Genomic DNA, 72,089 nt, shown 5'->3' with positions numbered 1-72,089 from the left:
ATGAATTACAATGTCTAGTCAGTCCTTGGTCTTTAAAGGTGCTCTGCATTTATATTTTGCGATCTCAGAAAGGGCTAGCGAGATACCACCTTGTTATATCATATTATGATTGTTTTGAGAAAGTGTTGTCATCCGAGGTTTATTATTATTGCTCGTTAGTTGATTATGCTATTGATATGAGTAAACTTGAGACCTAAGCGTTATTTCGAGTGTGGTTAGTTATAATCTTTGCTGAAAACATGAATGCTGACTTTACATATTTACAACAACAAGAGCAAACAGAGTTTGTAAAAGTTTTTTCTTTATCACTTTCAGTTTATCAACTGAATTGCTTGAGGACAAGCAAATGTTTAAGCTTGGGGGAGTTGATACATCTCCGTCGTATCTACTTTTCCAAACACTTTTGCCCTTGTTTTGGACTCTAACTTGCATGATTTGAATGGAACTAACCCGGACTGACGTTGTTTTCAGCGGAATTACCATGGTGTTATTTATGTGCAGAAACAAACGTTCTCGGAATGACCTAAAACTTCACGAAGCAACTTTTTGGAAAATATAGAAAATACCTGCAAAAGATGAAGGCCAGGGGGCCCACCACCTGTCCACGAGGGTGGGGGGCGTGCCTACCCCCGTAGGGCGCGCCCCTACCTCGTGGGCCCCTGGTGCCTCTCCGACTCCAACTCCAACTCCATATATTGTGTTTCGGGGAGAAAAAAATCAGAGAGAAGAATTCATCACGTTTTATGATACGGAGCCGCCGCCAAGCCCTAAAACCTCTCGGGAGGGATGATCTGGAGTCCGTTCGGGGCTCCGGAGAGGGGAATCCGTCGCCATCGTCATCATCAACCATCCTCCATCACCAATTTCATGATGCTTACTGCCGTGCGTGAGTAATTCCATTGCAGGCTTGCTGGATGGTGATGGGTTGGATGAGATCTATCATGTAATCGAGTTAGTTTTGTTATGGTTTGATCCCTAGTATCCACTATGTTCTAAGATTGATGTTGCTATGACTTTGTTATGCTTAATGCTTGTCACTAGGGCCCGAGTGCCATGATTTTAGAGCTGAACCTATTATGTTTTCATCAATATATGAGAGTTCTTGATCCTATCTTGCAAGTCTATAGTCACCTATTATGTGTTATGATCCGTTAACCCCGAAGTGACAATAATTGGGATACTTACCGGTGATTACCGTAGTTTGAGGAGTTCATGTATTCACTATGTGTTAATGCTTTGTTCCGGTACTCTATTAAAAGGAGGCCTTAATATCCCTTAGTTTCCATAAGGACCCGCTGCCACAGGAGGTAGGACAAAAGATGCCATGCAAGTTCTTTTCCATAAGCACGTATGACTATGTTTGGAATACATGCCTACATTATATCAATGAACTGGAGCTAGTTCGGTGTCACCCTAGGTTATGACTGTTACATGATGAACCGCATCCGACATAATTCTCCATCACCGATCCATTGCCTACGAGCTTTCCATATATTGTTCTCCGCTTATTTACCTTTTCTTTGCTATTGCTATCATCACTACAAAATACCAAAAACATTACTTTTACTACTGTTACCTTTTGCTACCATTACCATTACTATCATATTACCTTGCTACTAAACACTTTGATGCAGATATTAAGTTTCCAAGTGTGGTTGAATTGACAACTCAGCTACTAATACTTGAGAATATTCTTTGGCTCCCCTTCTGTCGAATCAATAAATTTGGGTTGAATACTCTACCCTCGAAAACTGTTGCGATCCCCTATACTTGTGGGTTATCAATGTAGCGCCTGGCATCTTGCATACCAAAGTGCCCATAGGGTTGCGATTACCAAGATGAATTATTGTGGAGAAAGCATGTCCTGGACCCTAAATAACCACCGTTTTGCATCCAGTTTCGTTGTGGTGTTCAATGCCTCCACAAGATCCTAGTCGTGAAGTGCCCATACGCATCTGGCGACCGTGCAGTGAAGCAAAGAATGTTGAAAGAATCCTCGGCTCCACACAGGCCACAACATGTAGTAGTACACATGTTCTGATGATGCAGCACGTCCGCTGTTGGGATAGATTGCTGAGCCAATCTTCATAAAAAAAATTTCAACTTTGAGGGGACATTCACTTTCCACAGCATCTCCCAAGACTATTTTTGTCTGTCCATATTCGAAGTATCAGCTCTCCCTTCTAACCAAGCCTCTCTCCTCATCTTAGTTTCTACTAGCATGCGATAAGAAGATAGAACTGAGAAAACACCACGTCTTTCATGCACCCATGTCGGGACCCCGATTCCAAGTCGCATCGATCTAGCCGGTAACACCTCATATCACTTTGCGGCCTCATGCACGGTATTCCCACGGGTGTCGCCTTACCCTGGCCCGGGACCGTTTGCGCCTTTTGGCTCACGTATATGATTGTGTCGCTAGCATCCATATGACAGAGAACCCGGGCCGACATGGCTAGTCGTGAACCCAAAGCGGCACTAACCTATGGGGACAGGCATACATGATTCACATTGAGCATGTCGGTCAGCAGCGTGTGAATCCGGGCTGTAGCACTGGGCTAACAGGACTCCGGGGAACCCGGGCTGTAGCAGGCTAGGCAGGACTCCGGATGTCCCCGAAGGGACAAACACAGGAACAAAGTGAAACACATGCCGGCCAGTCAAGTTTCCTAAGCAGTAGTGCTGGGCTAGCAGGACTCCGGTGAACCGGGCTATAGCGGAGTACTATGGCTCAAGGAAGCACTAGACTACATTTCCCCATAAGAGAGGCTGCCAAGGATAAACAACTAGATTGTCGGATCCCACACATAGCAATACACGTCACACGTACGCATAACATGCAAGTATGTGCTGTACAACATGGCATCACAACATAACGCAACTCATATAGATAAAGGCCCAGAAGGGCCACATAGCATTAATACAAACAGGGGTCACATGACCCATCATTCAGAGCATACAAGCAACGGAAGCATTACATGTCCGAGTATAAACAACTACAAAAGAAAAAGGCCGAGAAGCCTGATTATCTACGAGTCCCTCCCAAGGGTACAAGATCGTAGCTGAGGTAACAAGCTACTTGTCGAAGTCCAAGTGGTACTATTAGTGAGACAGATGTCTCACCTGCAAAACATAAATAAAGCAAACGTGAGTACAAAGGTACTCAGCAAGACTTACATCAGATCCTATCATACATGCATTTGTATCAAGAAGGTAATGTGGGGTTTAGTTGCAGCAAGCCAGCTTTGACTCCGTGGCTATCCTATTCTACGACAACGAGAAACTTCTTTGAGATGAGGCAGCGCACACGACTCCACTAATCACCACATCAATACACTACTATGGATTCATCCCCGTCTCCTTACGAGAAGGCCATCCATAGCACTCACACTTGTCTTGAGCATTTTAGAGTATCCACTTTAAGTTGTCTATGTACCACGTAAGCATCCAAAAAGTCCATAACCGAGGACTCGCTCTCACCACTTATCACCATATACACGTCATGTATCTCGGCAACCTTCAAGCGGAAGCCTGGCGAGGGTGTCGGCCACGACCTGACTAACCACACAAGACTCTAGTCCAGGTTTATCGCCTATTCGGGTTCCATCCGCAAGGAGATCCGGCCGGGGTTTCGCTCACGGCCCCAAATGATGTGTACAGGGTTCCCGAGCCCACCATCCGGGTGCAACTCGGTACACCGGGCCACGTGTGCCTAGTCTGTCCCAAGTCCACCCTGCCGGGTGCCACTCGGTAGAAAAATAGCACTACCTATAAACACCAGAAACTATTTGCAACTCCTGGACAGAGATCAAGTTGGTTAATAAGTCGAGAGGGGCACTTAAGCATTCCAATGTGTGCTAGTAGCTAGTCATTGGACGACATACACGAAACTTAGTGCTTAAGGACGGTTCCAGTGAGACAACCCACCATGTACTCCTACATGACCTCTCACCGCTACCTTTACCAAATCGTGTTCACACACTTAACTCTCAGCATCAGAACATAGCATTGCACTCCAATTCATTCCCAATGAATGAGACCTGACATACTCTAAGCAATAGCAGGCAAAGCATGGTAGGAACACAACATGGCTCAATCAACTCCTACACATGCTAGTGGGTTTTAACTATTTTCTATGGCATTGAGAAGTCATGCAGAGGAATGGGTTCAACTACCGCAGCATGAAGTAGCAGTTGAATCATTGTTGTCCTAATGCAATAAATGAGAGCAGGAGCGAGAGGGTAGGATTGTATCGGAATGAACCAAGGGGGGTTGCTTGCCTGGTAGATCAACAGGGGGCACTGCTCCTAAGACAGGTACTCTGGATCGGTCTCCGGAGCAGGACCTATCGAGAAGGAACGGTGTCAAAAATCAATACACAATCATATGCAACAATATGATGCATGAACATGGCATGAAGATGTGATGCTGTTTGAGCTAATGCAACTAGCATTTATTTAGTTGAGGTCCATTTGAACCAAGGGTTCAAATACAACTCCAAATAAGCTCTTAAATATGACATAAGTGTGTTTTCATATATACAGCATGTATAGGTTGGTTTGTCATGCACGAAAATGGTACAGATGGATAGATTGAATTTTTCTGATAATTTTTCATATATAAATTATTTCAATCAGAGCTACGGTTGAATTTCTATGAATTTTTGAAGTTTATAACATTTTCTGGATTTTCCTGATTTATTTTAAATCGAGAAAATGATATATTCCGTCAGCACAGCGTCATGCTTACGTCAGTAGGTCAAAGGCGCTGACCAAGTCAAACCTGACGTGTGGGCTCCACAGGTCAGTGTCTGTGGCTAATCCTAAATTAAAAATTAGCAGGGCCGGGCCCCACATGTCAATGACCCATATGGGTTAAAACTAGTCAACTGGGGGGGTTAAACACGGTAAACCCGCTGGCATTTAGCCGCCGGCGAGGCAGGACGCGGCGGAGGCCTCGGATTTGGTCCTCCGGTGTCCATTTGGGCGGCGGAGGCCACGAGCGAGGAGCCAGAGCTCGTCCGCGTCTTCTGGGGCAAGTGGGAGAGGCAGGGACGGCCGGAGCTCGCCGGAATCGAGCTCGAGGCGGCGGCTGGAGCAAGGCTTCGAGTGGGAATGGCCTACGGGGCACGAGAGGGGCTCCAGAAGGCGTCTATGGCCTCCTGGCGTTGCGCTGAGCACGGCTATGTGCTCGGGTGCAGCTCTATGTGACGGTGGCCACGGCGGCGACATGGCTGTGCGGCGGCGAGCTTCGGTCACGGCGGCGCTAGCTCTAGAGGACGCGAGGGATGACGGGGCAAGGGGGAAACGGGTCAACGGCTCATCGGGGAGCTGCAGGGATGGTAAGCGGGCTCGGGGACGCACCGGAGTGGCCGGATCGATGGATAAGGGCGCCGGAGCCGAAGCTTGAAGACGATGATGATGGCGGCTGCTCGGGGCCTCTGTGCTTCCTTCCTTCGGTGCAGAGGTGAAGCGAGAGGTGGCGGAGGCTCTGGACAGCTCGGGGAGGCAAGGCGACGGCGGTGGGCGCAGCGGCTCACGGCGGCGTGCTCAGGCGCGTGAGGGGAGAGCGAGGGAGACAGACAGAGGAAAGGGGAGGGCACGGGGAGAGAGTGAGGGAGGTCGGGGTGGTGCGTGGCGGCTCTAGGAGCCTCTCCCGCATCGGCGGAAGCAGGAGGTGGCCACGGCGTGTGGCCGCAAGCGCCGGGCACACGCCCTCGTCCTCCTGGTAGAGGAGGAAGACGACAGGGGGAGGCTGCTGGGCTGGCCAGCCAGCTGGGCCGGCTTCTCTCCTGGGCCAGGTAAGCCAGGTGAGGTTTTTCCCTTTTGTTTCTTTTTTCTATTTTCTGTCATTTGTTCCTGATTTAGTAAAATACTAAATCAACTAATTTTCTTCTAAAATTTATTGTAGGAGCTAGTTGAAATATTCCAGAGCCCCTCACATAAAAATCAGAATTATGGGACATATATAAATAGAAATATCATATATATATCCAATGCAAATAATTATTGCATTAATTCCAAGTGGACAAATAAATATTTATGAGCTCATGAAAATATTGGTTTGATTTTTATCTCTGTCCAATATTTCCAGAGAGCAACATGAACATTTTCTTGGACCTTTTTGGAGCAATTTTTATCTGGGTCATTTCCAGAAATGATTTCTGGGGGTTTCACAAATCCCCATTTCAAATTTCAATGAAATTTAAACATGATGCAAACATGAAGGCTAGCCTAGGTCATACCAGAACTAGGGATGTGACAACCCATGACCAGAAATCCTCAATATTCCGTGTACACAAAGGAATAGAATATATCCCTGTAGCATCTGTTGGCAGGAATACCTCATCGGTCAATGTCTGATTCTATTCTGCACTAGGCAAAATTAGCTCGCTCACCATTTGAGGAGGGTTGGCCACTCTACTCACAATTTTCCTCATGTTCGAGGGCCTTGGCAGCCAGTTGTGTTTCCAGATGCTCATCGTTTGGCCATTACATATCCTCCGGATCAGCCCCTGCATGAGCACCTCGCAGCCATCAATGATGGCTTGCCATATTTGGGAGGGGGTTGAGCCTAGTTCGGTATGCAAAAACTCCCTCGTAGGGTAGTACTTGGCCTTTAATGTGCGTGCACTAAGTGACTCTGGGTCCATCAGGATTTGCCATGCCTGTCTTGCTAGGAGAGCAAGATTAAAGAGTTCAATATCTCAGAACCCCAAGCCTCCACAATATATTGGTTGAGTCATCGTGCTCCAAGAGACTCAACTAGGCTTCCATTTTCCCTCCTTGTTGTCCCACCAGAACTTTCTAATCAATGAGTTAATGTGTTCACAAAGACCGCAAGGCAATCTGAAACATGACATGGAGTAGAATGGAATTTCCCGTGCCACTGATTTTATGAGAACTTCCTTTTCTCCCGCTGACAAAAGCTTTTCCATCCAACCTTTGACCTTGTTCCATACACGGTCCTTTAGAAACTTGAAAGCACCATTCTTGCAATTTCCCACATCAGATAGCATTCCCAGATATCTATCAGAGAGGGACTCATTTCCAATATTCAAAGCATTCTTTACCTCAGTTTTTAAAGGGGATGGGTAACCCTTACTGAAGAAAACCGAGGATTTTGCAAGACTTATCCTTTGACCCGAAGCATTGCAACAGTTTTTCCATTAATGCAGACAACTCATTTGCTCCAACAGAACAGGCTTTCACAAACAACAGGCTATCATTAACAAATAACAAGTGGCTTACCGGCGGAGCCGTCGGTGCAACTCGAATTCCAGTGAGGTGTGATGGCAGACTAAGGCATAGCCTAGTGGTGGGAAGGGGCTGATGCCTTCCCACCCACCCAGGTTCAAGGCATGGTACTTGCAATTTGGGTTTGTTGCAGCAATTATACTATAGGGGGTTGCCTTACAGTCTTTCTGTCAAAAAAAAGTGAGGTGCGATGATTCATCTTGGCTTTTTAAGAGGCATGAAAGGCCCTCCACTGCAAGCAAAAATAGGTATGAAGAAATTGGATCTCCTTGATGGATTCCTCTTGTGGGTGAAAATTTCTCAAGCTTACCACCATTGAACATAACAGAAAACTTAGCCGATGTTACCATTCTCATAACCGAATCAACCCGGGATGGTGCAAAAACCCATCTTGGTCATAATGGCTTCCAAATAATTCCACTCAACACGATCATATGCCTTCATCATGTCAAGTTTAACAACACAAAATCTTTTCCTCTGAGCTTTGTTTCTCTTCATAAAATGCAGGCATTCATAAGCAGTAATGATGTTGTTAGTTATCAAGCGCCCAGGAACAAAGGCAGACTGCTCTTCAGAGATAATATCAGGAAGAATTTGTTTCAGCCTATTAGATAAAACCTTGGAAGCAATTTTGTAAAGTACATTGCACAAGCTAATAGGTCTGAATTGAGTGAGGTTAGTTGGGTCCTTCACCTTTGGAATTAGAACTAGGATAGTCTCGTTAATCATCTCATGATCTAGTTGCTTAAATTCATAATATCATTTCTAAGAGAGATGATCTTAGCGGGAGGAAAATACTTAGAGATATAAGCATCTTTGCACTTGTTCCAAGAATCAATACTATTTTTAGGCAAAGAAGAAATCCACGTTTTAGCACGATCTCTAAGTGAAAACGAGAATAGCTTCAATTTAACAATATCATTATCCACATCTTTCTTCTTTTGCATATCACACAAATCAACAAAGTTGTTTAGATGGGTAGCGGCATCTTCACTAGGAAGGCCAGAAGATGGATCTTTCATGACAAGATTTAGCAAAGCAGTATTAATCTCATAAGATTCAGCACCGGTAAAAGGAGCAATCGGAGTGATAATAAAATCATTATTGTTGGTATTGGAGAAATCACACAATTTAGTATTATCTTGAGCCATCATGAAAAACAATCGAACACACAAGCACACAAGAAGCGAGCGAAAAAGAGGCGAGCGGAAAAAGAGGCGAGCAGAAAAGAGGGAGAATAAAACGGCAAGGGTGAAGTGGGGGAGAGGAAAATGAGAGCCAAATGGCAAATAATGTAATGTGAGGGATAAGAGTTTGTGATGGGTACTTGCTATGTCTTGACTTATGGTAGATCTCCCAGGGAACGGCGCTAGAAATCCTTCTTGCTACCTCTTGAGCACTGCATTGGTTTTCCCTTAAGGAGGAAAGGGTGATGCAACAAAGTAGCGTAAGTATTTCCCTCGGTTTTTGAGAACCAAGGTATCAATCCAGTAGGATACTACACGCAAGTCCCTCGTACTTACACAAACAAAAAAGAACCTCGCAACCAACGCGATAAAGGGGTTGTCAATCCCTTCACGGTCACTTACGAGAGTGAGATCTGATAGAGATAATAAGATAAATATTTTTGGTATTTTAATGATATAGATTGGAAAATAAAGATTGCAAAGTAAAATAGATTGGAAACTTATATGATAAAAGATAGACCCGGGGCCATAGGTTTCACTAGTGGCTTCTCTCAAGATAGCATAAGTATTACGGTGGGTGAACAAATTACTGTCGAGAAATTGATAGAAAAGTGAAAGTTATGAGAATATCTAGGCATGATCATGTATATAGGCATCACGTCCGCGACAAGTAGACTGAAACGATTCTACATCTACTACTATTACTCCACACATCGACCGCTATCCATCATGCATCTAGAGTATTAAGTTCATAAGAACAGATTAATGCATTAAGCAAGATGACATGATGTAGAGGGATAAACTCAAGCAATATGGTATAAACCCCATCTTTTTATCCTCGATGGCAACAATACAATACGTGCCTTGCTGCCCCTGCTATCACTGAGAAAGGACACCGCAAGATTGAACCCAAAGATAAGCACTTCTCCCATTGCAAGAAAGATCAATCTAGTAGGACAAATCAAACTGATAATTCAAAGAGACTTGCAAAGATAACCAATCCTACATAAAAGATTTCAGAGAATAATCAAATATTGTTCATAGATAAACTTGATCATAAACCCACAATTCATCGGATGTCGACAAACACACCGCAAAAAGAGTTACATCAAATAAATCTCTAGGAAGACCGAGGAGAACATTGTATTGAGATCCAAAGAGAGAGAAGAAGCCATCTAGCCAATAACTACGGACCCGAAGGTCTGTGGTAAACTACTCACACATCATCGGAGAGGCTATGGTGTTGATGTAGAAGCCCTCCATGATCGATCCCCCCTCCGGTGGAGCTCTGAAAAAGGCCCCAAGATGGGATCTCTTGGGTACAGAAGGTTGCGGCAGTGGAAATAGGGTTTCGTGGTGCTCCTGGATGTTTTCGGGGTATATGGACATATATAGGAGGAAGAAGTAGGTCGGTGGAGCTCCGAGGGGCCCACGAGGGTGGGGGCGCACCCAGGGGCAGGCGTGCCTCCCTGGATCACGTTGGTTTCAAAAATAACTCTCCCGAAGGTTTCATTCCATTTGGATTCTGTTTGATATTCCTTTCCCGCGAAACACCAAAATAGGCAAAAAAACAACAATTTGCATTGGGCCTTGGGTTAGTAGGTTAGTCCCAAAAATAATATAAAAGTGTATAAATAATCCCATTAACATCCAAAACAGATAATATAATAGCATGGAACAATAAAAAATTATAGATACGTTGGAGACGTATCACATCCTTGAAAAGAGTAGGCCAATAAAAACCAGATTGTAAGACCTTATGTGCACTTCTATATCCCGCATGATGTCCTTTATAGGCCTCTGATAGAGGCAAAGGTGTCCCGATGTTTCGATGAGATGGTGGCTATCGTTTTCTATGGGAGTCGACCTTGACGATCCGACTACGAACGTGCGAGACATCGCGCCTTAGCAATCGCTAAACCAACTTCCGAGGGTTATTGACCACACCGGAGCACGATCAACCTGACCACGAGGGTCTGTTTCCTGCGAGCAAACAAAGAACAAGCAAGAAACTGAGATTGCAATCTGGATATTGCGAATATAAGATGAAAGCTTTATTGATCAAGGTGGGGTTCTGTGACGTCTTGGTCTGGTCGTTGGACACAAACGAAGTACGCGAAGTTGCAGCCATGGCGAACTTTTAATCTAAACAAAACCCAAAGCCTAAACGATGCCCTAAGGGCTGTATATATGGAGGAGAGGGGGGGAATTTCGTGGCCCTTGGTGGAGGGGTCCGAAACCAACCCTAACTCTTGTTTCCCCACACATACGGACTCTAAAAACAACCTATACTTAAGTACTTCGAAAATACATGGGCCTGGCCCAATAATAAGGTGATGCAGCACCTAAAATAGCCTCTGGACGAAATTTATGAAGTGGCATATTGTATATTTCATCCCATGCTTCATGCACTCATTATGGTGGCTTCAGAGTCCTGGAATCATCACTTGTAACTCCGTTCTTGTTCCCCTTGCGCATGCCATCATCTCCATGCTTGAACTTGCTCCAAGGTTCATCTTTCTTGTCCAAGCTAGGCCCTTCATTTGTAAGCAAAACAAATGTATCCAATTTAGGCAGCATCATATGCTCATGAACATTAGAATCGTTACCAAGAAACGAAAGTACCTGATAATTCAATTGGCGTGCGCGAGCTCTAGTAATCGGTCCAGTGTGTATAGCAGTAGGGGCTGTGGGTGTAACAATGGTATTGATGTCCTCATCAGCCTCAAAGTGACATTTCCATAGGATTTGTTCATGTTCATGCTCAGGTATACAATGTCTAATCATACCATCTACTCCTTTATAAAGATGTCGGTCATCCCCAAAGTAATGTCTTAAGTCAAAGAAGAATTTTTTTTCTTTTGCTGGTATGTGAAACTAGGTGGTATAGCAACAATGTAATTAGCATAGTCTACATACCAAGGAGTATTATGAGAAGCATTTATGACAGCTAGTTGTTCATCCGGGAAGCTATCATCAATAGGTAGTGGGTCATCAAGGATATTTTCTAACCTAGACAACTTATCAGCTACAGGATTCTCAACCCCCTTCATATTAGTGATATGTAAATCAAATTCTTGTAGCAAAAGAACCCACCTAATGGGTCTAGGTTTAGCATCTTTCTTTTCCATAAGGTATTTATCACAGGAGAACACAACTACTAAAAATTATTTCTCAGTAGTAGCATAGTTTCTTTGAGCACTGTCTAGAGTTTTACTAGCATAATGGATAACATTTGATTTCTTATCGACTATTTGTCCTAGAACAGCACCAACAGCATAATCACTAGCATCACAAATTTCAAAAGGTAAGTTCCAATCAGGTGATTGAATGATAGGTGCAGAAGTTAAGGATTTCTTAAGTGTGTCAAAGGCTTCTACACATTCATCATCAAAAACAAATGGAACATCTTTTTGGAAGAGATTAGTAAGAGGCCTAGAAATTTTAGAGAAGTCTTTAATAAACCTTATATAGAAACCAACATGACCAAGGAAACTTCGATACCTTTAATAACTTTAGGACATGGCATTTTCTCAATTACATCAACCTTAGCTTCCTCAATACCTCATTCGGAAATTTTATGCCCCAAGACAATACCCTCATTCACCATAAAGTGGCACTTCTCCAAATTCAAGACAATGTTAGTTTGTTCACATCTTTGCAAACTCGATCAAGGTTGCTTAAGCAATCATCAAAAGAAGTTCCGTAAACTGAAAAACCATCCATGAAAACCTCAACAATCTTTTCACAGAAGTCATAGAATATAGCAGTTATACATCTTTGAAAGGTAGCAGGTACATTACATAAACCAAAAGGCATACGTCTATAAGCATAAGTTCCAAAAGGACAAGTAAAGGTGGTTTTCTCTTGATCCGGTTGTGATACATGTATTTGAGAGAAACCGGAATATCCATCAAGGAAATAAAAGTGTGTGTGCTTTGACAATCTTTCTAACATTTGATCAATAAAAGGCCAAGGGTAATGAACTTTTCTAGTTGCTTTGTTTAATTTTTTGAAATTAATTACCATTCTATAGCCAGTCACAATTCTTTGTGGAATAAGTTCATTCTTATCATTAGGAACAACAGTTATACCTCCTTTCTTAGGGACACGATGAACAGGACTTACCCATCTACTATCAGCTATGGGATAGATTATACCTACTTCTTAGTATTTAATCGTCGTTGAGGATCCACAATTGGTTTAGCATCGGGTTCCATATTAATCCTATGCTGACAGAGAGTGGGACTTATGCCCTGCTACCTCTTGAGCACTGAGTTGGTTTTCCCTTGAAGAGGAAAGGGTGATGCAGTAAAGCAGAGTAAGCATTTCCCTCAGTTTTTGAGAACCAAGATATCAATCCAGTAGGAGACCACGCGCGAGTCACCTCGTACCTACACAAACAAATAAGAACCTCGCAACCAACACGATAAAGGGGTTGTCAATCCCTTCACGGCCACTTGCAAGAGTGAGATCTGATACAGATGATAAAAATAAGATAAATATTTTTGGTATTTTTATGATATAGATTGAAAGTAAAGATTATAAAATAAAATATATTGGAAACTTAACTACTAGGAAAAGGGCTATAGATGATATGGACATTAATGGCGCACCATGTATGTGGTGGGCCACTGCTATATAGCAGTGGCACACCAGATACAGGTGCGCCATTATTAACATATTACTAATGGCGCACTTGGTGTGTGGTGCGCCATTAGTAGTTTTGAAAAAAAATTGTTAGTAATGGTGCACCACGGGATAGTGCGCCATTACTATGTCAACTAGTAATGGCGCACCACACTCACCGTGCGCCATTAGTAGTTTTGACAAAAAAATTTAAAAAGTTGTTAGTAGTGGCGCACCAGTGGACAGTGCAAAAGTTATGCCCATTTTACTAAATTCTAGAGAGATTTTGCACTGTCCACTGGTGCGCCACTACTAACATTTTTTTAATTTTTTTTTCAAAACTAGTAATGGCGCACCACACATCAGGTGCGTCATTAGTAACCCTAGTGCTAAATGCCCCCTCCCCCCCCCATGGACCGCCATTTCAGTTTTAAAAAAATAAAAGGAAATGATGGAAATGTCAAAAAAAATAAAAGAAAATAAGTTTCCCATGTGATATGTGGTCTAGTTGTTGGGAAAATTTACAACTATGAATTTTGACTTTATTTGCAAAATCTCTCTGGAATTTAGTAAAATGGGCATAACTTTTGCATACGAACTCGGATTAAAAAGTTTTTCTAGATGAAAAATCTTCTACTCGAAAAGTTACATCCGAATTGATACGGGGCTTTTAAGATCTAGAGGGGGGGAAATGAAAAAAATCAAACTTATTAGTGGCGCACCATTTTCTAGGTGCGCCACTAGTAACAGAAAAAATTTTGGTTTAAAAAAATTGATTTTTTTTCAAAATATGATATGTAATATGACCGGGAAGTTTGAAATATTTTTTCAAAATTTCATCACACTCATGAACATGAACAAAGTCCTAGACATCAACAAGGTGTAATAGGATAGATATGATAGATATATCAACAAGTGCCTGTGAAGTGAGTTGGTGCTGGGGTTGGATAGAACTGCCAAGTTAAGCGTGCTCGGGTTGGAGTAGTGTGAGAATGGGTGACCTTCCGGGAAGTTTGACCACAGAGTGCGATTTGACTAGTGATTAAGCATATTGACCTGAGATTACACCATAGTGACCCAAGATTAAGAAAAAACGAAAAAAAATAATTGAATTTTTTTTTGAAAAAAAATTGTTAGTAATGGCGCACTTCTATGTGGTGCGCCATTATTAAGCCAGATAGTAATGGCGCACCAGATAGGCATAGTATTGGCGCGTCATTACTATTTTATTACTAATGGCGTGATAATAGTGGCACACCTGTAGTGCGCCATTAATGGCCAAAACAGGTGCGCCACTAATTAGCCTTTTCCTAGTAGTGCTTGTATGATGAAAAATAGACACAGGGCCATGTTGGGGAACGTAGCAGAATTTTAAAATTTTCTACGCATCACCAAGATCAATCTATGGAGTCATCTAGCAACGAGGGAGAGAGGAGTGCATCTACATACCCTTGTTGATCACGAGCGGAAGCGTTCAAGAGAACGGGGTTGATTGAGTCGTACTCGTCGTGATCCAAATCACCGAAGATCCTAGCGCCGAACGGACGGCACCTCCGCGTTCAACACACGTACGGAGCGAGACCGTCTCCCGCGCCTTGATCCAACAAGGAGGAGGGAGAGGTTGAGGAAGAGGGCTCCAACAGCAGCACGACGGCGTGATGGTGGTGAAGCTGCAGTACTCCGGCAGGGCTTCGCCAAGCTCTTACGGAGGAGGAGAGGTGTTTGGGAGGGGAGGGGCTGCACCTTGGATGATCTATACAGCCCTCCCCTTGCCCCTCTATTTATAGGGGAAGGAGGAAGGGGTCCGCCCCCCTCTAGATGAGATCTAGAGGGGGGGGGGCGGCGGCCAAGGGGAGGGGGCTTGCCCCCCAAGCAAGGGGGGCGCCCCCTTTAGGGTTTCCCCCCCAACCCTAGGCGCATGGGCCCAAGGGGGGGATGTGGCCAGCCCATGTAGGGCTGGTTCCCTTTCCTCTACAGCCCATTAGGCCCTCCGAGAGAGGTGGCCCTTCCCGGTGGACCCCCGGAACCCCTCCGGTGGCCCTGGTACAATACCGATATGCCCCCGAACCTTTCCGGTGACCGTATGAACTTCCTACATATAAATCTTCACCTCCGGACCATTCCGAAACTCCTCGTGACGTCCGGGATCTCATCTGGGACTCCGAACAACATTCGGTAATCACATACAAGTCTTCCTAACAACCCTAGCGTCACCGAACCTTAAGTGTGTAGACCCTACGGGTTCGGGAGACATGCAGACATGACCGAGACGACTCTCCGGTCAATAACCAACAGCGGGATCTGGATACCCATGTTGGCTCCCACATGCTCCTCGATGATCTAATCAGATGAACCACGATGTCGAGGATTCAATCAATCCGTATACAATTCCCTTTGTCAATTGGTACGTTACTTGCCCGAGACTCGATCGTCGGTATCCCAATACCTTGTTCGGTCTCATTACCGGCAAGTCACTTTACTCGTACCGTAATGCATGATCCCGTGATCAACCACTTGATCACATTGAGCTCATTATGATGATGCATTACCGAGTGGGCCCAGAGATACCTCTCCGTCATACGGAGTGACAAATCCCAGTCTCGATTCATGCCAACCCAACAGACACTTTCGGAGATACCTGTAATGTACCTTTATAGTCACCCAGTTACGTTGTGACGTTTGGCACACCCAAGGCACTCCTACGGTATCCGGGAGTTGCACAATCTCATGGTCTAAGGAAATGATACTTGACATTCAGAAAAGCTACAACAAACGAACTACACGATCTTTGAGCTATGCTTAGGATTGGGTCTTGTCCATCACATCATTCTCCTAATGATGTGATCCCATTATCAATGACATCCAATGTCCATAGTCAGGAAACCATGACTATCTTTTAATCAACGAGCTAGTCAACTAGAGGCTCACTAGGGACGTGTTGTGGTCTATGTATTCACACATGTATTACGATTTCCGGATAACACAATTATAGCATGAACAATAGACAATTATCATGAACAAAGAAATATAATAATAACCATTTTATTATTGCCTCTAGGGCATATTTCCAACAGGCCATAGGTTTCACTAGTGGCTTATCTCAAGATAGCATAATTATTATGGTGGGTGAACAAATTACTGTCGAGCAATTGATAGAAAAGCGAATAATTATGAGAATATCTAGGTATGATCATGTATATAGTCATCACGTCTGTGACAAGTAGACCGACTCCTGCCTGCATCTACTACTATTACTCCACACATCGACCGCTATCCAGCATGCATCTAGAGTATTAAGTTCATAAGAACAGAGTAACGCCTTAAGCAAGATGACATGATGTAGAGGGATAAACTCATGCAATATCATGTAAACCCCATGTTTTTATCCTCGATGGCAACAATACAATACGTGTCGTTTCCCTTTCTATCACTGGGATCGAGCACCGCAAGATTGAACACAAAGCTAAGCACTTCTCCCATTGCAAGAAAGATCAATCTAGTAGGCCAAACCAAACTGATAATTCGAAGATACTTGCAAAGATAAACCAATCATACATAAAAGAATTCAGAGAAGATTCTAGTATTGTTCATAGATAGACTTGATCATAAACCCACAATTCATCGGATCTCGACAAACACACCGCAAAAGAAGATTACATCGAATATATCTCTAAGAGAATCAAGGAGAACTTTGTATTGAGATCCAAAGAGAGAGAAGAAGCCATCTAGCTACTAGCTATGGACCCGAAGGTCTGAGGTAAACTACTCACACATCATCGGAGGGGCCATGGAGTTGATGTAGAGGCCCTCCGTGATCAATGCCCCTTCAGCGGAGCTCTGAAAAAGGCCCCAAGATGGGATCTCTTGGGTACAAAAGGTTGCGGTGGTGGAAATAGGGTTTCGTGGTGCTCCTAGACGTTTGCGGGGTATATGAATATATATAGGAGGAAGAAGTAGGTCGGTGGAGCAACGAGGGGCCTGATACGTCTCCAACGTATCTATATTTTTTGGTTGCTCCATGCTATATTATCTACTGTTTTGGACTATATTGGGCTTTATTTTGCACTTTTATATTATTTTTGGGACTAACCTATTAACCAGAGGCCTAACCCAGAATTGCTGTTTTTTTCCTATTTCAGTGTTTCGGATAAACAAAATATCAAACGGAGTCCAAACAGAATAAAATCTTCGGGAACGTGATTTTCTCACCGAACGTGATCCAGGAGACTTGGACCCTACTCTAGGGGGTCAAAGAGGAGGTCACGAGGGTGGGGGGTGCGCCCCCCTGCCTCGTGGGCCCCTCGGTGCTCCACCGACGTACTCCTTCCTCCTATATATACACACGTACCCCCAAACGATCAGATGAGGAGCCAAAAACCTAATTCCACTACCGCAACTTTCTGTATCCACGAGATCCCATCTTGGGGCCTGTTCCGGAGCTCCGCCGGAAGAGGGCCGTCATCACGGAGGGCTTCTACATCATCATAGCCTCCCCGATGAAGTGTGAGTAGTTTACCTCAGACCTTCGGGTCCATAGTTAGTAGCTAGATGGCTTCTTCTCTCTCTTTGAATCTCAATACAAAGTTCTCCCCCTCTCTTGTGGAGATCTATTCAGTGTAATCTTCTTTTTGCGGTGTGTTTGTTGAGACCGATGAATTGTGGGTTTATGATCAAGTCTATCTATGAATAATATTTGAATCTTCTCTGAATTCTTTTATTTATGATTGGTTATCTTTGCAAGTCTCTTCTAATTATCCGTTTGGTTTGGCCAGCTAGATTGGTAGTTCTTGCCATGGGAGAAGTGCTTAGCTTTGGGTTTGATCTTGTGGTGTCCTTACCCAGTGACAGAAGGGGCAGCAAGGCACATATTGTACGTTGCCATCGAGGATAACAAGATGGGGTTTATTTCATATTGCAAGAATTTATCTCTCTACATCATGTCATCTTGCTTAAGGCATTACTCTGTTTTTAACTTAATACTCTAGATGCATGCTGGATAGCGGTCGATGAGTAGAGTAATAGTAGTAGATGCAGAATCGTTTCGATCTACTTGTCATGGACGTGATGCCTATATACATGACCATGCCTAGATATTCTCATAACTATGCTCAATTCTGTCAATTGCTCAACAGTAATTTGTTCACACACCGTAGAATACTTATGCTCGTGAGAGAAGCCACTAGTGAAACCTATGGCCCCCGGGTCTATTCTCATCATATCAATCTCCATCACTTTAATCTTGCTTTGCTTTTTTACTTTTTACTTTGCATCTTTATACCAAAAATACCAAAAATATTATATCTATCAGATCTCACTCTCGTAAGTGACCGTGAAGGGATTGACAACCCCTAATCGCGTTGGTTGTGAGTAGCTATGATTTTGTGCAGGTATGAGGGACTTGAGCGTGGCCTCCTAATGGATTGATACCTTGGTTCTCAAAAACTGAGGAAATACTTATGCTACTCTGGTGCATCATCCCTTCCTCTTCGGGGAAAACCAACGCAAGCTCAAGACATAGCAAGAAGGATTTCTAGCGCCATTTCCGGGGAGTCTACGTAAAAAGTCAACATACCAAGTAACCATCACAATCCCTATCTCTCGCATTACATTAGTTGCCATTTGCCTCTCGTTTTCCTCTCCCCCACTTCACCCTTGCCGTTTTATTCGCCCTCTCTTTCTCCTTCTCCTCCTCCTTTTTCGTTTGCCTTTTTCTCGCTTGCCTTTTGTTTTCTCGTATGATTGGAATAGTCGTTTATTTATTACTAAACAGAGAACCTAAGATTTATGGATCCTCATCCGCTTGCTAATCTTTTTAAGAGATCCAGTTATGTTGAACCAATTGCTAGTGAGTTTTGTGCACTAGATTATCTTTATGAAGTTTTGCTTGAAATTCGTGAATCTAAAAATTGCGATGAAGTATTTTATGAAGTGATTCACGATAGATCTTTGAATAAAAAGCAGGATTGCAATGATGTTATTATAATCTCTATTAATGTCAATTATGCTAATAATATGCAAAACCCTAAGCTTGGGGATGCCAGTTTTGCTATGCCTACTACTTGTTGCAATGATCATGATTGGGGTGATTCTTCTTATGATCTTGAAAATTTATTTAAGCCCCATGATGAATATGAGATTGATAATAGTGTTTGCAATATTATTGAAAGTGGGTTTGGAAGAGTGTCAACTTTAGATCCCACATATTTGGAGAATGTTCAATCTTATGAAAATCTTGATAAAAGTGGGTTTGGAGAAGTCATGACTTTAGTTAATGTTAATCCCACTATTTTGGAAGAGTGTCAACTTTGGATGCATGTGGATCATGTTGAAAATATTTTATGTGATAGATATTTTGTTGAATTTGATTATGATCCTACATGTAATTACTATGAGAGAGTAAAATATGGTTGTAGAAATTTTCATGTTACTAAATTACCTCTCGTTATGTTGAGATTGCTATTGTTTCTTTCCTCTTCCTTGCATATGCTAATTTTTGCTTGCCTTGATAATTTGTTTGTCTATGAGATTCCTATGCATAGGAAGTATGTTAGACTTAGATGTGTTTGTCACATGCTTTATGATGCTCCTTTTGTGCTTCAGTTCTTGTCTTTCATGTGAGCATCATTAAAATTATCATTGCCTAGCTATAAGGCTCTAAAGAAAAGCGCTTGTTGGGAGATAATCCAATATTTTTCCTTGATGTTATTCAATAAATAAATTATTTAGCCTCTGTTTTGGTTGTGTTTTTTGTGTTTAATTAGTGTTTGTGCCAAGTAGAACCGTTGGGAAGACTTGGGGAAAGTCTTGTTGAACTTGCTGTAAAAAACAGAAACTTTAGCGCTCACGAGAACTGCTGTAATTTTTATTTGTAGAGTGATATTTAGTTAATTATTTTTGAATATGATTAATAGATAAATTCCTCACGTCCAGAAATTTATTTTACAATTTTTGGGGTTCCAGATCTTGCGCTAGCTACAGATTACTACAGATTGTTCTGTTTTTGACAGATTCTGTTTTTCTTGTGTTGTTTGCTTATTTTGATGAATCTATGGCTAGTAAAATAGTTTATAATCCATAGATAAGTTGGAATACAGTAGGTTTAACACCAATATAAATAAAGAATGAGTTCATTACAGTATCTTGAAGTGGTCTTTTGTTTTCTTTCGCTAACGGAGCTCACGATTTTTCTATTTTGAGCTTTGTGTTGTGAAGTTTTCAAGTTTTGGGTGAATTCTTTTGATGGATCATGGAACAAGGAGTGGAAAGAGCCTAAGCTTGGGGATGCCCATGGCACCCCCAAGATAATCCGAGGACACCAAAAAGTCAAAGCTTTGGGATGCCCCGGAAGGCATCCCCTCTTTCGTCCACTTCCATCGGTAATTTACTTGGAGCTATATTTTTATTCACCAACATGATATGTGTTTTGCTTGGAGCGTCTTGTATTATTTGTGTCTTTGTGTCTTAGTATGCCACAATCATCCTTGCTGTACACACCTTTTGAGAGAGCCATACATGAATTAAAATTTGATATAATACTCTATGTGCTTCACTTATATCTTTTGAGCTAGATAATTTTGCTCTATGTGCTTCACTTATATCTTTTGAGCTAGATAATTTTGCTCTATGTGCTTCACTTATATCTTTTTGAGCTAAGTAGTTTTGCTCTTTGTGCTTCACTTATATCTTTTGAGCTAGATAATTTTGCTCTATGTGCTTCACTTATATCTTTTGAGCGTTATAATTTTGCTCTATGTGCTTCACTTAGATCTTTTAGAGCACGGTGGTGGATTTGTTTTAAAGAAACTATTGATCTCTCATGATTAACTTAAATTATTTTGAGAGTCTATTAATAGCATGGTAATTTGCTTAATAATAATATGGTTGGTATTTAAGATTTGTGAAACATTCTTTTGAGTGTGTTGAATACTAAGAAAAGATTGAAGCATGATAATTGTTTTGAGATATGGAGGTGATAATATTAAAGTCATGCTAGTTGAGTAGTTGTGAATTTAAAGAATACTTGTGTTAAAGTTTGTGATTCCCGTAGCATGCACGTTGGTGAACCGTTATGTAACGAAGTCGGAGCATGATTTATTTATTGATTGTCTTCCTTATGAGTGGCGGTCGGGGACGAGCGATGGTCTTTTGCTACCAATCTATCCCCCTAGGAGCATGCGCGTAATACTTTTCTTTGATAACTTCTAGATTTTTGCAATAAGTATATGAGTTCTTTATGACTAATGTTGAGTCCATGGATTATACGCACTCTCACCCTCCCACCTTTGCTAGCCACTCTAATACCGCGCACCTTTCGCCGGTATCATACACCTACCATATACCTTCCTCAAAACAGCCACCATACCTACCTATTATGGCATTTCCATAGCCATTCCGAGATATATTGCCATGCAACTTTCCACCATCTAGTTCATCATGACACATATAATTGTCATATTGCTTAGCATGATCATGTAGTTGACATAGTATTTATGGCAAAGCCACTGTTCATAATTTCTTCATACTTGTCACTCTTGATTCATTGCATATCCCGGTACACCGCCGGAGGCATCCATATAGAGTCATACTTTGTTTTAGAATCGAGTTGTAATCATTGAGTTGTAAATAAATAAAAGTGTGATGATCATCATTCAATAGAGCATTGTCCCAATAAAAAAATAGAAAGGCCAAAAAAAGGCCTAAAAAGGGGGGCAATGCTACTATCCTTTTACCACACTTGTGCTTCAAAGTAGCACCATGATATAGCGAGTCTCATATATTGTGCTTCAAAGTAGCACCATGTTCTTCATATAGAGTCTCATATGTTGTCACTTTCATATACTAGTGGGAATTTTACATTATAGAACTTGGCTTGTATATTCCAATGATGGCCTTCCTCAAAATTGCCCTAGGTCTTCGTGAGCAAGCAAGTTGGATGCACACCCACTAGTTTCTTTTGTTGAGCTTTCATATATTTATAGCTCTAGTGCATCCGTTGCATGGCAATCCCTACTCACTCACATTGATATCTATTGATGGGCATCTCCATAGCCCGTTGATATGTGTGATAGCCTGGCTTATTAGGGATGATAGACTACTCATATCAATAAGGAATTCCTTCTTTTCCGGTAGCCCATTCGGATAGAACTCCAAAGTTAAGCGTGCTCAGCTTGGAGTAGTGTCAGGATGGGTGACCGACTGGGAAGTTGCTCCCGGGTGCGCATGAGTGAGGACAAAGTGTGCAGAAAAGACTAGTATTGATCTGTGGGGCCAGTCTAGATCCCGCCAGGAGTAACGACCACCGGCGGGTGTGTTCGGGGCGTTACAAGTTGGTATCAGAGCCGACCCTCACGGTTACACGGATGGTTGCGGATAGGTGCGCGATCATGTTGTTCATGACGTTTGTGACCCGTCGTGGCACACGGCATGGCACATGTACCGGACTGGATGCACATACGGTTGTGCCAAGAGGGAACATTCCTGTGGCCCGACGAGGACGTCGGTTCCTCTGAGTGGGGGTGTATGTGATAGACTGGCTTATTAGGGATGATATACTACTCATATCAATAAGGAATTCCTTCTTTTCCGGTAGCCCATTCGGACAGAACTCCAAAGTTAAGCGTGCTCAGCTTGGAGTAGTGTCAGGATGGGTGACCGACTGGGAAGTTTCTCCCGGGTGCGCATGAGTGAGGACAAAGTGCGCAGAAAAGACTAGTATTGATCTATGGGGCCAGTCTAGATCCCGCCAGGAGTAACGACCACCGGCGGGTGTGTTCGGGGTGTTACAATATGCCTAGTTGATGTGAGGCTATCTTCCCCTCCTTTTTGTCTTCTCCACAACCACCATTCTATTCCACCTATAGTGCTATATCCATGGCTCACGCTCATGTATTGCGTGAAGATTGAAAAAGTTTTGAAAAAGTTAGAGTATGAAACAATTGCTTGGTTTATCATCGGGGGTGTGCTTGATTTAAATACTTTGTGTGGTGAAGATGGAGCATAGCCAGACTATATGATTTTGTAGGGATAACTTTCTTTGGCCATGTTATTTTGAGAAGACATAATTTCTTTGTTAGTATTCTTGAAGTATTATTATTTTTATGTCAATATAAACTTTTGTCTTGAATCTTTCTAATTTGAATATTCATACCACAATTAAGAAGATTTGCATTGAAATTATGCCAAGTAGCACTCCACATCAAAAATTCTCTTTTTATCATTTACCTACTCGAGGAAGAGCAGGAATTAAGCTTGGGGATGTCTGATACGTCTCCAACGTATCTATAATTTTTGATTGCTCCATGCTATATTATCTACTGTTTTGGACTATATTGGGCTTTATTTTCCACTTTTATATTATTTTTGGGAGTAACCTATTAACCGGAGGCCCAACCCAGAATTGCTGTTTTTTTGCCTATTTCAGTGTTTCGGATAAATAGAATATCAAACGGAGTCCAAACGGAATAAAATCTTCGAGAACGTGATTTTCTCATTGAACGTGATCCAGGAGACTTGGACCCTACTCCAGGGGGTCAAAGAGGTGGTCACGAGGGTGGGGGGCACCCCCCCTAGGGCGCGCCTCCTGCCTCGTGGGCCCCTCGGTGCTCCACCGATGTACTCCTTCCTCCCACTACTAGGAAAACAGTCTTTAACGACAGTAAATGTGGTCGCTGAAAGTCGGATTGTGGTCGTTAAAGGTCAATAACGACCACAATCTGCTAGTCGTAGTAGGCTCCGTTGTTAAAAGTATAACGACCACATAACTTTTGCAGTCGTTATTCTTATAACAAGGAGAAGGTGTGTCGTCGTCAATCCCAAGGCAATATCAACCACAATTATGGTATTAACAACCACTTTTGCCACGCTAATAATATTATCATGGTGACCAAAGTATGCTAATAATATTATCATGGGGACCAAAGTATCATTGCCGACCACTCTCTTCACCACTTTGATATACTTCAAAACCATTTATATTTAGTATAACTTTCCGTTCAAGGATCGCTTTACACAACATCCAACATTTGAATTTTAACATCCATAATAATATAGAAACAAAATAATATGAATTGAAAGGATCATAGCCTCTTTATTAATAGAAATACAAAAATTCTAACATACAATTCTTCAATTAAAATGTCATTTAAGACATTCGAGTCAAAATCACTCCTTATATGACCAATATACTTGCTCATATCTATTTGGAAAACAAGACAACTAGAAAATATAATATTTATCAATCTTCAATCGTGGGACACCATCATTGTTTGAATGGATATCATTCTTCATCGGTGAATACAACACCGTCTGATGCTTCTATATCTTGTTGTGGACCGTCAATCCTACAAAATGTTTTGTAGTTTATGAAAGTCAGTCCTTGTAAATTAATTGGCACAAATTATAAATGCAGAGAAAATCAATGTACAAGAACAACATGATCATGCTGCCTTTCATGAGAACTCAAACATAAGACGCTTAATTTCTGACACTTCTTGCACCATGCCATTGTACTTTTCTACAAGTACTTGTTTTTCTTGCTCGGAAGCTTTAAGTTTAGAAGAAAAAAATAGCCTTACTTAATGCTGGTCCTCACAAATATCTTGCTCTAATTCCAGATTTTTGTAAACAGATCCAGTTCCATTGTTGTGCTTATGAGTCTTGGTGGTAGCTGCAAGGCCATGGTTACCCTGGGCTTATTCACATTCAATATTTTCATCAACTATTAACTCATCTACACCATTTGCAGTGTCTGGAAATGTACAACCAATCTGTAGTAGGGTGGATGAAGGAATAAAATATAAAAATGACATTTTTCATACCATAAAATTCATCAATATCATCTCCCTTGTCACTATCATTGCTGGCATCAACTTCATCATTCATACCTGTAATATATTATGAGTAACTTGAAGACAATAAAGCATAGAAATAATTCTAGGGACAGTACATGCTACCTAGAAACTCACTTTCAGAATCATCTGCATCCCAATTTGTACTAAACAAGCCTTATGTATTTGTCGGTGCATCAATCACATCTATGAAAACAAGCAACCACAATATATCATCCATTAGAATATAGCTTGAATAATATTTTTATGTTTGACTAGTACCTTTTGTAGCCAACTCGTACTTTTTTCCTGATCAGTTCCTCTTCTTGCATATGAGCCTGTGTGTAACCCCTTTTCTACTGAAATCTGCTACTCACTTGATTTCTTTGCTAACTCAATGGGATAACCTATACATAAAGCGTTATTCTAAAGTGTGCACAAAGGCTGTACAAAAGTATAGTTAAATTAAATAAGTGAATATTTATGTACTGAAAATGAATTACTGGATGCTAAATCAAAGAAAGTAAGTAGAGAACTACTTGTGTCACTATTTATTAATAAGGTAAAAGAAAAAATATGAAGCAAATTGATTACTACAGATTAAGACTTGCATAAATTCGTGGCATCATGTTGTTCTCTTTCTACGCGATGTTTTTGTTGAATTTTGAAGCAAGTCATCTTCGTCGCCATTGTCGTCGCGCTTGGGTTCAGAGGCTTCATCATTGGACTATCCATGTGGTACATTATAAGAATGGTGTGATGGATGCTTTATTACTGCATTCCATACTTTTAATTTTTTTGAAACTTTGTGACAGTGGGAGAGGCTCCCACTGACCTTTTAAATAAAACAACAATGTCTAGAGGGTTACATATTTATAAGAGACTAGTGAGGGAGTTATTAGGGGGGAGTATAAGTACAAGTTAGCGGCAAAAAACAAGCAAACTAGCAAGGCTATAAACTAGGGAACGTGTAGTTGGAGCACCCTAAGCAGTAAGCTAAAGGAAAGTAACAAGAGAATTAATAAGATTGTCCTTGACAAAAAAAGGAAACTTGGCTAGCTAGACTAAAAGGCTCATCTGTTCGAAGTAAACACTGCAGGTTAAGACTAAGGATTCCATGCTTGTTTTATTTCTTCATCCCATGCTCTTTGTTAAATACGTGAATCCAGTCAAAGTGTCAGTATGCCAGAATATTCTACAGTATTACCATTATCCCCTTCTTCTCAAAGGACAACCACCCCATTGTTTTGTGTGTAGAGGAGTCTATCTCGGCTCTAAACACGATATCTGAATCTATTCATGCCATAGCCAGTAAAACATGTTATCATGTTCGTGCAAGCTAGCTACCTATGGAGTAATGGATAGCTATGTTACCATCTTCATACGGAGATATAGAAATGTACGTGCATATGTGTGTAAATACACACATTATTCTGGAACATTTTGTCTTACCTTCTATTTGAACCACTGATTGAACTTCTGGTTCCACATGGTGGTTTGCAGTGAACATCCATGTTGACTACTGGAGTACTCACTACAATAATACAAAGCTTAATTAACATGGTAATGCAAAAATTAGTTGACCATGTAGAAAAATAAGTTAACCGACCAATCAATACAGTACATGAAGAACCCCTGCAACAAGAAAACAGAGGAAGGACGAATACTGGAATACCCACAAACCTGCAACGGAATCGCGTTGGTGGATGTGCAGACGGCAGTGCGGGCGCACTGGGGTCGAGGGTGATGTACAGACGGCAGCGCGGACGCGCCTGACCGGGCTACGGTTGAGGCGACCAGCGAGGTACAGGCAGCAGCACGGGTGCACCAGGGTTAAGGCTACCGGTGACGTGCGGACGGCAGCGCGGACGCGCCTGGGCAGGGTCGAGGCGACCGGCGAGGTGCAGGCTGCAGCACGGATAGGCGTAGAACAGAAGGAAGATGCAATCCATGGACTGTGGATGTGTCGTGGATTGAGCAGGGTAGGGGAGGCGAGGAGAAACAGATGCAGATGTATGGGATCCTAACAGATTATAAATATTTGTTGGATGTTATAGAGGGTTATCTGATCGAAATTGCCAGCACTTTGCGCTAAAAATATTCAACTGTCCCGCTCTCTTTTAGACGGGAGGAGAGATAAAGGAGAGGTGAATACTTTTTAACACAATGAGAGGTGAGTTTGTTAGAGCATTGTACGCGCAAAACAATATCACAACAATAACGACCGCCTACTTAGCAATGTGCAATCTGGTGGTTGTGAAGGTATTACTTAGACTGATCCAATCATGCAGGAACACAACTCGGTTGTTTAACGATCAACAGTTTTTTGGGCACTGTCGTTAATGCATGTTTCTGTAGTAGTGTCCTATATATACACACGTACCCCCAAGCGGTCAGATGAGGAGCCAAAAACCTAATTCCACCACCGCAACTTTCTGTATCCACGAGATCCCATCTTGGGGCCTGTTTCGGAGCTCCGCCGGAAGAGGGCTGTCATCACGGAGGGCTTCTACATCATCATAGCCTCTCCGATGAAGTGTGAGTATTTTACCTCAAACCTTCGGGTCCATAGTTAGTAGCTAGATGGCTTCTTCTCTCTCTTTGAATCTCAATACAAAGTTCCCCCCCTCTCTTGTGGAGATCTATTTGATGTAATCTTCTTTTTGTGGTGTGTTTGTTGAGACCGATGTAGCGACCCGACCTCAGATGGTCAAGTCTCTGTGCTCCAGTGTCATCCCTGGATCGGTAATGCCGACACACACAGTACTCGAAGGATTTATAACAGAGTGGCAATCACACACTTATTACATCGAATGTCTCAAAAGAGAACTTATTACAGTAATATGGCTTAAGGCTATCTAATACGATAACATCGGAAGGCTTGGAAGATAAAGTGAGTCCATCAACTCTAATGGCATAACTGAGCTGCACGGCAACGACCTAACGAACCTTACTCCTTGTCTGAAAAGTCTGCAACATAATATGTTGCAGCCCGAAAACGGGTCAGCACATGGAATATGCTGGCAAAATAACACAGTAGAGCAAGAACAGAATAATGCTATCACTACATGCATATTTCGCTGGTGGAAAGCTCTATGGTTATAGCTTTTGTGAAAAGCCAATTTTTCCCTACAACAAAGGAGTAGATTTTAATTTTACTATCATGGTAGTTGAAACATCATTGAGAAGGTTCCTCCAACTCAATCCCAATTAAAGTGATTAACATCCCAACAATATTAATTAATAAATGATGAGATACATGTGATAACTCAAATACTAGATACTCAAGAATTGTCCATAACCGGGGACACAGCTAACCATGATTAGATTATACACTCTGCAGAGGTTTGCGCACTTTTCCCCACAAGACTCGATCGCCTCCCCTGGATTTCTCGCACTTCAAGGTGTTTGAGAAACGGATGACCGAGACATAGTCTTTCAGAAACATTAACTCTTTACTCCGGACAGACCATACCAAACCTACATCCCACTACCTGCTGATCTGCCTCTTCAAGAGCTTCACGTAGCTTACTCAACTATGCTAGAGCCCATAATAGCTTGTGGCTGCACACGGAAGTTTTCTAGCATGAATCATCTCAGTTCCCTTTGAGCCTGGGTGGCGGTCCATAGGAAGATCACACGGGTACTCCGGGATTTCCAAAAATACAGGCAACACTGGGTACTCCAGGTGCCTCAATCCACCCAGATGTTAATTTAAGTTGCCACCTTAAGTTTGAACCATTAATTAACAATCTCACATCTGTCATGGATTTCACTCAAACCCAAACCACGTCTACGAGCATAGCATAGCATAGTAATATAAGCAACGCGTAGAGTAACTCCCAAGGGTTTGAATGTAACAGGGTAATAGGTTCTACCTCAACAACTACTTCCCAACCCACATGTTAATGATATCCTAATCATGCAATGTTTGAGGATTGGAACTAATGCATAAAAACTGGGTGATAAAAGGGATATGATCAAAGTGTTACTTGCCTTGCTGACGGTCTGCGAAACCTAGGGACTCGTAGTAGCACGCTTCGCACTCCGGGTGTTCTATCGCAAACAAACAATAACTTACATAAGCAACAAGCAAAGAAGCACGGGTAAATCTCAAATAAGAGGGGTTGACCAGAAGGTTCAACTTAAGAACTCCGGTTCGCAAAAAGAATCAAATCAAACGGAGCAACGAAACTCAAACGGTGAAAGAAAGAAGCTTCATTTACTAATCTGAACGTAGGTCAAATTTTACAGTAGCAAAAGCTTATTTGAGTTGGTTAAACGGAAAGAGGGTTTCGAGACGAAACTCTAGGCGCTTGAATTGCCTAATTCCGACTAATGAGCGAGAAGAAAAACAGAAACTAAGATCGGATCAGAAATCGCGATCAGAAAAATCGCAGAATAAATCCGATAAAAGAAAACTGACGAACAGACTAACGTACGAGCGGTCGTTAGCTGGATCTAACGGGCGAAAACCGTTCGTTAAAACGAACATACGGACAAACGTCCGCTAACTAGAAGAACCGAGAAAAAACCGGCGAATCCGAAAAACGGATCTAGGGTTTTTAAAAAAACTGAACGGTTTTAAAAAAAAGGCGGCGGGTCCGACAGCTACCTCCGGCGAGGGGGCTCCGGAGGCGAGGCGGGGCGGCGGGGGGCGGCGGCAAGCGGCAGCGGTGGCGCGGGGCTGTGGCGGCAGCAAGCGGCGGCGGCGGCTAGCGCAGGCGGCGGTGACTGCGGCGGCGGGGCTGGAGGCGGGTGACGGTGTGGTGTTGGGGCTCGGGGGCGGGCGTATATAAAGGGCGGGGCGGCGGCGCGACTTGGAGGAGGGGGCAAGGTGCGGCGGCAGGCGGAGTCCGACTCGGACTCCGGTACGAGCGGCGGCGACGGCGCGCGCCCGCAGGAGGCGGCTGCGGCCTGGCTCGGCTGGGCCTTAGGCCCAGTCGGGCGCGAAACTTTTTTTTAATAATTCTCCTGACAGAAATAAAATCCTAGAAAAATAAAATAAAATCTAAAAATGGCAAAACAAATTTTCGCCATCTAAATAAAATATTTAGAACAAGATGAACATTTTCTTGGCCCTAAAATTCAATTTTGAAAAGCGTGCAATTTTTCTAATGCAAACAAAATTGCAAAAAAATCCAAATAAAACAAATATTTGATTTGAATATTTTTCCTCCAATATTTCAATTATCTTGGAGAAATCATATTATCTCCTCTCATATATTTTAGTATGAAATATTTTCGGAGAGAAAATAATTAAAACCAAAATCCTCGTTTCAAAATTTGATAAAATCAAATTTGAAAACCGGGAAAATCCCCAACTCTCTCCGAGGGTCCTTGAGTTGCTTAGGATTTCGAGGATCGCTAGACAAAATGCAAATATTATATGATATGCATGGATGACTATGTATAACATTCCAAATTGAAAAATTTGGGATGTTACAAACCTACCCGCCTTAAGATGAATCTCGCCCTCGAGATTCGGGTTGGCTAGAAAATAGGTGTGGGTGGTCTTTGCGAAGATCATCCTCTCGTTCCCAGGTGGCTTCATCCTCGGTATGGTGGCTCCACTGAACTTTGCAAAACTTGATAACCTTACTGCGGGTGACTCTGCTGGCAAACTCAAGAATCTTTACTGGCTTCTCCTCGTAAGTCAAATCACTGTCCAACTGAATTGCCTCCAAGGGTACTGTATCTCTTAACAGTATATCGGCCCTCTCAGCATGACACTTCTTTAGCTGTGAAATGTGGAACACATCATGAACTCCTGACAATCCCTCGGGTAACTCCAACTTGTAAGCAACTTCTCTCATCCGTTCCAAAACACGATACGGTCCTACAAATCTCGGAGCTAGTTTCCCCTTAACTCCAAAATGTTTCACTCCTCGCAAGGGAGATACTCGCAGATATACTCTGTCTCCAATCTCATAGGTTACCTCTTTGCGTTTTGAGTCCGCACAACTCTTCTGCCTGGACTGAGCAATCTTCAATCTGTCACGAATCAATTTAACCTTCTCCTCAGACTCTTTGATCAAGTCTAGTCCAAACAATTGTCAGTCTCCTACCTCGTCCCACATCAAAGGTGTTCTGCACCTGCGTCCATACAGGGCTTCAAACGGTGCCATCTTCAAACTTGCTTGGTAGCTATTGTTGTACGAGAACTCTGCATAAGGCAAATTGTCATCCCAACTAGATCCATAATCTAGCGCACAGGCTCTCAACATGTCCTCCAAAATTTGGTTCACTCTCTCGGTCTGTCCATCTGTCTGCGGGTGAAAAGCTGTACTAAACTCTAACCTTGTTCCCAATGTGTGATGTAACCGATGCCAGAACTTTGAAGTAAACTGTGTTCCTCTATCTGATACGATGGTCCTCGAAACTCCATGCAGACATACGATCCTGGACATATAAATCTTGGCCAACTTTGCACTGGTATAAGTGGTTTTCACTGGGATGAAGTGAGCCACTTTGGTCAAGCGATCAACTACTACCCATATGGAATCATATCCTGCTTTAGTCCTGGGCAATCCGGTGATAAAATCCATGCCAAGTTTATCCCACTTCCATTCGGGTATCGGCATAGGCTGTAATAATCCTGCTGGCTTTTGATGTTCTGCCTTCACTCGCTGACATACATCACATACGGCTACATACTCGGCAATATCCTTTTCATACCGGTCCACCAGAAACGTTCCTTCAAATCCAGATACATCTTGGTGTTTCCGGGGTGTATCGAGTATGGTGAGTTATGAGCCTCTTGAAGTATTAACTTCCTGATCTCCTGGTTATTGGGCACATAAACTCGATCCTCAAACCATAAGGTATCGTGCTCGTCTTCACGAAAACCTTTGGCCTTTCCTTTGCTCATCTTCTCCTTTATCTCGGCAATCTCCTTGTCATCCTTCTGAGCTTCCCGAATCTTGTCCAGCAATGTCGACTGGACTTCCATTGTTGCAACGAATCCTCTAGGAACAATCTCCAATCGAAGTTCCATGATATTCTCTGCTAACTCCTTCGGCAGTCCCTTACTTTCAAGGATATTAGCATAACTCTTCCTGCTCAAAGCGTCTGCTACAACATTGGCCTTTCCTGGGTGATAGTGTAGCTTCATATCATAATCCTTTATAAGCTCCAACCATCTCCTCTGTCTAAGGTTCAGTTCCTTCTGGGTGAAGATGTACTTCAAACTCTTATGGTCCGTGTATACATCACATCGGTTTCCAATAAGGTAATGCCTCCAGGTCTTCAATGCATGCACTACGGCTGCTAACTCCAAATCATGCGTGGCATAGTTCAACTCATGAGGTTTTAGTTGTCGTGAGGCATACGAAACAACTCTTCCATCCTGCATAAGTACACATCCAAGTCCTAAGCGAGAGGCGTCGCAATACACTTGGAATTCCTTATGTATATCCGGCAGTGTTAGCACTGGTGCTGTAGTCAACCGTTCCTTCAACTCCTGGAAACTTGCCTCGCAATCTTCTGTCCATTTAAACTTAGTATCCTTCTTTAACAGTTCAGTCATTGGCTTTGCAATCTTGGAAAAGTTCTCAATGAATCTCCGATAGTAACCTGCGAGTCCAAGGAAACTGCGGATCTCGCTAACTGAGGTGGGTGCCAACCATTCAGTGACTGACTGAATTTTGCTGGGGTCTACTGCTATACCTTCTCCTGATATAACATGTCCAAGGAATCCAACTTACTTCAACCAAAACTCGCATTTGCTAAACTTAGCATACAACTGGTGTTCCCTGAGTTTCTCGAGAACTAAGCGCAAATGCTCCTTGTGCTCCTCCTCGTTCTTCGAGTATACCATAATATCATCAATAAACACCACAACAAACTTCTCCAAATACTCCATGAACACCTTGTTCATCATGCTCATGAAATAAGCAGGGGCATTAGTCAGTCCAAATGACATGACCGTGTACTCGTATAATCCATAACGCGTCATGAACGCTGTCTTTGGTATATCCTTCTCACGTATCTTCAATTGATGGTATCCTGATCGCAGATCGATCTTTGAAAACACCTTAGCTCCTTGCAACTGATCAAACAGATCGTTGATCATCGGCAGTGGGTACTTGTTCCTAATCGTCGCCTCATTCAAGGCTCGATAATCAACAACCATCCTTAGGGATTTGTCCTTCTTCTCCACCAAAAGCACAGGGGCTCCCCAAGGTGATGAACTTCTTCGAATGTATCCTTTTTCCAATAACTCCTTGATCTGTTTCTTAATTTCCTCCAGATCATTTGCGGGCATACGATAGGGTCTCTTGGATATTGGTCCTGTTCCTGGCAACAGCTCTATCAAAAACTCAATGTCTCTATCCAGTGGCATGCCCGGTAACTCCTCTGGAAAAACATCCGGATAATCCTTCACTACAGGCACTTCCTCCTGAACAACTCCCGTAAGGGCATTCACTTGGCTCCTCCTAGGCACATGCCTAGACACATACTTAATCCTTTTTCCCTCCGGGGTGGTAAGGTAAATCGTCTTACTAGCACAGTCAATACTCCCTCCAAACTTTGACATCCAGTCCATACCTAATATCACATCCAATCCTTGTGACTCCAAGATAATTAGGTCGGACGGAAAAACATGTGTGCCAATGGTTAAGGGTACCTGGTCGCACCATCGGCTAGCCATGTATTCTGCTCCGGGCGAGCTTACTAACAGAGGGGTCCTAAGGGTTTGGGTTGGTAGCTTAAACTTATCCACAAATCCCCTTGATATGTATGAATGCGATGCACCAGTATCGAAAAGAACAAGAGCGGTAAATGACTTAACCAAAAACTTACCTATTACCGCGTCCGGCTGCTCTTCAACCTCCTCCACGTTAACGTGGTTCACTTGTCGTTTGTTGAATGGATTAGGCTTCTTCCCAGCTCTCCCATTTCCGTTTCCATTCTTTCCTTCAGGGCACTCCGTGGCGTAGTGTCCAGTCTTCCCACACTTGAAGCAAGTAACGTGACTTAGGTCTCTTTTGGTGGGTGTGGCTGGATTGGGGCGGTTCTGATTATTGCTGGTTCCGTTCCCATTCCCATTTTTAGAACCATTGTGGTTATGTGATCCTCCTCCAGTGTGGTTGTGACCTCCATGGTTATGAACAAGTCCTCCCGAGTTTGGGGTTAGGCGAGGCCTCTGCTAAGCTCCTGAGTTATACTTCCCCTGTCCATACTTTCTTTTGCGGCTCTCAATCTGCTGCTGCTTCCCTTCAATCATAAGAGCCTTATCTACCAACTCCTGGTAGTTGTTGAAGGTTGCTACCATCAACTGCATGCTCATCTCATCATTCAACCCTTCCATAAACTTCTCCTGCTTCGCGGCATCTGTGGCCACATCATCAGGGGCATAGCAAGATAACTTGCTAAACTCATCCACGTACTGTGCCATAGTACGGTTCCCCTAGCGTAGGTTGCGGAACTCCCGCTTCTTCAACTGCATAGCTCCAGTTGAGACATGGGCCGTGCAGAAAGCTTGCTAAAACTGGTCCCAAGTGACGTTGGCTATGGGGAAAGTGGCTGTGTAATTCTCCACCATGAGGCTGCAGGTCCATCCAATTGATGTGCGGCGAAACACACCCTCTCAGCATCCGTGCAACCTGCGGTGGTCAACTCCCTTCCAATATGGCATAGCCAGTCATCAGCAACTGTAGGCTCGGTGCTACTGGAAAACACCGGCGGCTGTAACCTTAGAAAATGGGCTAGGTTGTCCACTAGCGGCGGGTTGTTGTTGTTGTTGTTGTTGTTGTTGTTGTTGTTGTTACCCTGGTTCTGAACTAGCAATTGCATCAAGGTATTCTGCTGCTGGATCAACTCGGTGAGCTCCGGTGGGTAAACAAAATCGGGGTCACGTCTCAGAGGCATCTGATGGGTTTAGATGGAAGAGACCGAATAGAAAGGGGTCTAATGAGAAAACACTACTCATATGCACATGAGATAACACAAACATTTCACTCAATCAAGCAAGGGCATGCAAACGGTCTAGAACTATCACAAAAGTGCTCATCTACTACTAATTACATGGTGGAATACTACTAATATTTGGTGGTCATCTAGAAATTTTGATCAGTGGAAGACTCCATGATGTCTGCTCCAGCTTTGTCTTCAAAGTCATCATCACTAGGATCGGAATCGATGTCGTCGATGATGATGTAGTCCTCGGGGCGTATCTCGTTGGGTTCTTCTTCTTCTTCTTCTGTTGGTGATGGTCCTCTCGTGAATATTCTGATCTTCTTGAATAAGTCGTCATTCTTCTCCAATAGTGTCTTTATTTCCTCCTCATATCCATCGCGTGTAAACTTGAGTTCTTCCTCCAGCTCGATGATTCTAGCCTTCGCCTTCTTTAAGTCCATCATGTCCGCGCACATCTGGTTCTCCTGACGTCGAATGTGCTGGTTTAACTCCTGGATGAAAGCTGCAATGGATCTATCCTTCCTGGTGCTGATTACTTCCCGTTGCTCGTCTCGGCGCCCACATATTTGGTAGATAGTGTCCTTAAGCTCCCTGTTGTAGACCTCTCCAATGCGTCCCATGGTAATGTGGGCTGCCATGCTCTTGCCTAGACTCCAGGTGGGTGCTTCAAAAGAAAACTCTATGGGTTTAGAAGTTGGCGAGAACGTCCTTCCTGGAACTTGTACTTGAACCATCCAGCGCTCCTCTTCAGGTAAAGTGGCGTTGTACGTTCCGGTGAAACTTGGTATTCCAATGTTCAAGTACCTAGTGACTTCCTTCAAGTGGCGTCCAAAAGGTGTGTCTTCATCCGGTTGTGCAAACTTGTTCTTCATCTCCGCCATCCTAAAGAGTAGAAAATGGAGAGGAGTCAGAAATGAGAAGAGAAGTGTGACCTAGGGTTTATCTTAGTGGTCGTGTTCTACACTCAGCGTGTGCTCTGATACCATCTTATAGTGACCCGACCTCAGATGGTCAAGTCTCTGTGCTTTAGTGTCATCCCTGGATCGGTAATGCCGACACACACAGTACTCGAAGGATTTATAACAGAGTGGCAATCACACACTTATTACATTGAATGTCTCAAAAGAGAACTTATTACAATAATATGGCTTAAGGCCATCTAATACGATAATAGCGGAAGGCTTGGAAGATAAAGTGAGTCCATCAACTCCAACGGCATAACTGAGCTGCACGGCAACGACCTAACGAACCTTACTCCTCGTTTGAAAAGTCTGCAACATAATACGTTGCAGCCCGAAAACGGGTTAGCACATGGAATATGCTGGCAAAATAACACAGTAGAGCAAGAACAGAATAATGATATCACTACATGCATATTTGGCTGGTGGAAAGCTCTATGGTTATAGCTTTTGCGAAAACCCAATTTTTTCCTACAACAAAGGAATAGATTTTAATTTTACTATCATGGTAGTTGAAACATCATTGAGAAGGTTCCTCCAACTCAATCCAAATTAAAGTGATTAACATCCCAACAATATTATTTAATAAATGATGAGATACATGTGATAACTCAAATACTAGATACTCAAGAATTGTCCATAACCGGGGACATGGCTAACCATGATTAGATTATACACTCTGTAGAGGTTTGCGCACTTTTCCGCACAAGACTCGATCGCCTCCGTTGGATTTCCCGCACTACAAGGTGTTTGGGAAACGGATGACCGAGACACAGTCTTTCAGAAACATTAACTCTTTACTCCGGACAGACCATACAAAACCTACATCCCACTACCTGTTGATCTGCCTCTTCAAGAGCTTCACGTAGATTACTCAACTATGCTAGAGCCCATAATAGCTTGTGGCTGCACATGGAAGTTTTCTAGCATGAATCATCTCAGTTCCCATTGAGCCTGGGTGGCGGTCCATAGGAAAATCACACGGGAACTCCAGGATTTCCAAAAATATAGGCAACACTTGGTACTCCAGGTGCCTCAATCCACCCAGATGTTAATTTAAGTTGCCACCTTAAGTTTGAGCCATTAATCAACAATCTCACATCTGTCATGGACTTCACTCAAACCCAAACCACGTCTACGAGCATAGCACAGCATAGTAATGTAAGCAACGCGTAGAGTAACTCCCAAGGGTTTGAATGTAACAGGGTAATAGGTTCTACCTCAACAACTACTTCCCAACCCACATGTTAATGATATCCTAATCATGCAATGTTTGAGGATTGGAACTAATGCATAAAAACTGGGTGATAAAAGGGATATGATCAAAGTGTTACTTGCCTTGCTGACGGTCTGCGAAACCCAGGGACTCATAGTAGCACGCTTCGCACTTCGGGTGTTCTATCGCAAACAAACAATAACTTACATAAGCAACAAGCAAAGAAGCATGGGTAAATCTCAAATAAGAGGGGTTGACCAGAAAGTTCAAGTTAAGAACTCCGGTTCACAAAAAGAATCAAATCAAACGGAGCAACGAAACTCAAACGACGAAAGAAAAGAAGCTTCGTTTACTAATCTGAACCTAGGTCAAATTTTACAGTAGCAAAAACTTATTTGAGTTGGTTAAACAGAAAGAGGGTTTCGAGACGAAACTCTAGGCGCTTTAATCGCCTGATTCCGACTAATGAGCGAAAAGAAAAATAGAAACTACGATCGGATCAGAAATCACGATCAGAAAAATCACGGAATAAATCCGATAAAAGTAAACTGACGAATAGACTAACGAACGAGCGTTCATTAGCTGGATCTAACGGGCGAAAACCGTTCGTTAAAACGAACATACGGACGAACGTCCGCTAACTAGAAGAATCGAGAAAAAAACCGGCGAATCCGAGAAAAAACGGATCTAGGGTTTCTAAAAAACCGAACGGTTTTTAAAAAAACTGGCGGCGGGTCCGGCGGCTACCTCCGGCGAGGGGGCTCCGGCGAGGCAGGGGCGGCGGCTCGCGGGGCGGCGGCGGCAAGCGGCGGTGGCGGCGGCTAGCGTAGGCGGCGGCGGCGGGGCTGGCGGCGGTGGCGGTGTGGTGTTGGGGCTCAGGGGCGGGCGTACATAAAGGCGGGGAGGCGGCGCGACTTGGAGGAGTGGGCAAGGCGCGGCGGTAGGCGGAGTCCGACTCGGACTCCGGTCCGAGTGGCGGCGGCGACCTAGCTCGGCTGGGCCTTAGGCCCAGTCGGGCGCGGAACTTTTTTAAAATAATTCCGCCGACAGAAATAAAATCCTAGAAAAATAAATACAAATCTAAAAATGCCAAAACAAAATTTCACCGTCTAAATAAAATATTTAGAACGAGATGACATTTTCTTGGCCCTAAAATGCAATTTTGAAAAATGTGCAATTTTTCTAATGCAAACAAAATTGCAATAAAATCCAAATAAAACAAATATTTGATTTTAATATTTTTCCTCCAATATTTCAATTATCTTGGAGAAGTCATATTATCCCCTCTAATATATTTTAGTATGAAATATTTTCGGAGCGAAACTAATTAAAACCAAAATCCTTGTTTCAAAATTTGATAAAATCAAATTTGAAAACCGGGAAAATCCCCAACTCTCTGCGAGGGTCCTTGAGTTGCTTAGGATTTCGAGGATCGCTAGACGAAATGCAAATAAAATATGATATGCATGGATTACTATGTATAACATTCCAAATTGAAAAATTTGGGATGTTACAACTGATGAATTGTGGGTTTATGATCAAGTCTATCTAGGAATAATATTTGAATCTTCTCTGAATTATTTTATGTATGATTGGTTATCTTTGCAAGTCTCTTTGAATTATCCATTTGGTTTGGCCAACTAGATTGGTAGTTCTTGCCATGGGAGAAGTGCTTAGCTTTGGGTTCGATCTTGCGGTGTCCTTACCCAGTGACAGAAGGGGCAGCAAGGCACGTATTGTATCGTTGCCATCGAGGATAACAAGATGGGGTTTATTTCATATTGCATGAATTTATCTCTCAACATCATGTCATCTTGCTTAAGGCGTTACTCTGTTTTTAACTTAATACTCTAGATGCATGCTGGATAGCGGTCGATGAGTGGAGTAATAGTAGTAGATGCAGAATCGTTTCGATCTACTTGTCACGGATGTGATGCCTATTTAGGACAGTATAAACGAGCCTAATCCAAGCTCTCTCACGCCCTCAGTGATTTTGGCCATCAGATTTCGCGTTTGAATTGTTTCTAGCCGTGAGATCATTGTTTCAGCACGAATTTACTGCGACTAGGCTACCTGTCCTAATGGGCCGCTACTCTGGGGACTTTTTTGTAGGCCTGTCGTTGAGTGGGCTTCGTTGGCCCATGTCTAAACTCACGAAGCTACACATCGATAGGTGCTTCATTGGCCCATATATCATCTGCAATGCCACGCACGCGGCACGCGGGGGATCCAGCGGACTCGAGCCGCGTGAGGGGAGCCGGTGCTCGAGGGACCCGATGCGACGCACGCGAGGGAACCGGTGGTTTAGGGGATCCAGCCGATGCGAGCTGCTCGAGGGCCGCCTAAGCGCGGGATGCGGGTGAATCGAACGCTGGTCGATCCAGCCGGCCCGGGCGATCTGCCTGCGACGAAGAAAGGTAGGCGTGCTGGCGATAATGGTCGACGCCTCATCTACTGGAAATTGCTCCCTTCAGTTTCTAAACGCGCATTCATGGCAGGTTATGGCGTACATAAACTGACTGGTTCACCTCCTTGGTGCATCTACTTCATGCTATTTATTCTCGGCTCTTTGCATCTTTCCTCATATTAATTTCTTTCACATCCCGCTTTCATGGACAGCATATGTGCTAATTCCTGTTGTTCCTGTGTGATTTAGGTGCCACGGCTGCCAATACAGCCATGGTGAAAGCATGACAACTGATGAGGAGGATGAGGCAGCAGCATCAGCAGCTTGACAATGCGGAGGAGGGTAAGGAAGGGGCGGCGTACTTGGCTCATCGGTGCAAGACGATGCGGCGGCCGCAGTATTATTGGTTGGTCTAAGTTGACAGGTAAACCTTAATGCTAGCTCTTCACCTTCCTTTATCTCTGACCCCTGATGCCTTTTGTAATTCGCCCTTTATCCCATTCATCTTGTCGGTCACAGGTTTACAAGGTTCAGGGCGAGGATCGGCTGATGAAGAGATGGTGTGCACAGCTGCTGCATGTTGAATTTGTGGTATAGTTGTCATTTTTATCCATGTGATTTTAATCTGCTCAGAAGTCACCAGATGATGATTATAAGACCTCTATTTTACAATTCAGCTACTTAGGAGAAGAGCAAAGCTAATGAAAGTGCAGAAACCGGCCCATGTGCTGCAGGAATCACAGACCTAAAAGCACTATGTTGTCATGACATAATTTTATTTCCGCCTTTTCAACATTGTGAATATCAGTTCTAGCATTGTAGGTGTGGTTGTATTCTAATATTGTGACCTCTCATGGAACTTGTATTGCCTTCACCTTTGATTCCTTCCTTGATGATATATCCTCTATATTTTAATATTCTGACCTCCCATGGAACTTGTATTGCCTTTCCTTGATTCCTTCTTTGATGATATCCTCTTTCTTTTTAGATTTAATCTTTCAATTTTCCTCTATTGCATTTGCAGCTTCATGGATCTGGAAGTATTGATATTGATGGTTCCAAGAGATGAAAAGGTGTTACGTATTTTTTTCTCTTTGAGCTAAAGCCAACTGATTGTTGAACATTGCTTTGGAAACAACAGTTTAGGGAACTTTCCATACCCAAGTGCAACCTCATATGAATCTTGGAAGAAATGATATTTGCTGAATTTGTATATTCTCAGATTTTTGGTTTCGTAAATATTTGTGGTTTAATCGGACATCTAATTGTATGTTTTGTTGTTTACAGTTTTGGTGTATTCTCTTCTACCCATTTGTCAAACATCCCTGATGTTTTTTTTTCTGAATATTGCTATTTTTCGGGATGTCATGATGTGATCTTTTGCGACAGAGTAGACCTATGAAGAAAGAGCTGAACATAGTCATTGGAAACCAATCAGATTCCTCTCTTCAGTTGCATGCCATTATTTTGGAAAATGGGGTGGACAAGGAAAAGCTGCAAGAAAGCGCAATAGTTCAAAGAACTTGAAACAAATGTATATTATAAGAGCCAACACACTTCATATACCTAAAAATTACAAGAGCTCAAAACACTGAAAAAATGTATAAGAAATATTTCATATATCGAACAGTTATAAGAGCCAAATAGACGGGTGCGGCAATGCGCCCCATAAACGATCTAGTATACATGATCATGCCTAGATATTCTCATAACTATGCTAAATTCTGTCAATTGGTCAACAGTAATTTGTTCACCCACCGTAGAATACTTATGCTCTTGAGAGAAGCCACTAGTGAAACCTATGGCCCCCGGGTCTATTCTCATCATATCAATCCCCATCACTTTAATCTTGCTTTTATTTTTTACTTTGCTTTTACTTTTTACTTTGCATCTTTATACCAAAAATACCAAAAATATTATATCTATCAGATCTCACTCTCGTAAGTGACCGTGAAGGGATTGACAACCCCTAATCGTGTTGGTTGCGAGTAGCTATCGTTTTGTGCAGGTACAAGGGACTTGAGCGTGGCCTCCTACTGGATTGATATCTTGGTTCTCAAAAACTGAGGGGAATACTTATGCTACTCTGCTGCATCATCCCTGCCTCATGGCCTCCTTGATTGTTTCTTGACGTCCACTCCAAGTCCTCTGGATCACGTTTGCTCCAAAAATCACGTTCCCGAAGGTTTCATTCCGTTTGGACTCCGTTTGATATTCCTTTTCTACGAAACACTGAAATGGGCAAAAAACAGCAATTTGGGCTGGGCATCCGGTTAATAGGTTAGTCCCAAAAATAATAGAAAAGTGTAAAATAAAGCCCATTAACATCCAAAACAGATAATATAGTAGCATGGAACAATAAAAAATTATAGATACGTTGGAGACGTATCAAGCATCCCCAAGCTTAATTCCTGCTCGTCCTCGAGTAGGTAAATGATAAAAACATAATTTTTGATGTGGAATGCTTTCTAGAATATTCTTCAATGTATTTTTCTCTATTGTGGCGTGAATGTTCAGATCTGAAAGATTCAAGATAAAAGTTTATTGTTGACATAAAAATAGTAATACTCCAAGTATGCTAGTCAAGCAATTATGTCTTATCAAAATACCATAGCCAAAGGAAACTTATCCCTACAAAGTCATATAGTTTGGCCATGCTTCATTTTCGTCACACAAAATGCTCTCATCATGCACAACCCCGATGACAAGCCAAGCAATTGTTTCATACTTAGCCTTTTCAAATTCTTTCAACTTTTATACAATATATGAGCGCGAGCCATGGACATAGAACTATGGGTGGAATAGAATATGATGATTGAGGTTGTGTGAGAAGACAAAAAGGGAGAAAGTCTCACATTGACGCAGCTAATCAATGGCCTATGGAGATGCCCACCGATTGATGTCAATGCAAGGAGTAGGGATTGCCATGCAACAGATGCACTAGAGCTATATATATATGAAAGCTCATCAAAGAAACTAAGTGGGTGTGCATCCAACTCGCTTGCTCATGAAGACCTAGGGCATTTTGAGGAAGCCCATCATTGGAATATACAAGCCAAGTTCTGTACTGAAAAATTCCCACTAGTATATGAAAGTGACAACATAGGAGACTCTATCATGAAGATAATGGTGCTACTTTGAAGCATAAGTGTGGAAAAAGGATAGTAACATTGTCCCTTCTCTCTTTTTCTCTCATTTTCCCTATTTTTTTCTATTTTTTTTCTTTTTTATTTGGGCCTATTTTTTTGGCCTTTTTTCTTTTTTTTTCGTCTGGAGACTCATCCCGACTTGTGGGCGAATCATAGTCTCCATCATCCTTTCCTCACTGGGACAATGCTCTAATAATCACTACTAGGGAAAACCCTAGCAGTAGTGCTGGTTTTGTGCTCACTAGTAGCGCGGGTAGGCACGCTACTAATAAGGCGCTACAGCTATTGCTTAGCAGTAATGTGTGCCCGCACACGCTATTGCTAGGACAAAATGTTGCAGCGTTTGTTCACTCCCACGCTACTGCTATTGTAACTACTGGCAGCGTGTTTTCTCTTCATCGCTACTAGTATTCTTTTTTATTTTTTATTTTAGTGTATTTATGCGCCATCGTACAAATATTGGTACAATACCAGTTATGAGGTTTACATCATTATGTCCATAACAGTGTGTCAAATGTAGGTGGATTAGGTTCAAGTGGAGGCAATATGTGGTGCATGTCAAAAGTATACTACTAATCCACACTTGATCAGTTTGGACTAGTAGTACTTTCGATGTGCACCACATGTTGCCTCCACTTGAATCTAATCCGCCAACACAAGCTATTTAATCATCATCATCGTCATTACCACCAACAGTATTTATTTAATCACCACAAACACTAGCTAATAATCATCATCATAGTCATTACCACCAACACTAGCTATTTTATCATCATAGTAATAGTGTAGGACATCATCATCCTCAAACTCATTTATAGCTACCTAATCACTCCTGCTGCTCTCTCTTAGGTAAAATAACATAAAACATGTGTAGCTCTCCTCCTTGATCAAGTTGGAGCATGCAGATGAACCTGTCTCCTAATCATGGGTAGCGCATCTGTTTGCTGCCCCCTAGTACTCTCTGCGCTTCTCCATCACACATTTGGTCCAGTCTTGCACTATTAAGCATCCGTCGTTAATCTTGAATGCACTAAAGTAATATGTAGGATATCTTGGCCGTAAGATAATAATACTCATGGTACCTTTAGTCTCGATCCCATAAGGCACAACATTCATTGGGAGTCCCGGTTGAAGGCACAAAATAAGTGGTCAAATTTTACTCGTTTTATGATTCATCTTAGAAATTCGATTCGTTTCCACCCTTAGATGAACCCTAACTCATTTGAGCCGCATCCGCATCCGATTCGTTTCCACCCTTACATGAACCCTAACTAATTTGATGCAACTAAAATATAAAGAAACCCTAGGCAGAGGTAGGGGAGAGGGAGGAGCAGGCATGCTCACCTCAGGTGCCTGCGACGAGGGAGGGGCAAGCGGCGTCGAGGTCGGGGTTGGGGCTCGGGCGCGCGGCGGATGGCGGCGTCGAGGTCGGGGTCGGGGGCGGCGTCCAGGGCGGCGTTGAGGTCGGGGGCGGGGGCGGCGTTGAGGTCGGGGGCGGGGGAGGCGTTGAATCTGGGGTCGGGGCGGCGTAGATGGTGTGCGGAGAGTGCACGGCGGCCGACGGTCAACAGCGGTGGCGAGAGGGGAGAGTTGGATTTGGGGGAAGTGGCCATGGGGAAGGATGAACCCCGTGGTTAAGTCAGAAGTAGTAGTAGCGCATTCTAGAAAGTGTGCTACTACTACGTTAGCTACAACACGTTCTGGGATACACGCTACTGCTACTCCTTTCTCTTTTTCCCCTTTTCATTTAGTTTTCTTCACATTTTATTTTTTTCCTTTCACCTTATTCTATTTCTTTCATTTTCTATTACCTTTCTATGTGCTTTCCACTTAATTCTATATCCTTTAGTAGTAGCGAGTTTAGATTAAAACGCGCTGCTACAAAGAATGTAGCGGTAGCGCGGTTTGATATAGGTCGCTACTACTATGTGTAGCCTATCGGCTAAGCCGTGGGAATTTCAGTAGTAATGTGTTTAGAACAAGACGCGCTACTGCTAAAACTTTATCTACAACGCGGTTTGCATAGGCGCGCTACTGCTACTTAGCACCAGCGTGCTTCTTTGACCCGCGCTACTGCTAAAGTTCTGTGTATAAGGTTTTCCCTAGTAGTGAATGATGATCATCACACTTATTTTTACTTACAACTCAAGAATTACAACTCAATACTTAGAACAAAATATGACTCTATGTGAATGCCTCCGGTGGTGTACCGGGATTGCGATGAATCAAGAGTGACATGTATGAAAAATTATGAACGGTGGCTTTCCCACAAATACGATGTGAACTACATAATCATGCAAAGCAATATGACAATGATGATGTGTGTCATAATAAATGGAACGGTGAAAAGTTGCATGGCAATATATCTCGAAATGGATATGAAAATGCCATAATAGGTAGGTATGGTGGCTGTTTTGAGGAAGATATAAGGAGGCTTATGTGTGATAGAGTGTATCATATCATGGGGTTTGGATGCACCGGCGAAGTTTGCACCAACTCTCTAGGTGAGAAAGGGCAATGCATGGTACCGAAGAGGCAAGCAATGATGGAAGGGTGAGAGTGCGTATAATCCATGGACTCAACATTAGTCATAAAGAACTCACATACTTATTGCAAAAATCTACAAGTAATCAAAACCAAGCACTACGTGCATGCTCCTAGGGGGATAGGTTGGTAGGAAAAGACCATCGCTCGTCCCCGATCGCCACTGATAACCCACAAGTATAGGGGATCGCAACAATTTTCGATAAGTAAAAGTGTTGAACCCAACGAGGAGCTAAAGGTACAACAAATATTCCCTCAAGTTCCATCGACCACCGATACAACTCTACGCACGCTTGACGTTCGCTTTACCTAGAACAAGTATGAAACTAGAAGTACTTTGTAGGTGTTGTTGGATAGGTTTGCAAGAAAGTAAAGAGCACGAAAATAAAACTAGGGGCTGTTAAGGTAAAGAAGCAACTAAAGTAAATATAGCGAGTGTGGAAAAGTGGTGGTAGGAGTTGCGAAATTGTCCCTTAAGCAATTGACTACTCTACTAGACCGATAGCAAGTATTATGTGGGAGAGGCCACTGCTAGCATGTCATCCCTGACTTGGAATTCTATGCACATTGGAACTATTAGCAAGCATCCGCAACTACTAAAGTTCATTAAGGTAAAACCCAACCATAACATTAAGATATATTGGTCCCCCTTCAATCCCGTATGCATCAATTTCTATGCTAGGTTGAAGCTTCTGTCACTCTTGCCCTCCAATACATAGTCCTATCAACATACAAACTAACCCCAGGGTGTGATCCACGCGCGTAATCATATGATGGGCACCAAAGGACAACAACATAAACACAAGCAAATTAAATCAATCATAGCAATTCATCAACCACCGATAGGACAACGGAAATCTACTCAGACATCATAGGATGGCAACACATCATTGGATAATAATTAGAAGCATAAAGCACCATGTTCAAGTACAGGGTACAGCGGGTTGCGGGAGAGTGGACCTCTGTAGATAGAGGGGGGAAGGTGATGGAGATGTTGGTGAAGATGGAGGAGGTGTTGGTGAAGATCGTGGTGATGATGATGATGATGGCCACGGCGGCGTTCCGGCGCCATCGGAGGAGAGGGGGAGATGTTCCCCCTTCTTCCTCTTATTCCTTGACCTCCTCCCTAGATGGGAGAAGAGTTTCCCCTCTGGTCCTTGGCCTCCATGGCATGGGAGGGGCGAGAGCCCCTCCGGGATTGGATCTATCTCTCTGTTTCTCTTTGGTTCTGCGCTCTCCTCTGGCTCTGTATCACCGTTTCGTATATATATGGAGATCCGTAACTCCGATTGGCCTGAAACCTTCGCCGTGATTTTTTTTTTCAAATATTAGCTTTCTTGCGGCAAAAGAAGAGTGTTAACCGCCTTATGGTGGGCTCACGAGGGTAGGTGGCGTGCCCTGCCTCGTGACCACCTTGGGCACTGGTTCACGTTGATTTTCCTTCCGAATTTTCCATATTTTCCAAAAATAAGCTCCATCCGTTTTTATCCCGTTTGGACTCCGTTTGATATGGATATTTTGCGAAACCAAAAACATGCAACAAACAGGAACTGGCACTGGGCACTGGATCAATATGTTAGTCCCAAAAATAATATAAAAAGTTGCCAAAAAGTATATGATAGTGGAATAATATGAGCATGGAACAATCAAAAATTATAGATACGACGGAGACGTATCAGCATCCCCAAGTTTAATTCCTGCTCGTCCTCGAGTAGGTAAATGATGAAAAAAGATAATTTTTGATGTGGAATGCTACCTAGCATAATCTTGATCATATGTCTAATCATGGCATGAATATTAGGACACGAGTGATTCAAAGCAATAGTCTATCCTTTGACATTAAGAAAATAATACTTCAAGCATACTAATAAATCAATCATGTATTTTCAAAATAACATGGCCAAAGAAAGTTATCCTTACAAAATCATATAGTCTGGCTATGCTCCATCTTCACCACACAAATATTCAAATCATGCACAACCCCGATGACAAGCCAAGCAATTGTTTCATACTTTTGACGTTCTCAAACCTTTTCAACTTTCACGCAATACATGAGCGTGAGCCATGGACATAGCACTATAGGTGGAATAGAATATGATGGTGGAGGAGACAAAAAGGAGAAGATAGTCTCACATCAACTAGGCGTATCAACAGGCTATGGAGATGCCCATCAATAGATATCAATGTGAGTGAGTAGGGATTGCCATGCAATAGATGCACTAGAGCTATAAATGTGAAAGCTCTAACTGAAAGTAAGTGGGTGTGCATCCAACTTGCTTGCTCATGAAGACCTCGGGCATTTGAGGAAGCCCATCATCGGAATATACAAGCCAAGTTATAATGAAAATTCCCACTAGTATATGAAAGTGATAACTCAAGAGACTCTCTATATGAAGAAAATGGTGCTACTTTGAAGCACAAGTGTGGAAAAAGGATAGTATCACTGCCCCTTCTCTCTTTTTCTCACATTTTTTTGTTTTTTTGGTGGGCTTCTTTGGCCTCCTTTTTTTTATTTGGGATTATTTGGCCTCTTTTATTTTTTGTAAAGTCCGGAGTCTCATCCCGACTTATGGGGGAATCATAGTCTCCATCATCCTTTCCTCACTGGGGCAATGCTCTAATAATGATGATCATCACACTTTTATTTACTTACAACTCAATATTACAACTCGATATCTAGAACAAATATATGACTCTATATGAATGCCTCCAGCGGTGTACCGGGATGTGCAATGATCTAGCGTAGCAATGACATCAAAAAATGGACAAGCCATGAAAACATCATGCTAGCTATCTTACGATCATGCAAAGCAATATGACAATGAATGCTCAAGTCATGTATATGATGATGATGGAAGTTGCATGACAATATATCTCGGAATGGCTATGGAAATGCCATGATAGGTAGGTATAGTGGCTGTTTTGAGGAAGGTATATGGTGGGTTTATGGTACCGGCGAAAGTTGCGCAGTACTAGAGAGGCTAGCAATGGTGGAAGGGTGAGAGTGTGTATAATCCATGGACTCAACATTAGTCATAAAGAACTCACATACTTATTGCAAAAATCTATTAGTCATCAAAACAAAGTACTACGCGCATGCTCCTAGGGGGATAGATTGCTAGGAAAACACCATCGCTCGTCCCCGACCGCCACTCATAAGGAAGACAATCACTAAATAAATCATGCTCCGACTTCGTTACATAACGGTTCACGATACGTGCATGCTACGGGAACCACAAACCTCAACACAAGTATTTCTGCTAATCCACAACTACCCACTAGCATGACTCTAATATCACCATCTTTATATCGCAAAACTATTGCAAGGAATCAAACATATCATATTCAGCGATCTACAAGTTTATGTAGGATTTGATGACCAACCATGTGAATGACCAATTCCTGTCATCTCTCCAAATAGATATAAGTGAAGCAAGAGAGTTTAATTCTTTCTACAAAAGATATGCCTACGATCTAACAAGTATAAGTGAAGCAAAAAATCATTCTACAAATGGCAGTTGTATATGTAAAGAGAAACAGGCAATCCAAACTTCAAATGATATAAGTGAAGCACATGAAGCATTCTATAAAGCTATACTCAAAAGATATAAGTGAAGTGCAATGAGCATTCTATAAATCAACCAAGGACTATCTCATACCAGCATGGTGCATAAAAGAAAAAATGAAAACTAAATGCAAAAGACGCTCCAAGATTGCACATATCGCATGAACGAAACGAATCCGAAAACATACCGATACTTGTTGAAGAAAGAGGGGATGCCTCCCCAGCATCCCCAAACTTAGACGCTTGAGTCTCCTTGAATATTTACTTGGGGTGCCTCGGGCATCCCCAAGCTTGAGCTCTTGCCTCTCTTCCTTCTTCTCACATCGAGACCTTCTCGATCATCGAACACTTCATCCACACAAAACTTCAACAAAAAACTCGGTAGATCCGTTAGTATAATAAAGCAAATCACTACTCTAAGTAGTGTTGCAAACCAATTCATATTTTGTTTTTGCATTGTGTCTACTGTAGTATAAATTTTTCATGGCTTAATCCACTGATATAAATTGATAGTTTCATCAAAACAAGCAAACTATGCATCAAAAACAGAATCTGTCTAAAACAGAATAGTCTGTAATAATTTGAACATTCACCATACTTCTGATACTTGAAAAATACTACCAAAATTAGGAAAAGTAAAAAATTTGTATAGGAAGACAGTGCAAAAAGAATCAGAACCATTTGACGTCCCGGCTAAAAATGTAAAATCGCGCACTACAGCCAAAGTTTATGTCCTGCACCGTACAAACCATCAAGCAAATGTAAACATCCTAAAGGCAAACCTTGGCACATTATTTTTATAAGACAATGGAATTGTAAAAGGGGATAATTATTTTTTTTGAAAAGTTTCTGTAATCAAGATTCACAAAGTTGCCGTGAGCATGAACAAAGTTCAAGGAGCTCTCCCACTTCAACAGTGCTTGTCTTTCTCACTTTCGCTTTCCTTTTTGAAAAAGTTTTGGGTACCCCTATTTATTTTTGTTGTTTTTAAACTATATGAAAGCACTCAACAGAAATAAATGACTCTCTAAAACTTCCGGGTTGTCTCCCTGGCAGCGCTTTGTTTAAAGCCATTAAGCTAGGCATATAGTGCTCAAGTAGTGAATCCACCCGGATCCCAAGGTATATCAAAGCCAATTTTAATTAACAATGATTTGTAATTTAGTAGTGAGCACAAAGCAACATATATCAAGCAATGACGAAGTCTAACTCTCTTCCTATGCATCGGCATGTCATAAAAGAACAATTCATGCACACAAAGTAAAGGCCAATGCATAGTATAAATAGTTTCTTGCAATTTTATCATATTGGAAACATAGAGAGGTGGAGATATAGTTCCTCTCTCATAATAATTGCAAGTAGGAGCAGAAAGCACATGCATATTATATTCATCAAAATCATCATGTGCAATGGTAAAAGGCAACCCATCAATGTAATCCTTAATAAGTGCAAACTTCTCCGATATAGTGTAGTTTGGAGAATTCAAAAAGATAATAGGACTATCATGTGTGGGTGCAATAGCAACAATTTCAGGTTTAACATAAGGAACTATAGCAAGTTAATCTCCATAAGCAAAATTCGTATTGGCATCTTGGCCACAAGCATAGCAAGTATCATCAAAAAGGGATATTTCAAAAGAATTGACGGGATCATAACAATTATCATAATATTCATCCTTCGGTAAGCATGAAGGGGAATTAAACAATGTATGAGTTGAAGAGTTACTCTCATTAGAAGGTGGGCACGGGTGATCAATCCGCTCTTCCTCCTTTTGTTCTTCGCTCTCCTCCTCATCTTTTCCATCCAATGAGCTCACAGTGTCATCAACTTCTTCTTCCATAGACTCCTGCAAAATATTAGTCTCTTCTTGGATAGCGGAGTATTCCTCAATATATTGTTTAACATAGGTATTAGATGCATAATTATCATAGCAATATTTAAGTATAGAAAAAATTTCAGATTTGTGAAAAGTAGCATCATACTTTTCAATCAAAGAAGCAATTTCATAAGCACCCTCAAAAGCAGCAAATTCTTCAATTTGTTGAACATCATAGTAACTATAAACACCTTTAGCATAAGAAGATAAGATTCCATTATTAATAAACTCACATTGGTAGGGAAGGTGTTTCTTAGGGTTTTCAGAACAACAAGTAAAATCATATAATTCACATAAATTCCAAGCATAGCATTGCAAACGTTGAATTTGACTCCATAATAATTTCCCTTTTTCAGATATACGGTGTCGCACATAAAAAGCATGCTCATCTAAGGATTTGCCCTCAACTAAGCTAGTTGGGGTTTCGGCACGAGCACAAAGGTATCGAAGATGATCCAAGTAAAAAGCTTCAGCAGTGTGATAGATTTTGAGTGGTTCTTCATCCATTGGTTCAGTAGATACAACTATTTTTTTTGTATTTTGCGTTTCCTACCCATAAATAAAGATAGAAAACAACTAAGAACAGCAAATAAAAATTACTTAGTGATAAAGCAAACAAGCACACACGAGAATATTCACCCCATGCTATTGCTCCCCGGCAACGGTGCCAGAAAAGGGTCTTGATAACCCACAAGTATAGGGGATCGCAACAGTTTTCGATAAGTAAAAGTGTCGAACCCAACGAGGAGCTAAAGGTAGAACAAATATTCCCTCAAGTTCTATCGACCACCGATACAACTCTACGCACACTTGACGTTCGCTTTACCTAGAACAAGTATGAAACTAGAAGTACTTTGTAGGTGTTGTTGGATAGGTTTGCAAGAAAGTAAAGAGCACGAAAATAAAACTAGGGGCTGTTAAGGTAAATAAGCAACTAAAGTAAATATAGCGAGTGTGGAAAAGTGGTGGTAGGAGTTGCGAAATTGTCCCTTAAGCAATTGACTACTTTACTAGACCGATAGCAAGTATTATGTGGGAGAGGCCACTGCTAGCATGTCATCCCTGACTTGGAATTCTATGCACTTATGATTGGAACTATTAGCAAGCATCCGCAACTACTAATGTTCATTAAGGTAAAACCCAACCATAGCATTAAGATATATTGGTCCCCCTTCAATCCCGTATGCATCAATTTGTATGCTAGGTTGAAGCTTCGGTCACTCTTGCCCTCCAATACATAGTCCTATCAACATAAAAACTAACCCCAGGGTGTGATCCACGCGCGCAATCATATGATGGACACCAAAGGACAGCAACATAACCACAAGCAAATTAAATCAATCATAGCAATTCATCAACCACCGATAGGACAACGAAAATCTACTCAGACATCATAGGATGGCAACACATCATTGGATAATAATATGAAGCATAAAGCACCATGTTAAAGTAGTGGGTACAACGGGTTGCGGGAGAGTGGACCTCTGTAGATAGAGGGGGAAGGTGATGGAGATGTTGGTGAAGATGGCGGAGGTGTTGGTGAAGATTGCGGTGATGATGATGATGGCCACGGCGGCGTTCCAACGCCACCGGAGGAGAGGGGGAGAGGGGCCCCCCTTCTTCCTCTTCTTCCTTGACCTCCTCCCTAGATGGGAGAAGGGTTTTCCCTCTGGTCCTTGGCCTCCATGGCATGGGAGGGGCGAGAGCCCCTCTGAGATTGGATCTATCTCTCTGGTTCTGCGCTCTCCTCTGGCTCTGTTTCACCGTTTCGTATATATATGGAGATCCGTAACTCCGATTGGCCTGAAACCTTCGACGTGATTTTTTCCCGAATATTAGCTTTCTTGCAGCAAAAGAAGAGCGTCAACCGCCTTACGGTGGGCTCACGAGGGTAGGGGCGCGCCCTAGGGGGGGCGCCCCCTGCCTCCTGACCTCCTCGGGCACTGGTTCGTGTTGATTTTCCTTCCGAATTTTCCATATTTTCCAAAAATAAGCTCCGTCCTTTTTTATCCCGTTTGGACTCCGTTTGATACGGATATTCTACGAAACCAAAAACATGCAAGAGACAGGAACTGGCACTGGGCACTGGATCAATATGTTAGTCCCAAAAATAATGTAAAAAGTTGCCAAAAAGTATATGAAAGTTGAATAATATTATCATGGAACAATCAAAAATTATAGATACGACGGAGACGTATCAGCCACTCATAAGGAAAGCAATCAAAGAACACCCCATGCTTCAAATTTGTCACATAACATTCATTATACGTGCATGCTACCGGACCTGCCAACTTCAACACAAGTATTCATCAATTTCACAATTACTCAACTAGCACACCTTATATCTCAAAACCATCTATCAAGCATCCAACTTCTCTTAGCATTTAAAATTTATAACCAAAGTGAATTACCATGTTGTTCTAAAGGACTCTCAAAATGATATAAGTGAAGCATGAGAGATCAATTATTTCTATAAAATAGAACCACCGCCGTGCTCTAAAAGATATAAGCGAAGCAGTAGAGCAAAAACTATACAACTCAAAAGATATAAGTGAAGCACATAGAGTATTCTAATAAATTCCAGTTCATGTGTGTCTCTCCCAAAAGGTGTGTACAACAAGGATAATCGTGGTAAACTAAAAGGCAAAGACTCAAATCATACAAGACGCTCCAAGCAAAACACATATCATGTGGCGAATAACAATATAGCTCCAAGTAAAGTTACCGACGGACGAAGACGAAAGAGGGGATGCCTTCCAGGGCATACCCAAGCTTAGCCTTTTGGTTGTCCTTGGAATTTAGCTTGGGTGCCTTGGGCATCCCCAAGCTTAGGCTCTTGCCACTCCTTGTTCCATAATCCATCAAATCCTTACCCAAAAGTTGAATAATTCACAACACAAAACTTAAAAGAAAATCTTCGTGAGCTCCGTTAGTAAAAGAAAACAAACCACCACTTCAAGGTACTGTAATGAACTCATTCTTGATTTATATTGGTGTTAAACCTACTTTATTCCAACTTTTCTATGGTTCATAAACTCTATTAATAGCCATAGATTCATCAAAAAAAGCGAACAACACACGAAAATCAGAATCTGTCAAAAACAGAACAGTCTGTAGTAATCTGTAGGTTTCAAATACTTCTAGAAACCTAAAAATTCTAAAATAAATTTTTGGACGTGAGAAATTTATCTATTAGTCATCTTCAAAAAGAATTAACTAAATAGCGCTCTCCAGTAAAAAAATGGCAGCAATTCTCGTGAGCGCTAAAATTTCTGTTTTTTACAGCAAGATCAAAAAGACTTTCCCCAAGTCTTCCCAACGGTTCTACTTGGCACAAACACTAATTAAACACAAAAAACACAACCAAAAAAGAGGCTAGATAAATTATTTATTACTAAAGAGGAACAAAAAGTAAAGAATAAAAATAAAATTGGGTGGCCTACCGACAAGCGCTATCATTTAACGCCCCTAGCTAGGCATAAAAGCAAAGATAGATCTATGTATTGCCATATTTGTTAGGCAATCCATAGGTGGCTCTCATAATAGATTCATATGTTAATTCAATTTTCTTTTTAGGGAAGTGTTCCATGCCTTTCCTTAACGGAAATTGGAATCTAATATTCCCTTCCTTGATATCAAGTGACAAACCTAGCACCTTTCGCTGTTTCATTGCCATGGATTATTGTTTCTCTTAATTTTCTATGCTGAAAGTGACTAAAATCCATGCCTTGATCATTACTATTTCTTAGGTGGGTCGCATGAGAATTATCACCTTATTTTCAGATCGATTTACAGATTTGTTCTCACATGTCAATTTAAAATTAAAAGCATGATTGTCCTCCCCCCGCAAAAACAAGCTATCTCAAGATAAGCTATGATATTTAGACTAGATGTTCAGGGTTTTAACACTGGTATGTAGATGAATACAGTAATCACACATTTTCCTCTCCCATGTGTCAACAAAGAATTTGCAGGATTTATAGTACAACAGCACGACATCGAGGACTATGGTGAGCGGTAGCAAACTGCTTTTTATTTTCTTTTTTGCCTTGTTGATAAATTATTGATCGCAGTAGTATCCTCTAGAGCCGCCGTAGGATGTTTGAGATCTGGTCCAAGGTTCTTGACATCGTAGCACTTGGGGTGGTGACGATGCTGTTGACAGGAAAATCATCCACTTGGTCGATGCCCTCGTCGTTGATGCCTAGGTAGTAGGTGATGGAGGCGGCGTTGTTGGCCCCCGCCGAGGCTAACATGCCATTGCCCATCCATGTCGTGGTGTGCCTGCCCCCCGGCCGCGTGTCCAGCACCCGTCCGCCCATCTCGTTGTGTAAGCTCTCCATGAAGGGAACTGGGAACATGCTCGAGTGGAAGTAGCCGATGGCCACATCGTTGATAGCCAGCCACCACACTAACAGCCTGGTCGGCCTGTACAACGCAACCGTGATGAAGTAGAGGTCACCACCAACCTTGGATTTGCTGTCCCTGAATTATGTCCCAAGTGCAAACTGGTTGTTGGTCTGAATGAACGGGCAGTCATGATTCAAGCAGTGCGAATCCACACCATCGTCGTTCTGTAGGCATATGTGTGGAATTCTTCATTCTAACAGTCTGGACGGACAAGAAAAAAACTATGCTACTACTATTTATGATCTCCCAATCAGACTGTTTTAAGTATATTGTAGTGGTGTGGACTTACAGTGGCGTAGATGTACAACCTAGGATTAGCGTCACCTAGAACTGAAGGATACACCTGCAAGGCTGCAACGTATCAAAATTTGTTTCCTTCCCGATAAAATTCACCACTCAAATAGTCTCTAGATGAGAACTTACAGCCATTCCAACAGCTATTTGATTCTTGATATCAGGCGGATCCTTGCATGGGACATATTTAAACTGCCTCTCGTGGGGAGTAGCAATAAGGAGGTAATTCTTTGAGAATTCATTGGGCTCCACTTGTACTTTCCAGATGGGGATTGCAGCACTGGCTCCATGATATGGCCCGTTCAGAGCATATGCAGCAGCTATCTACAACCAAAGCATCCATTGTCAATGACAGCAAAAGTGTTGTTTAATATCCCAGACGTGTTTTTTTCTTCTAAAACATCCACCAAGAGCTTTTGCTGGTGTATATATTAATAAAGAAGAAGATATCCTAGCATGTGTATTAAGAACAGTTCCATTGTCTAGGATAAATATGACCACTTACTTCTAGTTTGCCGTTCCCTTCATCTTGAATGCTCATGTCGGTAGGATGAGCATACGAGAAAAAAGGTAGACTTCGGTTAGCAACATCACCATCAACACCAATAGGCTTCCTCGGAATCGGGATGGTTCCTTCTAGATAGCTACCGCTTCTTCGCCATGTTTGCTCAGGAAGGCTGTAATTTCTTCCTTTAAGCTTATACACTACTTTAGGAGGTTCCTCGGTTGGTTTAAGCTGAAAATCATCCGACATATAAAGGAGAAAAACTTGGTGCTTTTCGTTTTCTCCAGCAAAACTAATCAAATATATCATCTACCAGGCATCTATGATCTACCAATTAAAATTAACACTATCCATCTGTTGTTTTAGACTCTCTTCGTTCTAGCCTTATGCATAGAAATTAAGAAATGATACAGAATTACTCACAATACTTATTTGATATGAATACAAATCATATAAACTTGAAGTGCATATGGATATTGTTATAGTTAAATTTTTAAAAAGTAAGACAAAAAACCTGGATTTTGTGATACCAAAGCAATGGACCCTTGAGGCTAGGTTTCCTGTAGATGTCAACACAGTTGATTATATCACCACTTTCGCACTTTTACAAGAAAGCAAAGTAATATTTAGAACATGAAAATGTTAAAAGATCAACCAAAGGATTTTTTTTGCGAAAAGATCAATCAAAGGATTAATGGACACATTTGACTGTAAGGTTATTGAAGGAAGAGAAGGAAGTGATGGATGTTGCAAATTCATCAACAAACATAAAAATGTACCTCTGCATGGATGTAAGCTACACAACATCCATGACCTTGTCACCTAATTCTTGGAAACAAAACATTAGCAAAAACAAGGCAATTGCCTCAATGGTCTTCACAATATCATTGGGATCAACATGTACCCCATGAATACACGTTGTCAACAGTAGAGAAACTGCAAATAATGCGAAAGACAAAGATAGATGGCTCATTCTTCGCAAAATAAGAAAAATTGGATTGTGTATAAACTAGCTAGAAGGGGAGCATTGAGTGTATATATTATGTCCAAATTCTGTTGAGTAGTCAAAGGCGAAGATCAAGGGAGAATCAAATTTTGATAGTGTGAATTATGAATGTTACATTTGGAGCAAGAAGTGATTGCTTATGTGATCTTTTCCTTATGTGATTCCTTCCTTTTATTACCCCTCATACGTTTCCTACTATCCCACTGATTTTCCTAGGTAACAATCACGTTCCTAAGTACAATATTTTTTTGGTGTAACGGATGAAATTAAATTCATAAGGAAGGAATCAATCACATTCGTAATCAATACCAAATCATTACAGAACAGGCTATTTAATCAACCGCTAAAAATCAACCGGCTGAAAACTGAGGAAAATCAGCCCCCTCCCGAGCCGTTCGATAGTGACGCACGAGTCCATTGGATCAGCCCAATGAGATCCTGTACAAGCTACAAAGTTGTGCCACACATGTAGGAATCAGGAGACCAGTACCGGGCGACTGAAGCCCTGTTTGATTACAGGGACTAATTGATTACAGGGACTAGACTACAAAAAAACCCTTTTAATCCCTATGTAATCAAACAGAAGAGACTTTTTCTTTAGAGACTAGAAAAAGACTTTATTGAAGGGTCTTTTTTGTTTAGTCCCTGAGACTACAAAAAATCTAGTCCCTTGAAACCAAACACCCCCTAACTTGCAGGAGTGTACGACTGATTTCTTAATTCGTTTCTTCTGGGCGGTGCTACACCACTTTCACTCCATCGCCCATCGAGGCCCCACGTAACTAGTACCTATGACATGCGTTTACTTGAGGGTGCAGCCACATGCGTCACTTAGTGCTACAATGCTCCACTATGGTCTCTTTTGATAGCGGCCCGACTGCTTCGACGACGATAGTGATGCTATGTGACGTGCTACGATGGTGGCCCGACTGCTTCGACGACCACGATGCTGTTCCGAGGGGTGCTACGATGCGTCCCGACTGCTTCGACGACCGTGGTGATACTAGCAGGGACAGGCTGCTTCAATGATGTTGCAATGACATGCTTTGATGTCCATGGCAGCTATGATGCTATGACGACGTCTTCCGAATGGCAATTGTGTGCTTTAACCATATGCATCGACGATCACGGCGATGCTACAATGACAGCCTTGCTTGCTTCGATGATGTTGCGATGGTGTGCTTCGTCAGCCGTGGCAACATGCGGTGACAACCGCGGTGATGCTACAATGGAAGCATGGCTGCTTCCATGATGTTGCAAGGACATCCTTCGACGGTCGCGGCGGTTGCTTCGGCAGCCTGTAGCCACAACAGCGGCATGCTTTGAATTGTCACGATGATGTTGCGATCGCGTGCTTCGACGACCACGACAATGCTGTGTTGGAGGCCTGGGTGCTTTGTCGATGCTGCAACGACGGGTTTCCTGGTCGTGGCAGTGTTGTGATGATGGCACGGATGCTCCGACAATGCTACAATAGTGGTCCGGCTACTTCGATGATTCTGCGCTAAGATTAAGAAAGCAGCGTTGTACCTTGACAGTTCAATACATGCAGTACCTGTGATTGAGTACATGTAGTAACTAGCTACCATGACTACTGACTCGTTTATCTGTACCTGGCAGCAATTCGTCAACAGAATAACTGCGTCTCGATCTGGGGAAAAATCAGTCGCATGTGGAGGAGAACACGGAGTGAGCGGCGTGTTTGGGTTATATGAGTGAAGTCTATTTTAAATCCTAAAGTTGTAGAGCATGACACAAATAAACCTCCACATACAAATCCCTGAAATTGATACCCGATACTTATGTATCCTGGTCAATTGTAACCCTAAGCCACCCTAGATCTGTTTGGAAGGACAATCATGACCGGGATCACTTGTTTCTCTCACTGACCCCATGGGCCTACATGTCATACCCTTCTTCGTCAACCTATTTTCTTCCTCTCTGCCTCTCTGTCCTGAAATCCATCTCGTACACCGTCTGTGCTCGCGTTGGGCTGAGGTTTTTCCTCCTGGCACCGCTGCTCGTCTCGGACCTCAATGTCGAGCTAGTGATCCCATCGCCATTGCCATCTGCCGCATCTACGGTCCAGCAGCGTCACCTGTACCGCACGACGGGGCTCCGCCTTGGCTGCCAACACCGAGGGGGACGGCGACAGGGCCTCCACCCGCCCGTGATGAGCCACTACCGCTGCCACCAGATTGGTTCCTCTCTTCACCATGGAGCAGGCCCGAGAGCAGCGTGTGTGTCGCTCCTGCTTGCGTTGCCTGCGTATCGATGCTTAAGCTCTTACTTGCATTAATTTATCACCTGCCTTGGGGTGGAGCGCTGCTCACCAAGCTGGCCTCCTCCAAATGGCTCTCTCTTTGAGCTGCAGTAGCGTTGTGGCTGCTGTAACATCCCAAATTTTCAATTTGGAATGTTATACATTAGATCATCATGCATATCATATTTTATTTTGCATTTTGGTTGATCCTAGAAATTCTACGCAACTCAATGACCCACGGAGAGAGTTGGGGATTTCGTTATTTTCATATTTGAGTTTTCTCAAATTTTGAGAATAGGATCATTTGACTTTATTTATTTTATCATCAATTATTTCTATTACAAAAATATGAGAGAGGGAATTAAATGACTTTCCCAAAATAAAGAAATATTAAGGATTTAATAATAAAATCAAATAAGATTTTATTTCGGAGTTTTTCAGTGTTTTATTTGAATTTAGAAAAAATGTGCGTTCTTGAAAATTGCATTTAGGTCCCAAATAAATGTTCACCTTGTGCGGCTTGATTTTAGAAGCCCGAGAAAATTTATTTCAGAATTTTTGGAGTCCGTTTAGTATTTCTTTTTATTTTTCTTCCAAGCGAAATAATTAAAAAAAACGAACCGACTTCGGGCCGTACCCGAGCGGGACACCGCCCGGGGGCAGCCTTTAAATAGCGCCGCCCCGAGCCGCCCCAGCCCATCAGCCCCGCCTCATTTTCCGTGCCAAAAAAAGATAAAAAAAATCGGCGTTCGTCGTTTTTCTTTTTCTCAGATTAAATCCGCGATTTTTCTGACCGCGATTCCTGATCCGATTTTCGTTTTAGTATAACTTTTCGCTCGTTTATCGGAATCAGCCGATTCAAGCGCCTAGGGATTTGTCTCGAAACCCTCTATCCGTTTAACCAGCTTAAACAAGTTTTTGTTACTGTAAAATTTGCCCTAGATCCAGATTACTAGAACGAAGTTGTTTTCTTTCGCCGTTTGACTTTCGTTGCTTCGTTCGATTTGATTCTTTGGGCCAACCGGAGTTCTTAAGTTGAACCTTCTGGTTAGATCTCTTATTTGAGTTTTACCTGTGCATTAGATGAGTACTTATTGTATGCTTGTTTGTTTGTCTGCGATAGAATACCCGGAGTGCGCCGCTTGTTACTTCGAATCGTTAGGTTTCGCGGATCATCAGCAAGGCAAGTAACACTTTGATCATACCTTTTCTACTACCCAGTTTTATTGCATTAGATCAATCCTCACACATTGCATGATTATGATATAATTAAATTGTGGGATGGAAAGTAAATGAGGTAGTACCTATTACCTGTTATTATCAAACCTTTGGGAGTTACTTCTACGTTTCCTTATTATGCCATGCTATGCTAGTAGACGTGGATTGGGTGAGTGATATCCATGACAGATGTGAGATTGTTAATTAATGGTTTATCTAAGGTGGCAACTTAAACACACATCTGGGTGAACTGAGGCACCTGGGTATTCCAGGACTTGCCTGTTTTCTTTTGGACCGCCACCCAGGCTCAAAGGGATCATGAGACTATTCATACTAGAAACTTCCGTGTGTAGCCACAAGCTATTATGGGCTCTAGCATAGTTGACTAAGTTGTGCGAACTCTTATAGTGGTAGACTAGCAGATGTAGGGGATGTAGGTGGTACGGTCTACCCGATCGTAAGGTGCTAGCGCTTCTGAAAGACTATGTCTCGGTCATCCGTCTTCTCAAACACCATGTAGTGCGAGAAACCAAACGGAGGTGATCGAGTCTTGTGGGGAAAAGTGCGCAAACCTCTGTAGAGTGTAATAAACTAATCATGGTTAGCCGTGTCCCCGGTTATGGACATCTTGAGTATATAGTACTTGGATTATCATGTGAATCTCAACATGTTACTCTAAAATTAATTTTGTTGGGTTATGTTTAATGATCATGCTTAATTGGGATTGAGAATGCTGTCAATCATTCTCAATGTTTAACAACCACCATGATAATAATTAAATTTTATTCCTTTGAAGTAGGGAAAAATTGGCTTTACGCAAAATTGTAACCATAGAGCTTTCCACCAGCCAAATATGCATATAGTATAGCTGTTTCATTCCATTACTCTCTATGTGTTACCTTGCCAGCATATTCCATGTCCTCACCCGTTTCGGGCTGCAACGTTAATGTTGCAGACTTTCCAGACAACGATTAAGGAGTTTTAGGTCGTGGTTCTATACTCAGTGATGTCGTTGGAGTTGATGGACTCACTTATCTTCCAAGCCTTCCACTGTTATCGTTATTAGATGGCCTTAAGCCATATTTATTGTAATAAGTTCTCTTTTGATACACTCGATGTAATAAGTGTGTGATTGCTACTCTGCTATAAATCCTCTGAGTACTGTGTGGTGTCAGCATTACTGATCCATGGATGACACCGGAGCACAGAGATCAGACCGTTTGAGGTATGGTCGCTACAGCTACAATGTAGCTGCTCCGATGACCGCCCCTAGACGGGAGCACATGCTCTTGTCATCCCTTTCACTCGTAGCCCAACGCAGGGGAGTTTTGCGTGCAGGTGCGAAGAGCGCCACCCCTGCTCGCACACCTACGCCCGCCCACCGTCGAGAAAAAACAGGCGCTGCCATCATCGTCGCTGGTGAACACTGTCGGACGCATAGGATATGAAAGGTGGGGCAAAGCAGTCAGTGAGAGTAGCAATTTATCCCGGTGAGGATAATCTTTTTCAAGGTGCGCCAAACGGATCCAGGGTTTAGGTTGATCGGGATTGGTAAGTATAGGGTATCAATTTCAGGGATTTAGACGTGAGGGTTCGTTTGCATCATGCTTTACAAACTCAAGGTTTAAAACAGACTTCACTCGGCTTATATAGAGGCGGGCGCGCGGATGCAGCAGTCGGGAGTCGGCCATCCCACTTGGACATGTGGTTGGCAGCGGAGGGGGCTGATGAGCGCGCGTTATCAGCCGGATGAAAATAAGCGTTTTCCATTTAATCATCATCTTTTACCTAGAGCCACTGCCTAAATTTAGACGGGATCCCAATTCAGATGGGAAAAAGTTTTGTTTCAACCAACTTTTTTAGTCTAAACACGCTTCATTTATTGCTCAATAATATTCATAGGGATACAAGAAATATTTGGAGGGTTTAACAGCCACACATGGCACCCCGTAATCCAAACTGAAAGCATGCTTAGCGAGGCTATGTGCCTCAACATTAGTGGCCCTACCTTCAAAGATGAAGGTACAACTATCAAAACTATTTGTTGTTTCCACAATCTCCCTGGTGGTGCTGGCATAGGCACCCCCGGTGCGGTTCTTGATGTCGTTGACTACTCCTTGGCTGTCACTCGCGACGAGAATACAAGCAAGGTCCAGGCCAGTAGCGAGAGCAAGTGCCTCGCGACAAGCCAACGCTTCCAGCGTCGCCGGATCCATAACTCCATAGATCTTGATAACTGAAGCACCCAAGTATGTTCTTGAAGAGTTTCTACAAACAGCACTGAAAGAACCAACATTACCATCTCTGGAGATAGCCCCATCGACTTGTATTTTTGCAATTCCTTCTGGTGGAGGGATCCATCTTGGCTGCACTACTACTACCGTTGGAGATCCCCTCGTAGCTTTCTTGGGATTGCACTCCTCGAGCTACCGAATGTACTTCAAGATGAAGTTGTATGTAGATAGAGGGCTCTGAAAATGTGTTCATGTAGCGCCTGACGTCTTGCATCCCAAAGTTCCCATAGGGTTGCGATTACCAAGATGAATTCTTGTGGAGAAAGCATGTCCTGGACCCTGAATAACCACCGTTTTGCTTCCAGTTCTGTTGTGGTGTTCAACACATCCACAAGATCCTGGTCCTGAAGTGCCCATATGCATCTGGCGACCATGCAGTGAAGAAAAGAATGTTTCCAAGAATCCTCAGCTCCACATAGGCCACAACATGTAGTAGTAGACATGTTCCGATGATGCAGCATGTCCGCTGTTGGGATAGATTGTTGAGCCAATCTTCATAAAAACATTTTCAACTTTGAGGGGACATTCACCTTCCACAACATCTCCCAAGACTAGTTTTCTCTGTCTATATTCGAAGTATCAGCTCTTCCTTTTAACCAAGCCTCTCTCCTCATCTTAGTTTCTACTAGCATGCGATAAGAAGATCGAACTGAGAACACACCACATCTTTCATGCACCCATGACCAGAAATCCTCAATATTCCATGTACACAAAGGGATAGAATATATCACTGCGGCATCTATTGGCAGGAATACTTCATCGGTCAACGTCCGATTCCATTCTGCACTAGGCAGAATTAGCTCGCTCACCATCTGAGGAGGGTTGGTCACTCTACTCACAATTGGCCTGATGTTCGAGAGCCTCCGCAACCAGTTGTGTTGCCAGATGCTCATCGTTTGGCGATTACCTATCCTCCGGATCAGCCCCTGCGTGAGCACCTCGCAACCATCAATGATGGCTCACCATATTTGGGAGGGGGCTGAGCCTAGTTCGGCATGCAAAAACTCCCTCATAGGGTAGTACTTGATCTTTAGTGTGTGTGCACTAAGTGACTCTGGGTCCATCAGGATTCACCATGCCTGTGTTGCTAGGAGAGCAAGATTAAAGAGTTCAATATCTCGAAACCCCAAGCCTACACAATATTTCGGTTGAGTCATCATGCTCCAAGAGACCAAACTAGGCTTCCGTTTTCCCTCCTTGCTGTCCCATGAGAACTTTCTAATCAACGAGTTAATGTGTTCACAAAGACCGCAAGGCAGTCTGAAACATGACATGAGTAGACTGGAATTTCCTATGCCACTGATTTTATGAGAACTTCCTTTTCTCCCGCTAACAAAAGTTTTTCCATCCAACCCTTGACCTTGTTCCGTACACAGTCCTTTAGAAACTTGAAAGCACCATTCTTGCAATTTCCCACATCAGAAGGCATTCCTAGATATCTATCAGAGAGGGACTCATTTGCAATATTCAAAGCATTCTTTACCTCAGTTTTAAAGGGGATGGGCAACCCTTACTGAAGAAAACCGAGGATTTTGCAAGATTTATCCTTTGACCCAAAGCATTGCAACAGTTTTCCATTAAGGCAGACAACTCATTTGCTCCAACAGAACATGCTTTCACAAACAATAGGCTATCATCCGCAAATAACAATTGGCTTACCGGTGGAGCCGTCGGTGCAACTCGAATTCCAGTGAGGTGCGATGGCAGACTAAGGCATAGCCTAGTGGTGGGAAGGGGCTGATGCCTTCCCACCCACCCAGGTTCAAGGCATGGTACTTGCACTTTGGGTTTGTTGCACCAATTATACTGTAGGGGGTTGCCTTACAGTCTTTCTATCAAAAAAGTGAGGTGCGATGATTCATCTTGGGTTTTTAAGAGGCACGAAAGGCCCTCCACTGCAAGCAAAAGCAGGTATGGAGAAATTGGGTCTCCTTGATGGATTCCTCTTGTGGGAGAAAATTGCTCAAGCTTACCACCATTGAACATAATAGAAAACTTAACCGATGTTACCATTCTCATAACCGAATCAACCCGGGATGGTGCAAAAACATATCTTGGTCATAATGGCTTCCAAATAATTCCACTCAACACGATCATACGCCTTCATCATGTCGAGTTTAATAGCATAAAATCTGTTCCTCTGAGCTTTGTTTCTCTTCATAAAATGCAGGCATTCAGAAGAAGTAATGATGTTGTCAGTGATCAAGTGCCCAGGAACAAAGGCAGACTGCTCTTCAGAGATAATATCAGGAAGAATTTCTTTCAGCCTATTAGATAAAACCTTGGAAGCAATTTTGTAAAGTACATTGCACAAGCTAATAGGTCTGAATTGAGTGAGGTTAGTGGGGTCCTCCACCTTTGGAATTAGAACTAGGATAGTCTCGTTAATCATCTCAGGACTCTCCACTCCTCAAAGAATATGAAGCACAATATTGGTTACTTCAATGCCACATAGCTCCCAGTGCCATTGGAAAAAATGCGTCGGGTATCCATCAGGACCCGGGGCCTTAGTAGGGTACATCGGGAAGAGAGCTGTTTTCACCTCTTCCCCCGTATAAGGAGCTGTAAGACCTATGTTCATTGCATGTGTAACCTTCACCGGGACAGAATTAAGCATTGCATCCATACCTATTGTGCCCTCCAATCTGAAGAAATTTTTGTAAAATACATTAGTGAGTGCAGCCATCTCAGCCTGGTCGTTTGTTACTGACCCGTTCGGGCACTCGAGGGACTTGATGGTATTCTTGCGCCGGCGCATTCTAACTCGTCTTTGGAAAAATTTAGTTGCAAAACAAAGATTTAATAGGAGACACATCAATCACTTTTAGATCTTCATCCTTGTTATCATCAAAACTAGAAGAACACGCTTTTATAAAGCAATCCTTTTTAGCACGCATCCTAACGGTTCTTTCTTTGCACTCATCAATGGAAATTCTCATGGCTTTGAGAGACTCATTGATATTTGATGCCTCTCCAATGTATCTACTTTTCCAAACACTTTTTCCCTTGTTTTGGACTCTAACTTGCATGATTTGAATGGAACTAACCCGGACTGACGCTGTTTTCAGCAGAATTACCATGGTGTTATTTATGTGCAGGAGCAAACGTTCTCGGAATGACCTGAAACTTCACGGAGAAACTTTTCAAAAAATAAGAAAAATACCTGCCAAAGATGAAGGCCAGGGGGCCCACCGTCTTGCCACGAGGGTGGGGAGCGCGCCTCCCCCCCTAGGGCGCGGCCCCCTATCTCGTGGGCCCCTGTTGCCTCTCCGACTCCAACTCCACCTCCATATATTGAGTTTCGATGAGAAAAAAATCAGAGAGAAGGAATCATCGCGTTTTACGATACGGAGCCGCCGCCAAGCCCTAAAACCTCTCGGGAGGGCTGATCTAGAGTCCGTTCGGGGCTATGGAGAGGAGAATCCGTCGCCATCGTCATCATCAACCATTCTCCATCACCGATCCATTGCCTACGAGCTTTCCATATATTGTGCTTCGCTTATTTACTTTCTGTTGCTATTGCTATCATCACTACAAAATACCAAAAACATTACTTTTACTGTTGTTACTTTTTTGCTACCGTTATCACTACTATCATATTACTTTTCTACTAAATACTTTGCTGTAGATTTTAAGTTTCCAGGTGTGGTTGAATTGACAACTTAGCCGCTAATACTTGAGAGTATTCTTTGGCTCCCCTTGTGTCGAATCAATAAATTTGGGTTGAATACTCTACCCTCGAAAACTGTTGCGATCCCCTATACTTGTGGGTTATCAAGACCATTTTCTGGCGCCGTTGCCGGGGAGCATAGCTCTATTCTTTGAGTCACTTGGGATATATATCTGCTTATCATTATGAAGAACTTGAGAGATCCAAAAACGAAGATCTATCCCTCAACTACGAGGGGAGGTAAGGAACTTCCATCTAGCTCTGCACTTGATTCACCTTCTGTTTTGAGTAAGCTTGGGACACCTACACCTGCTTCTGCTATTCGTTCTAATATGTCGCATGTTATTGATGATACCACTTCTGCTATGCATGATACTTATGATGAAACTACTTCTATGCCTGATACTACTATGCCACTTGGTGCTTTTCTTGATGAACAACTTGCTAGGGCTAGAGAAATTGAAAATATTGAATCTAATGATACTGATGAAAGTGATGATGAAGAACCACTTGCTATTCCTAAGGTTTATGTTTTTGATCAAGATGCTTCTTTAGCCATTTTAGCTTGCAGAAATAGAACTGAACCTAAAAAATTATTAGCTAAATGGAGTAAGCAATCCCTAAATGATAGAATGAAATCTGACCCGGCTTTTGCTACTTCACCTATCTTTGTTACTGATAAGGATTATGAATTCTCTGTTGTTCCTGATATAATTACTTTGGTTGAATCTGATCCTTTTCATGGTTATGAATCTGAAACTGTTGTGGCATATCTTACTAAATTGAATGATATAGCTACCCTGTTCACTAAAGATGAGAGAACTCGCTACTTTTACATTCTTAAAGTATTTATGTTCTCATTAAAGGGTGATGCTAAGATATGGTTTAATTCTCTTGATCCTGGTTGTGTGCGTAGTCCCCAGGATATGATTTATTACTTCTCTGCTAAATATTTCCCTGCTCATAAGAAACAAGCTGCTTTAAGGGATATATATAATTTTGTGCAAATTGAAGAAGAGAGTCTCCCACAAGCTTGGGGGAGGCTTCTCCAATTACTTAATGCTTTGCCTGATCATCCTCTTAAGAAAAATGAAATACTTGATATATTTTATAATGGAGTAACCGATGCCTCCAGAGATTACTTGGATAGTTGTGCTGGTTCTGTTTTCATGGAAAGAACACCGGATGAAGCTGAAATTCTATTGAATAATATGTTGACAAATGAAAATAAATGGACACCTCCGGAGCCAATTCCTGAGCCTATTCCTAAACCAACTCCGAAGAAGAGGGGTATTCTATTTCTCAGTACTGAAGATATGCAAGAGGCAAAGAAATCTATGAAAGAAAAGGGTATTAAAGCTGAAGATGTTAAGAATATACCTCCTATTGAAGAAATACACGGTCTTAATTTACCGCCTGTTGAAGAAACATATAATCCAAATCCTTTACCTATTGAAGAAACTCATGGTCTTGATAACCCGACACAGGTAGTAAAGGTAAATTCTCTCTCTATATATATGATAAAGCTGTAATCCCATTTACTAAGTTTGCTAGCCCATGCTTCGATGAGTTTGATAAATTTATGGCTAGGCAAGAAGACTTTAATGCTTATTTTGTAGACAATTGAAATACAATTCAAATATGCTTGGACACTTGGGTGATTATATGGCTTATGTTAAAGGTGAACTTAAACTTATTAGTAAACATGCTTCTATGGTTACCACTCAAGTAGAACAAGTACTTAAAGCTCAAAATGATTTGCTCAATGAATTGAAAAGTAAGATAATGATAATGCTGTTAGAGTGGCTACTAGAACTGGTAGAATGACTCAGGAACCTTTGTATCCTGAAGGCCATCCTAAGAGAATTGAGCAAGATTCTTAGAGAAATAATATAGATGCACCTAGTTCTTCTAAAAAGAAGAAAAAGAAAAATGATAGGACTTTGCATGCTTCTAGTGAACCTATTGTTGAAACACCTGAGAATCCAAATGATACTTCTATTTCTGATGCTGAAACACAACCTGGTAATGAAACTGAAACGAGTGGTAATGTTAATGATAATGTTCATGATGATGGTCAACCTAGTAATGATAATGACATAGAAATTGAACCTGCTGTTGATCTTGATAACCCACAATCAAAGAATCAATGTTATGATTAGAAATATTTTGTTGCTAGGAAACACGGTAAAGAAAGAGAGCCATGGGTTCAGAAACCCATGCCCTTTCCTCCCAAACCATCCAAGAAAAAGGATGATGAGGATTTTGAGCACTTTGCTGAAATGATTAGACCTATCTTTTTACGTATGCGATTAACTGATATGCTCAAAACCAACCCTTATGCTAAGTACATGAAAGATATTATTACAAATAAGAGAAAGATTCCGGAAGCAGAAATTTCCACCATGCTTGCTAATTATACTTTTAAGGGTGGAATACCAAAGAAACTTGGAGATCCAGGAGTACCCACTATACCATGCTCTATTAAAAGAAACTATGTTAAAACTGCTTTATGTGATCTTGGAGCCGGTGTTAGTGTTATGCCTCTCTCTTTATATCGTAGACTTGATTTGAATAAGTTGACACCTACTGAAATATCTTTGCAAATGGCTGATAAATCAACTGCTATACCTGTCGGTATTTGTGAGGATGTGCCTGTTGTAGTTGCAAATGTTACTATTTTAACGGACTTTGTTATTCTTGATATTCCCGAGGACGATAGTATGTCTATTGTTCTTGGAAGACCCTTTTTGAATACTGCAGGGGCTGTTATTGATTGCACTAAAGGCAATGTCACTTTTCATGTTAATGGTAATGAACATACGGTACACTTTTCGAGGAAACAACCTCAAGTTCATAGTATCAACTCTATTGGAAAAATTCCATCGATTATATTTGGAGGTTTTGAATTTCCTCTTCCTACTATCAAGAAGAAATATGATATTCTTATTATTGGGGATGTTCATATCCCCATTGAGGTAACATAGTGTTATTCGAAATTTCTCTGGTTCCATGTTATTCGGAATGAGTTAGTTAACAAGACTTGATCAACCTTGTTAGTGGATTCCTTTTGATGATCATGAGATGGATGAAACTAGAAGGCACAACCTTCTGTACCCCACTTTTACTTTCTGTTATTTATATAAAATAAAATAAAATAATTATTTGTCTGTCTGTTATCTGATTATCCGTGCAATATAAAATACCTCAAAAATAAAAGTTCTCCAAATGCCCTTAAAATTAAATATGATTTTTTCTAGAATATTTGAGGATTTATGGAACAGAGAACACACCAGGGGAGCCAACCTCCTTGCCACAAGGGTGGAGGGCGCGCCCACCCCTCTAGGGCGCGCCCCCTGCCTCGTGGGCCCATGGTGGCCCTCCTCCACTTATTCCTGCACCCACACACTTTATCTTCCTCCCCCAAACACGAATAACCAACTCAAACCCGAGTCCAAGCTCGTTTTGCTGCCATTTTCGATCTCCTTGCTCAAAGCACCTCTCAAAAAACTGCTTGGGGAGATTGTTCCTTGGTATGTGACTCCTCCATTGGTCCAATTAGTTTTTGTTCTAGTGCTTTATTCATGGCAAATTTTTGCTACTTAGGTGACCCTGTTCTTGAGCTTGCATGTCAAATTTATATGGTCAATAGTAATTTTGATGCATGATATAGGCCCTAGGCACTTGTAGAAGTAGTTGCTATCAATATTATTGAGTTCGGTTTACTTTTATTTTGAAGTTACTAAAAAAATTCAGAATTTTTCAGAGGAAGAAAAATTCTTAGGAAAATGTTCCAGGGTGGTTCTTCCAAGAAGCAAGGACCCAGGCTTGCAATGCGTGATGCTGACGAAGAGCCACCAAGAGACGCTCCAGTGCGACCTTGTGAGTGTCCTTCTAAAAATTTTATGGATCAAGCGGGAATAAAATAAGAATTCAACGCATATTTGCGTAACGCTATTCTCATGAGCTTCGAGGAAGAGAAGTGCAGTCGGTATCATGAGCTCACTAGCTCCTTTGTGAGGAGGTTTGAATTTTCAACTTGACGTAATTCTCCAACTGTCATGTTTGATCTTTACGATAAATCTTATATCATGGATTAGTGGATTTTACCACTGCATGCAAATTTCCACAATGGGGTAGTATAAGAGATCCTCGCAAATCTGAATTTAGAGATTTTCTTGCTAATATAACTGTGGGGGAATCTATAGATATTACACAAGCTACCATAGGGAGCATTCACTTTCCTGCTATACATTATTTTACTCTCTTCATAGGTAGATGCATAAACGGTAAAGATGAGGCATGTAACGTGTGTGTCCCTGACCTTGGTATTCTTAGGAGTGCTGTGTTAGGAGACAAATCATATAATTTGGGAGCCATTGTTGCACGTAGGTTGCATCTAAATAGAATTAATGGAGATTTCTTTGGTGGAATTTATGCAACCTGCGTAGCTAATTTTCTTGGTATAGATGTGCGCGAAGATGATATTGAATTACCTCCTACCTTTCTAGATTTTAATGCTAGGGTTCACCACCAGTTTGTCGAGAGGAATGAATCACCTCTCCAGTATCGACTAATCTTTGACAGACGTTGTGCTGTCCGTATTACTCTCCCTGCTCCTGCTTTATTTGATTATCAGGCAAGAGGAGGATATACTATTACCAGAGAGGAGGCAGATGAGTACGAGAGGAGAGAGGAGGCTACTCGTCGCCATGCTGCAGCTCAGCAGGCGATAGCTGCTGCATCACAGTACGACCCCAACAACTATTATTATGGATATCCGCCAGGTCACCCGTGGCCATAGACTAACTTAGGCCAAAAGCCTAAGCTTGGGGGAGTACGTATTTCCCACCGACATTACATTTATGTTCACACACTCATTGCTAGATGTCGGTGCTCATACTTTTTCATTGTATCATCCATACTAGTTTATTTTCCTTTTTATGCTTTCTTCTTGTGTGTTTAATAAACCTTAAGAAAAACCAAAAAAATTAGTTGTAGCTTTTAATCAGTTTAATTCCCATGCTTGTAGTAGTAATTAAAAAGAAAACCCAAAAATATTTCCTATTCTTCTTTTGCTTGTTGGGAGCTTTCCCGTGTAAATAGTTTTATTTCTTTTCTTTTCTTTGGGGGTCGATAGGAGAAGACCATGATTAAATTGTTGAAGTGGCTCTTATATGCATTATTGTTTATCTAACAAAAGAGCCCATATTGCCTTGTCTTATCCTGTTTATTGAATGCATGCGGATTCAAGCTTAGTCCAATGCACGTGCACTATTATTATTATTCACATCGTTCGGTCATGCAAGTGAAAGGCAATTATGATGATATATGATGGACTGGCTGAGATGAGAAAAGCTGGTATGAACTCGACCTCTTTTGTTTTTGTAAATATGATTAGTTCATCGTTCCTGATTCGGCCTATTATGAATAAACATGTTTGCAATGACAACTAGCGATCATAGTTTCTTGTGCCATGCTTGATTAGCTATGAGTTATAATGGTTTACCTTGCGTGCCAACATACTATTATAATGGTTATGATGTGGTATGATAGGGTGGTATCCTCCTCTGAATGATTTAAGTGACTTGACTTGGCATATGTTCATGCATGTAGTTGAAACAAAATCAACATAGCCTTCATGATATTTATGTTCATGGTGGATTATATCCTACTCATGCTTGCATTCGATGTTGATTAATTTTAATGCATGTTCATGAGTGTTGTCGCTCTCTAGCTGGTCGCTTCCCAGTCTTTTGCTAGCCTTCACCTGTACTAAGCAGGAATACTGCTTGTGCATCCAAACTCCTTAAACCCCAAAGTTATTCCACATGAGTCCACTATACCTACCTATATACGATATCTACCTGCCGTTCCAAGTAAATTTGTATGTGC

The sequence above is a fragment of the Triticum aestivum genome, chromosome 5A (assembly GCF_018294505.1).
Source record: "Triticum aestivum cultivar Chinese Spring chromosome 5A, IWGSC CS RefSeq v2.1, whole genome shotgun sequence".
In the NCBI taxonomy this organism is placed as follows: Eukaryota; Viridiplantae; Streptophyta; class Magnoliopsida; order Poales; family Poaceae; genus Triticum; species Triticum aestivum.
This window is presented reverse-complemented; position numbering follows the sequence as displayed.